Raw genomic sequence first — 72089 nt, 5'->3', positions numbered from 1 at the left:
CTTATGGAATTGCACACTTCTCCCTTAGGAGGGCACTCAGGATTTTTAAAAACTTACCACAGGGTTAAGAAGGAATTTTTTTGGGATGGCCTTAAATCAGATATTCAAAAGTTTGTGGCGAAATGTTTGGTTTGCCAACAAAATAAAGTTGAAACAATTAAGACACCGGGTCTATTACAACCTTTATCCATTCCAAGCCAACGTTGGGAGGAGGTTTCAATGGATTTTATCACAGGTTTACCCAAGTCTGAGGGAAAGAGTGTCATCATGGTGGTAGTTGACAGACTTACCAAGTATGCACACTTTTGTGCATTATCACATCCATTTAAAGCCAGTACAGTTTCTACTGCATTTATGGAAACAATTCAAAAGCTACATGGAAACCCAAAGATTATTGTAAGTGACAGAGATCCCATTTTCACTGGAAATTTTTGGACAGAATTATTTTCTTGTCTTGGTACTCAGTTAGCTCATAGCTCATCTTATCATCCTCAATCTGATGGGCAAACTGAGATAGTAAACAAATGTTTGGAAGGATATCTTCGTTGCTTTGTATCTGATAAATAGACACAATGGGTCAAATGGTTGCCTCTGGCTGAATGGTGGTATAACACTTCCTTCCATACAGCAACAAAAATGACCCCATTTATGGCACTTTATGGGTACCAACCACCATCAATCACATCATATTTAAGAGAAAATTCTAAGGTTCAGGCAGTGGAACATCACATCGAACATCAACAACAAGTCCTCCAACTCTTAAAGGATAACGTCGTGTTGGCACAAAATAGAATGAAACAACAGGCAGATCAACATCGCAGTGAAAGAAGTTTTGATGTAGGTGATTGGGTATTCCTACGGCTACAACCATATAAGCAAATGTCCCTAAAGCAAGCTAAGAAGGATAATAAATTATCACCAAAGTATTATGGTCCGTACAAGGTGTTGGAAAAGATTGGTACTATGGCATACAAATTGGAGCTTCCTGCAGCTTCTCGATTGCACCCAGTTTTCCATGTTTCATGTTTAAAGAAGGTTATAGGCAACAAGCTCCCAGTTCAAACAATATTGCAAGAACTTGACAAGGAAGGAAAAATTATATTGGAACCGGAAGCAGTCACAGAAACAAGAACTTGACAGCTACGAAATCGATCAATTTCAGAATATCTTATCAAGTGGAAGAACTTATCCGCTGAAGATTCCACATGGGAGGATGAGAATTTTATGCAGAAGTATCCAGAACTGCTCAAGCGTTGAGGACAACACTTTTTTGAAGGAGAGGGGCATGTTGGGTCCCTATAATACTAGTGATTACCCCATTACTATTGTAGTTATACCCCTTATTTATATTGTTGTGCCCCTATTACCCCCATATTGTTATTTATGTGCCCCATAGAATCCCTCTATTGTTATTTTTGTGGCTTTATATTATTATTGTTAGGTCGGCTGGATTATATTGTGACTCCTTAGACTCCTATATATAGAAAGGAGGTTTTCTCATTTGTATCATCCAAGAATTGTTCATTTATGTAATGTAAAGGAGGTTTCCCCCTCGAAGAGGCTGAATTCTAAGGCGTTGATCTTTATTTTCTATCTTTTCTTGAGCTGGTTTCATAACATAGTTTCTCACCTTTTAGAATGCATAGCTTATACTAATCATTGGGTAATCCATCCTAGATATTGTATTCAGCTTTTTTGTCAACATCATGCACATCACAATGGCTCTGAAACTACTAAAGGAACTCCTTGAATTAATCATCAGCTGGATATGTGCCTTTGTATGCATGACGTGTGAATCATCTACATTTCCATCATAGTTCCCAAAGTTGTAATATTTGAAGTGGGTAACCATGAAAATTTTGAATTAAATTGTTTGTGCTACCCTTATTATACTTGGTCACTAACTAAAACTATAGTAAAAATCCCATCCACTTGTAATGTCTGTAAACTTTGTACCTTACTCTATGACTGCAGGTACTATAGTGGATGGTTTTATGTGTAGATTATTGTCTTCTTTCCCTTGAGGTAGTGTTTTCACTTCTCCGGAACTTTCACTAGGTGATATAGCTCCTTGTCATAGGTCTGATAGTTGAGAAACACTCAATTAAATACTTCAAAATGGTACCATAAAGTACTTCCTCCCTTTATTAAGACTACTCCATATCATACCCACTCACATCTATATCCACTTCAAAGGGCTATTGCAAGTGATATTTTTCTTAGACTCCTCAAAGGCCCTTTGTTGACCCTTTCCAGAACGGAAACTCTTCCCACTCGTTGTTATTGAATGGAGTGGTGCCACCACTACTGAAAATGAGACTATGAATTTCATTAAGTATTGTCCTAACCCAAGAAAATTCTTGACCTTATAAAGGTTTGTATGCACTAAATATGGCCTTCATATTGGCATGGTCTATTTTCTTCTCTCCTCCACCTATCATATATCCTAGATATACCAAAGAATGCTATGAAAAGTTACACTTCTTTAAAGTCTCTAGAACCTGCATCAAATGTAACATGTGCTCCTCTTAGGTAGCACCATATACCAATATGTCATCAAAATAGAGAATAACAAATTAATCTATAAAATGGTGCAAAATATCATTCAATGATCTCATAAAAATATATGGTGCATTGCATAGGCCAAAAAACATTACTAACAACTCATAAAAAACCTGCCATTTTTTGAAGGTAGTCTTCCAAGTACCTTCTTCTCTAACTCAAACATGTTAATCTCTAGATTTTAGGTCTACCTTGGTGAGATATATTTCTTGTTGCAACTAATCTGGCATATCATATATCCTGAGGAAGGGGTACCTATTCTTGAGCATGATTTTTTAAAATTTCAAGCTACCAATGCACATTTTCTAAGTCCCATCCTTCATTTGGACAATGATGATTCTTGAACCGCATTGAAAGGTACTTTTTTGAATGACATCTTGTTTTATTAGCTATTGCAACTGCTTTGTCAATTTGCATTCTTCTATAATAGACTATCTTTAAATCCAAATGTTTGGAAATGGGGAGTCTAGAAATATCTCGATCTTGTCCTCCGCATCTTCCTCGGGAGGTATCCCTTTAGGCTCCTTGAACACATTTTTCTATGACTATAGAAACTCTTCAATTTGTTGTTTGTGTCCCTTAGTATACCGGTCTAGGGATGAGTTTTCTCTCACTAACTCTTCTATAGATTAATTTCCGATTGAAAATAGTAAAAGATACTTCTTGCTAAAATTAATCAATTTCTCAGTTTCGTTGGCACCGACCAAGTAAATTTTTACTTCCCCTTATGCACGTTAATGGAAAATGATTTTGCATCCTTAATGAGGTAGTATTGGTTGGTTGTTTGTATGAATAGTGCATCCCACATTTACATATAGGGACTTCCAAACACCACTCCAAATACATCAAAGGGAATTATATCTAGTTTCATTTCATAAATAAAATCAAGGGTGATAGCAAATCTAACTTTGCACTATATAGTTACACTCTTTTTCCTTCTCTATTTATTTGTTCGAATGGATATGTACTTGTGTGATCAAAAAATTCCAATCGAGATTTGTGGACTAGCACTCCGCTGCAATGATATTTTCCAGTGAGCCTAAGTAGAACAAAGAACTAATATTTTTTTTCCACACCTATATCTCTATGTGGAAAAATTTAGTATTTTTGTACTCTTCAAGTTGTTGAAGTCTACATTGATTCACCTGCTTTTGTACCAATGTACAAATTATATTTCCATCCACCTATGAGCTACTTTAAACCTAGTTATTTGTGTCACTGGCCATGAGGTTTTTTTCCTCCACATATTACTTTTATTTGTTCAAGTTAAGCTCAATATATAGCTTCTAATACTTATCTCTTTTTATCAACCTCAATGTTATAGTGCCTACAATGTTTTTTGGGATCCTTGCACTAGTGTTTGTGGAAATCACAATTTCTTTTAGATTTTCTCCATTTCCACATCTTCTTCCCCTCCTTAGAAGTGTCCTGGTGGTCCTTCTTATTTGACCCACTTTATTTCTCTTCCTTTTTTCCTATGTTCTCTAGGTACCATTCTTGTACACAAGCCTTATCCATATATCTAGGTCCAAATAAAATCACTTTCCTTAACACATGGCTATATATACACCTCAAATACTTTAGGAGTACATATGGGTTCTTTGGGGAGATATCAGGCATTATAGCCATATTTTTAAATTTTGTGGTGTACTTGTGTACACTCTACCCCTGGTTCTACCTGAAGTAATACCATCAAATCCACTAGTCCTATACATACCCGATAGGGTAACATAATGAGTTTGTGATGGTTTTGAAATCCAACTTATTCAGTAGAGGATATCCCTCCATCCTTAGGGTCTCTATGTTGATTTCCCATGGGTGATTCACTCAATGAATATTTGACATAGCATGTGTATTTGTGGAATACTAAATAATAATCTTAATTTGACTACATAATGGAAAATATGTCTAAAAATGACTTTATTTAACTCCCTACCATTACAAACCCATCTTTTAGACAGAACATATAAAATCCCATTATCCCCAATTATATGATCAGTATATTATGTCATTTTCACCTTAATATATATCCCCCAATATGAACACATGTGGTATGGTATTTTTTCTGTAGTCAAGCCCTCATGGGCATTCCCACTAGGTCATCGCATGGCCTTGTAATTTCAACTGAGAAAACAAGATCATTTTTTCTTCCTCTGTATTATGAAGACTAAAACAAAATTTCATAATTGCAACCAATGATTTAATTTTAGAGAAATAATCTTATATTGATATAGCTTCATGTCAAGCTTCACTTCCATTATGAATAAGGGCTATGAATGGTTCATGGAAGTCTAACAGGGCTGATCATTTTCAACCTCTTTGTTCATCTCCTTTGTTTCTTCCTAATATATAAATCTTTCCTCTGATTAGATGTCTAAATTAAGACCCCCCGTCTTATTTGAATAACGAAATATTATTATTCCACGCCACCATGAGGAGGTTCATAATATGTTTTTTATATTCAACTTATATGTACATCTTCACAAACCTTTCTCATACTAGATTAAGAGGTTGTTATAGACATTTTTGTGCCTTACAGCTCTAAGCATGAAATGTCCATAATCCAAGGGATCCAAAGTCCCTAAAAGTGTTGTTCCTGCCAGCAAAGGAATCCCTTCCTCACCTCCAACAAAGCATAAATCACCCAATGTACTAATCTCAATCTCAAACCAACAACAATTCTCCGCAAAGTACAAAATTCCAGCCTCCGGATCTCTGGGATGAGGGATCCATATATAGATGTAAGCAGAGAGGATGATTCAACTTATGTTTTGACTTGTGGCTTATCTCTGTCAGTTCTTGCTTCCACTTGGAGACTGAGAGCCTCTTACTCATCACTGGTCGAATTCAATGAGGCAAGTGTCATTGGAGAAGATTTTGGAAGCTTCCATTGTCTCTCCACCTCGTTGAATGACTCTGCCACTTGTCATTTCCCGCTCAACGCACCTGGGTAGTGCATTCAAGTGCGTTGCAACGCACCTAGCCAGTGTATTTGGGTGCTTTGCAATGCAGGCAGCTAGTGGAGCACTTGAATTGATCCTGATTTGACTGTTTCTGAGTAGTTTTTGGTGGAGAACTTCTGGGAGAAGCTGTCATTGGTTGACCTTGTTCCTTTAGGGGCAGGAACAACACTTTTAGGGACTTTGGATCCCTTGGATTATGGACATTTCATGCTTAGAGCTGTAAGGCACAAAAATGTCTATAACAGAGGGGTACTAATATATTCATCTCCCATGATTGGGGTTTTGTGAATTTCGGATTAAATGATATGGATCTTGTACAAATCACGAAAAAACACAAACAAACCTACAATAAAACCAATATGATTTGTAAGCTTCCGTGGATATTCCATGGGATACTTGGTCACAACATATGTGATAAAATTATACTTAAAAATACAAATATCTATATTATGTGGATTATTTTTAATTCGAATTTTGGAATTAAGTTTGGATTTCATGAATGCAACATGAAAAATGAAAAAAAAATATAGAATAAAATAAAATATAATCACTCACAACCATAAGAACATACGATATACCTAGGAAGCCCTTTCAACTGAAAACACAACTAGAAGGTGGGATACTTTGTTCTCTTTCTCAGAACGGAAAATGAATGCGAGTACAAAATAAGAGGCTTGTGGCTTGTGGGCTCCTATATTACACACATTCTCTCTGTTTTCTCTCTCTCCCTATTGACTCTTAGCTACTATATTCATCCATGGAACAAAATGTAGTTGAATAGAATGGAACCCCTTTTCCTCCTACTGGCCCAGTTATAACATAGATTGATAGCCTGCTAGTGCTTAATTTTGACTTCAACTCTTAATTAGAGTTTCAATAAGGAATCTACTATCATCACCAAGATCATGTGCATAACCCCTTCTCCATGAATAACGTGGTTGATGTGGTTTCCTCTTGAATTACAATGGTTAAAGTAGGGAGGTCAATTTCCAAATGGCACAACTTTTTCATATAGACTCATACTGAGGTGATTCTTGCTCCACTAGAAGATCTCTTCATGTCGAATGGAAACAAAAGTGCATTATTAAGTGGAAATTTTATATGTTAGCAATTACTTAACTTCTTTCCTTATGTTTCGTGCATGTCATATGGAAAATGAAAAATATAGAGAGTAAACTAAAATAGATTACTCACACCCATAAGAACATAAGCTATATCCGCAAATCTCTTTCATGAGAAAACACAACTAGAAGGTAGGATACACTGTTCCCTTTGTATGAATGGAAAATCAATGCGACTACACAAAAATAGGCTCATGGGTTGTGGGATGTTATTGTACATACATTATCTCTATTTTATCTCTCTCCCTATTGACTCTCAGCTAGTGTATTCATCTATGAAACACAATGTATTTGAATAGAATTAAACCCTTTTTTCTCCTAGTGGCTCAGTTGTAACATAGACCAATATCTTACTAGTGCTTAATTTTGACTTCAACTCTTAATTATAGTTTCAATATGGAATCTATTGGGGTCATCCTGATCATGATCATGTGAATAAACCCTACTCCATGAATAATGTGGTTGATGTGGTGTCATTTTGAATTATGTCGGTTAAAGTAGGGAGGTCTACTTCCAAGTGGCATAAATTTTGCATATAGACTCATACTGAGGTGATTCTTGCACCGCTGGAAAGTTCTCTATATGTAGAATGGAAAAAAAGTGCATTCTTAAGTGTAAAATTTATATGTTACCATTCACATAACTTCTTTCCTTCCCTCCCACATATTTTTCTTAATGAAAGAATATTTTATAGGTATGATCATTTTATATAATATCAACCTTGATTGATGAGAAATACTAATTTCTTCTTGCTCTATTCCAGCATTACCATTCAATGATCTTGATAAGGACATGCAATTCATATTATATGAAAGACCTTTCAAGGCTAAATCATAGGAATTATAGACGGATATATATAGGAGTAGTATAAATTGGTGGAATATATAGGGCCATATCCGCTCAAACACCAAAAAAACAACATTTGATGCCTCAAACTTCTCCTAGAATGTTTTAGGCCCAAATTTGGTAAAATAGGTACCCCTAGTAGAAATGGTCCTGTGGGTTGATTCCTCAAAATTTTCCACTTTGAAAGAATTGAGATGGAAAAAGACAATATAATGATCTAATTATATGGATAAAAATCCAACCATTACCGCAAGGCATTGCATCTCATTTATATATACCACTAGAGGTAGTCATTACAATGGTGGGAACATTGAGCCACATGAAGGAGGTCAATTTTTTTCAAGATTGATCTTGATTGTAATCACATTTCTCACACAAGTGCCTCAAACAAACTTCAGTTCCTGATGGAGCTCAATTTTTTTCTTTAACACCTATCAGAACTTCTTAAGTGGTCCTAGGATTTTGGAAATACTTTTCCCTTGCATCTAGCCATCTGATCAACCATTAGTCTTTAATACCATGTTAGAATTAAAAAGAGAAATTAACTATGAGAAAAAATTACTAGCAACAAAAGAGAAGACATAAACACAATTATCTGCAAAAATCCAAATATTTGAAAAACTAATTAATAAAATATTCTACGTATCCCTTGGCCAAAACTAGCCAAGCTTGCCAAATGATCTTACACTATTCACATACCTACCCCCTAGCAGTGAAGTCCTCCCAAGCCTTTTAAAAACTTCATTACATGCAATCCATGCTCAAGTAGAATCGTTTGCCTGAAATCAACATTGTTTGAACGAGGACCTTTGACTCGTTCACTATGTTTACCTAACACATACAGCCTTGTCATAGCAACCCCCAATCCAAAAGGGAACTTTATCTCTTCTAACCTCTTGAAAAGTTTGTGTTAGTAATTACATTTATTTTTTTCTAAAGTTCATGAAATATCATAACAGATGGGATTTATTATTGCAATGCTCCTACTTAGTGATCTAAGAATAATAAAGTGGTCTATAGTCGTATCATTTCTATGAAACCCAACAAGGCTTTTAGCTCCTTTATTATGGCTTTATATACATGAGCTAGTTTTATTTTCCAAATTAATTCCATACATTTAGGACAAAGTGGGGCCAATCATAATGTCCTTATAATTAGAGGGAATGATTTTATCCCCACATTTAAGAATGTGTATGACTAGGATTTATGTCTAAGGTTTAGGAAAACCTTGCTTCACTACAAAATTTAAGAGCTTGTGTGTAAGGGATGACAATAGTGCTTGCAATTTTAAAATTTTGACGTTCACTACAAAATTTAAGAGCTTTTGTGTGTAAGCGATGGCGGTAGTTCCTGTACTCTTAAAATTTCATAGACTTCATTGTCCTTCATTTTCTTAGTGATATGTCACTTAACCCTAAAATATATGCCTCTTGAAGAAAATATTTCACCCTTTACAAGAACTTTTGAAATACATAGATGATATTAAGAACTTTTGAAATACATAGATGATATTAAGAGATTCATGGAAATTCTTAAGAAATAAATTCCACTCCACTAAAGAAAAATTATTTAATTTAATTTAACAAATTAAAATTTTCTTCATTTCACAATAGGGTATATCAAGTTACAACACTAAGACTTTATATATAATTACTATATTTAAAAAATAACATTTTATCAATGGAATCTCATAAATACATGATGTAAAGTATATAAGATTCACCATCATAGCAAATCCTAATGTTGACTTGTACACATTGAACTTATAAAAGTAAATTAAAAAACAAATTATATAATAATTATAATTTGTAATATTAAATTTATTATATTACCCTTCCTTAAAAATCAATATCACAACTTTAAAATAAATGGTTTTTAACCCATATTAAATATATATTTTAAATTTGTTTTAAAATTTACATTTTTTTTAAATAGAAAAATAAAAATTTTACCATCACATTACTTCCCCAAATAATGGTTTAGCAGCCCCTTCATACAAATTACGTTTACGCTAATCAAGTTAGTTAAATATTAACTATAAAAGCCCATTTATTCGCCTAGTCAAAAAGGGCAAAAATAACGTCTAGATTTATAACCGACCATTATAATGCTGCCCTAATTTTGTAGAAATGGGTTACCTTTGGAAGGAGATTTCAAATTTAAATAAGCATGGTTCGTTGAACAAATCAACGGTTACATGGTAACCATATAAATGAGCTGACTAGCTTTAAACGTATTTTATTGAATCACCCGTGGATTGGAGTCCAGAGAAATATTCTGTGATCGCGGGTGAGAAAGACTCATTGCAAAGGGGCGTCTGAAGACATCCGTAGTGTATCTCTAATTCTCTTTTCGGCAATTTACTAAATATGTCCGCCATGGATAGGTTTGAGAAACTCCAGAAGATTGGAGAGGGCACTTATGGGAAGGTGTACAAGGCAAGGGACAAGATCAGTGGTCAGCTGGTCGCAATCAAGAAGAGTCTAATTGAGAGGCCGGATGAAGGGATTCCTTCGACCTCGCTTCGAGAAATTTCCATCTTGCGATTGCTCTCCAAGAGTATTTATATTGTCAAGTTAGTTATTTTTCGTGCCTCTGAACCGGATTTCTTTCAGTCTATTGCCTATATTTAGCAACTGGTGATTAAATTATTTCAATTATGTTTTGCATGGCATTTGAATCCCAGGATTCTGAAAGTACCCCATGATCTGTTGCATGATCGGAAGGCTTTACTTATGCTATAATTATTGTATCTTTTTAGCCTATGAAATGATGAAAAGGACAGTAATTTTTTTGTGGTTTCAGTTCCAATAGTTGCTTTCAAATGGGTGTTTGCTTGTTCGGTCTTAATCGATATTTTATCTATTTTGAAATTCCACGGGGTTCATGTGTGCGCCTACTAACTGTGCGTTAAAGTAAAAATATTTTGTCTTTTTCCCTGCTGCATGTGGTGGTGCAAGCATCTGGCAGAACGAGGATATATATATCTCCGGGCTCCCAACTTTTCTCCCCTTACGATCATCTCCACATTTTCTGGTAGGCTCTTGAATTTCTGGTTCTGGTAGGCTCTTGAATTTCTACCCAGAAGACCTTCGCTAGTTATCTCTACCGTCGTCTTCAAAAGACAAAAGGAGTGTAGGTTGAGGTCGTCAAAAGTGTGGCGGAACTAATGGCCGAAAAGACACAGTTCTATGTGGTTTAGATGACAAAATTAAAGATTTTGAAACTACAGTATTAGCACAGCAACACACAGGAGAAGTTCGGGTTGTGGGCATAGTTGTCTTAGGCGGAGTCGGGAAGACGGCTTTGCCAAAAGAGATTTTGAATAGAAAGCATTCAGGGTACAGCAATTCCTACTTTTTATCATTACATGCCTTCTCTTCTTTACTTCTCTTTCATCGGTATCCCCAAACAGCTTCCTCTTCTTTCATTTTCGGGATGAGGCAACCCGTTAGATTCGTTTTGTTGGGTTTCAGGATGGTTTACTCCAGGAGAGAAAGTCACTTCTCTAACTGACTTTGGAGGAAGCAGGTCAAGTTCCTGCAAGATCACCCGTACGTCCTGCTATAATCTATCTGAAATCTTGGCGAACCACCACGCACAGAAGCTTGACGTTTTGTGTTTCGGAAGCCATTGTGTGTTCGGGAACAATCCAACCTATCCTTCTCAGCGGTCAGAGATCTCATGCTCATCGTAGTCGTTATTGTCATTGCGCGAGAAGGCGACCAGAGGGATGCCGTGCTCACTGGACAGTAGGTTGAAGTTTGAACCATAGTTACCAAATTCGAATTCACGGAAAAAATTCGATTACCTAAAATACAATACGGAAAAAATTCGAAAGAAAGTATAAATCTTCAAAAATAAAATTATTTTTAAATTAAAAATAAAAATCTATATTTACAATATATTTAAAAAGAAATCACATCTTCAAATTCTAAATTTTAATATAACCCTTAAAAATGAAAAATAACAACATTATTTATTAATAACTAAAACAACCCAAATCTACAAAAAAAAAATTCAAAAATATAGATCTTCAAAAATAAAATTATTTTTAAATTAAAAGTAAAAATCAATATTTACAATATATTTTTAAAAAATCACATCCTCAAATCCTAAATTTTAATATAACCCTTAAAAATGAAAAATAACAACATTATTTATTAGTAACTAAAACAACCTAAATCTCTCATTTTAGAATTAGCTTTTGAGTAAAGCACACTTTCAAACATTCTACAGAATTCAAAACAGATGGGAGGGGAGAAGCACACCCGAACATTAATTCATTGTTTAGATTTCGTTACTCGTGGGAAAGAGGAAAATTATGAAATTCAAATAGAAAAAAATGGAAATTATATATTTTATAAATAAGAATTTATTTTTCTTTATGATAAGAATTTATTATTTTTAACAAGTATAAACTTACTATTTTTTATTATATTTTAATACAAAATTTATTGTTTTTTACTATTATAATTTTTTTAATATGCAATTTATTATTTAATATACTTTTTTAATATAAAAATTTCTATTTTTATTTTTAAATATTAATTTTTTTATTAACAAAAATTCTTACTAAATTAGATCTTAATTCTAGTTTTTTTAATATAGAAATTTTTGTTTTTAATGTTTTAAATAATATAAAAATATCTATTTTTAAATATTAAATTTTATATTAATAATTTTTTTTAAATTCGATGATAATTATAATATTTTTAAATTATAACTTATGTTTTAATATAAACTAAAAATTATTTAACAAATTCCATCATAATTGTCATATTTTTAACTCACCATTTACGATCTATTATATAAAAAATTTAATATAAAAGAATTTTCGAATTCCAATATCCGAATTTGCAGCCGAACCGAATCGTACTGTCGAATTTTCGAATTTTTCTGGCCAGTACGGCCGAACTTGGTAGCTATGGTTTGAACTGCCCGGTCGTCCCCAGATCTTTGGCATTCACCAAGGCAGTCGAAACAAACAAACAAACAATTCAAAACGCATCACATGCAGTGTTTTCAAGGGATTAAAACTGAATGAGATAAACTAATAAAAGTTTCATATGCAACAGCTACCCTCGAAAGATAAACTAATAGAAGTTTCATATGCAACAGCTACCCTCAAAACCCAGACGTATGAACTGGTAATATTGAGCAATTATTTGGCTGGGCCCTGCAGGAGTAAGAGGTCGAGATTATAATTCAAGCATGCTTTCTCGAAGGAAAACCTCCATGTTCCCTCCATGTTCTCGAAGGAATCTGACGGACATGGGTCTTGTCAAATATTTGGTAATCAGCATTTGACAAAAGGATGACTGAAAATAAAATACAATGGTCATCCAGTAAGAAAGATCTAATTTAACCTTCGCAGAAGTTGCCGGTGAAGTGTAAGAAAGAGTTAATTAGATTTAATTTAACCTTTGCAGAAGTTGACGGTGAAGTGGGGCCGATGGGCGCCGAAAGAGTTGATTGTAAAAGTGAGCTCTTTGGGAAGGCCTTGATTTGCTCTCTAGATAACCCATCCCATAAAAGAAGTGTCCATGCTTCTGCCAGCTTACGTTTATGCTCTTCACCAATAGGAGCCGGAAATCCCGTCTCAATTGGATTTGTCCACGTGCTCTCAATTGGATTTCAGTCTATTCCCTGTACTTAGCGACTGGAGATTAAATTATTTCAATTATGCTTTGCATGGAATTTGACTCCCGGGACTCTGAAAGTACCCTCATCCCGATGATTTGTTGCATCACCCGAAGGCTTTACTTATGTTATTATTATTGTATCTTTTTTGCTTATGAAATGATGGAAAGGAGAGTAAATTTTTTTTATGTGGTTTCGATTCCAATGGTTGTTTGTTTGCTTGTTCGGTCATAATGGTTATAGTTTAATCCATATTTTAGTTGTTTTGTCTTTGTTTTGAAATGTGTATTTCTTTGGTTGGCTCTCATTTGTGTCTGAGAGACATTTCATCAGCAAGTAACCATTGATTAATTATCGTTTTGAAATGTTATTGATGGACTTGCAAACTGTTATTTTTCTGAGAAAGAAATTTTTTCTCGATTATAATTCTAAATTATTGGTTCACTGAGTTATATTGGGAATTTCAGGTTGCTTTGTGTGGATGATGTGATGGAGAATGGAAAATCATATCTTTATCTCGTTTTCGAGTACCTTGACACAGATCTCAAAAGATTATTGGACTACCATCATCCTCTCCCACCAAACGTTATTAAGGTATTTTTTTTGTGTTTTCATTCTCATTATTCCATTGTATTCACATTTTTGCAAAGACATGTTTCTAATTTCTATATATGCATGTTGATGTACAGAGCTTCATGTATCAACTATGCAAGGGGGTAGTTCATTGTCACTCCCATGGTGTGATGCACAGGTGACAAATTATGTGTTGTACATATTACAAATTTATTTTTAACTTATACATTCATTTATATTATGTTATGACATGACACAAATTAAGATTTCTTGAATTTAAACCTTTGGGGTTATGTGAGTTCAAATTACTTTGGAAGATTGTCACGAATCGCTTTTCTTCAGGGATCTAAAACCACAAAATCTTTTGGTTGAAAAGAGCAAAGGCCTCCTTAAGATTGCTGATCTAGGACTTGCGAGGTCATTTACTGTGCCTGTGAAGAGTTATAGCCATGAGGTTTGTCATGAAATTCTCTCCCATTCTATAAAGTGGGCCTCATCTGTTTTCTTGCTATTTAAGTTGTTTTTTATTAGTTAAACATTTTGTATAACATCCTATTTGTATATTTGCAGATTGTCACCCTATGGTATAGGGCCCCAGAGATATTGTTGGGATCCACCCACTATTCCACTCATGTGGATATTTGGTCTGTTGGATGCATTTTTGGTTAGTGAATAAATATTGAGAAGGGTGTTTTCTCTTTCAGTTTCTTTCCTAATCTAGTTGTCGTAATTATTCCAATTTTTCTTCCAAGAAATTGATTTGATATACAACTTGTTGTCTTCATATTTTTAGCTGAAATGGTGAGAGGACGACCTCTTTTCAATGGGGATTCAGAAATGGAACAACTACTTTGTATCTTCAGGTATGGTTGTGAAGTGGTTTGGATTTTTTCTTAACTCCCTTGAATCTCATTAAATCACATAGAAAACTTACTTCAATTACATTTCTGAGAGATAGGTTGTTTGGAACCCCAACTGAGCAAATATGGCCTCGAGTTAAAAGTCTCAAGGATTGGCATGAGTATCCTAAATGGAAACCTCTGAGCCTGGCTTCGAAAGTTCCAAATCTATCTTGTAGTGGTTTTGATCTTCTCAGTGTATGTTCTTGGTTATCTCTCAAACCCATGATGTTTGTCACATCTTTTCAAGTCTTATTGACATTGAACATATTAAGACACTCACAAATTTCATAATGTTTTGCAGAAAATGTTGCAGTGCAATCCCGCAAAGAGGATTTCAGCAAAGGCGGCCCTGAATCATCCTTATTTTGATGATCTAGACAAAACCCAATTCTAAGTTTTGATATATCAGTATTTGTGCTTGTTAATGAAGTCATCTTGAACTAGTCTTTTCAATGGGTAAAATTTATTTATCTAGACTGGATATGGATATTATATCTTGTGTTCGGAAAGGAAAACAAAAGTTAGGGTTGTAGTTGATGGTGCTCAATATTTCATTGATTTGTTCTTTTATGACATATCTTTCTCACTCATCACGATCTTATTTATTTTGACTTTTGTTTCCCAAATGTTGTGTGATATGTTAGTACTAGTATGTTTCCGTTAATTTTACATATCGATGGTTAAAAGATACGAGGTGAAAAATTGAATGGAAATTCTTTCTAATGAGGAAATATTTGAAAGTTATATGTGACATACATAATTATTTCCATTAAGTTTCGAGTATTTTTTATTACATGTATATAAATAAAAGGTAATTACTTTTTTTTCACTCTAGTTTTTCTCGTAAGACTGCATTTACTTGTTAATGATTCATAATTATAGGTATTTTTTATAATGACTCAATAGCTAAAATTCCATTTACTTGTAATGGTTGTAACCTATCTGTATTCTTTTATAATGGTTCAAAAATATAAAATTGCATTCGCTTGGTATTAGTTTATGACCTATATATTTTTTAGAATGGTTCAAGACTTATATTACATGTAGCATGGTAAATTATTTCATGTAACATGGTTATAAGTGATGAGTCAATAGTATTTGTGAATTTAGACATTATTCATATTATCTAAAATGGTTTTAGATGATGAATTAAATAGTGTTTGCAGAGTTAGATTTCATTTATAAAAGAGTCTCTTTAGGCTATCCATAATGAATTTATTGTGCTTTCTTAAAAATATTATTCTTAACCAATATTACAATGAAGCTCATAGATAGGTGTTAGCCATGGATTGGCTTGTTTTTGCACCTATCAGAGGGTGTTGAGTATTGGTTGATATGAAGAGAGGGTTCACAAGCCATCAAATTCCTTAAGACTCCAAATACAGGTCATCATAGAGAAAGATGCTTGCATTGACTCTAAATAAGCCTTATTAAATTTATTATGGAATTTGGAATTTTATGAGGGGGAGGATAGCTTTGTTAACGTTGTGTGATATGTTAGAACTTGTATGTTTTGAATGGATTCCCTTTCTGATGAGGCAATCTTTGAAAGTTATATACAACATACATAATTATTTCCATCAAGTTCCTAGTATTTTTTTATTACATGTATAAAAATAAAAGGTAATTACTTGGAATGGTTGTAACCTATCCGTATTTTACTTGGAATGGTTGTAACCTATCCGTATTTTTTTATAATGGTTCAGAAGCTAAAATTGCAGTCACTTGGTATTAGTTTATGACCTATATAATTTTTAGAATGATTCAAGACTTATATTTCATGTAGCATGGTAAATTATTGCATGTAACATGGTTTTAAGTGATGAGTCAATAGTATTTATGAAGTTAGACATTATTCATATTTTGTAACATGGTTTTAGATGATGAATTAAATAGTGTGTGTAGAGTTAGATGTCATTTATAAGAGAGGCTCTTTAGGTTATCCATAATGAATTTATTGTGCTTTCTTAAAAATATTATTCTTAACCAATATTACAATGAAGTCCCTTTTAATAAATCACAAAACAAATACAACTTCCGCAAAAGTACTACTATTTCTATGGGCAAAAGAGTTCAAAATATAGCATATAGAAGATTTTTTTCAATCTTTTGGAAAATCACGTGGTCTCTCCAAATGAGCGACTAAACACAATGAACTAGAAATTATGGAAGAAACCAAAAATCTAAAGAGTAGGAGGACATAAAATTTGGATATTTAAATTAGATGGATCAAGGCTGGTTTCATTCACGTACAATTACACAATTCTTTGAACATCTAATTATTTGATTATTGAGATGGTATAGACTCTTAGTTATTTAATTACTTTGTTAGTGGTTTAATTATTGTAATGCATAAATCAGTGCACATTGTAAATAATGTTTTTGTTCTTACGTTGAAATTCATGCATACTATTAATCTACATCATACATTTAGTTACATCAAATAAAAAATCAATGTTTTCACACTAAAATCAATGCATCTAGTGTCAATACTCAAATAAGATTAGAAATCAACATCTACATTAAAATCATTGCATCTAGTGCAAGAAATAAAATAAGATTAAAAATCTAGTGCAAGTAATCAAATAAGATTATATATCAATAACCACATTGATCACATTTCAATGAAAGGCCAAAATATTCCAGGATTTCTAAATCCTCTTTCGTCTCTCTTCCACCTCCATCTCTCCTCTTTCTCCCCCTCCAAATCCCCCCCATCTTTATCTCTCTCTCTCTCTCTCTCTCTCTCTCTCTCTCTCTCTCTCTTTGCCTCTCCCTTCCTTTCTCTCCCTCTCTCCATCCATAATTTATATCTATATATCCCTCCATCTATCCTTATTTGTCTCTCTATCTCACCCCTAAAAATGCACACACACATACGATCTCCCTCTATATATCTACCTCTCACTCTCTCCCGTTTACTCCATCTCTCTATCTCCCTCCATATCTTGTTATTTATCTCTATATATAATTCACCAAACATATATACTTTCTCTCCATATTTATCTATATCTCTCCTTATCTCTTCCTCTTACTCTCCCTCTCTCTCTCTTCCCTTCCACTGCTCTCTCCCTCAGTCTCTCTCCATCTCTTCCTCTATCCACGTTTCTCTCTCTGTATTTATTCTCCCCTCCCTCTCTCTTTTCTCTCTTCCAACTTCCTCTCTCTCTCTCTCTATTTCTCTTCCATATCCCCTTTTCTCTCCACTCCATCACATACACATACACTTTCTCTCTATCTCTTTGATCTCTCTAGTATCTCCCTCCCTCTCCCCTTCTATTTCTACAATTCTCTCCACACTTTATCTATGTGTCTCCTCTTTCTCTGCCCTCCTCTCCTCTCTCCATCACCATCTCCACCTCTCCGTTATCACTCCCTCTGTCTCTCCAACTCCGTCTTTGTTCTTCATTCCCTCTCTCACCCTCCAACACTCTCTCACTACTCCCCCCCCCCCCCCCCCCATCTACCTCTTTCCCTCTCTTTGCCTCTCTTTTTCCTGTTTCACTCTCTCTTCCTTCCTTTCAAGTTTTATTGATTATTTTCAAACATATCCTATATGTGTGGCCTAAACTATAATTCGAGATAGTGTAAAATCCCATGGAATCTATGAAGGAGCAAAAAAAAAATATTTGTAGGTATTTAATATTAGAGCTATTGGAAAGAATGGAGTTTCAACCTTCCACAATTCTCATCCCATATAACAATCTTGAATGGAATTGAAACATTATACAACTACAAAGTATAAGCCTGTATTGGATAGTTCACTCACATGAAGCATGCCAAGATTAAATACAATATTTGTAAAGTAAATTCACAAAAGGAATAAACTTAAGGAGGGGTTGAAGCATAAGAATTTAGTATATAAATTGAGACACTTTGTTTTTGGATACTTACAGGTTAGTGGGTGGGACACTATGTTCTCTTGACTTTGGTTTGATTGTGTGGAGACTCTATGAATTTGAATACATGCAAGGGTCTGTAGGTGGAAGTAGTGTGCACTATAGATCGCTACATGAGTAAGTGGAGACATGGGGGCTATGGTTCTCTATAGAAATTAGTATATGGAGACACTACGGGGACACTATGAACTCTACATTATTGTGTGATTAGAATTATTGGCATTGGTGTGAATTCCCTTGTGCAATTTAGTTCTAAAACATTGAATCTAACTCACAGGTGGTCAAAAACAAGCAATATTGTAACATATTTGGCCTATGATTGGGTGTAGGGTTGAAGCCCCCGTTAGTTTCCATTCATCCAAGAGAAACATGTTAGTGTATTTACTTATATTTTCATATTGCACTATGAATGGTGAAGGATGTTATTATGGGTTATGATAATGCATATATCATCATTATTCATGGAGAAATTTTTTGTTCATATTCGTTGTTAATAAGATGTATGTTTGATTATTTTCATGGTTTTTACGGGCTTGTAGATCCCAATGATTGTCGATACGTTCTTGAGTTATAGATCCCTTAGAAAATTGTTTATTATGTTAAAATAGAACACAAAATATTGTGGAAACACAATCACAGAAAACACAACAAACAATAGAGGCATAGATATACGTTGTTCACCCAATTTCTCCTATGTCCATGGACAAACAACAAATCCTTCCTTTATATTATCAAGTAAAATGAAGAGATAAAACCTACAACAAATCTATTATAATTTCATCTTCTCTCTCTCACAATATCCTCTCTCCTTCTCACTTGAAATGATGATACACAACAGTTTTACATCTACTTTTAGCTTCAGGGGAATTACCCCTGAACACACATGTGGAGGGCTCTATAGTATTGCTAGGTTATACATCCAGTTGAAACAAATACCTTTAAATCAAGAATATAATCAAGCTCCACACACAACAATATATAATTACATGGTCTTGTAAGAATATTTAATGTGCACAAGTTAAGTTCTTATTGTGTATGATTTACATTGTTTGGCATGATATAAATTTCATGGGCCCTTGACTATTTGAGGCTACGAATATTGTTTCCTATTAAAGGAATACTAATATTTCCATGAATATTTCATTAATAGATATGATGATATTGTTTGGGACCTATGATGTTTTTTAATATGATGATATTACATCTAAGTTCATAGAGAGGTGTTAGCCATGGATTGGCTTGCTTTTATACCTATCAACAAGTATGATGATGGATTGATCTATCAGATCATGGTTATCATAATGTATAGAATGATGATGTTAGAGTGTAGGTTCCATTCCTATCATGGCTAGGGTGTTGAGAATTGGTAGATACTAAGAGAGGGTTCACAAGCCATCAAATTCCTTAAGACTTCAAATACAAGTCATCATAGAGTAAGATGCTTGCATTGACTCTAAATAAGCCTCGTTAAATTTATTAAGGAATCTGGAATTTTATGATGGGGAGGATAGCTTTATTAACCTATGATATTTACCACTAATCACTTGCTTAATAAACCACTTAATGTCCTTGCAGTGTTAATTATCACCGTGTGGGACATCCCAAGTATTATGTGTTAGTTTCATTTGGATGTACATCAAGAATGGGAGGTGAAAAGTGCAATGTAAAGTGTTTCTTATTACCAAGTGATAACTTACATGTGAACTAAGGATTGAAGCCCTTAACAATTGGTCCTTTTGAACATGTGACATGGATGATACACTGATGTGCCATTGTCAAGGAAGTGAAACATGGCAACTAGTATCGACATGTGCGAAGGTTGAATTAACTGAATCTACATAGCATGTGGTAGTGGATTATGGTGCCACATGGATTGGGAATTCCATCTTGGGCCAATGTGAATTCTACGTGGCTATGACCATGTCACCATGGAGCTCGACTTCTAGGTGATGTTTTAAAGCGTTATTTATAAACATGACTCATGTTGACAGGAGTTGTGGTAGATGGAAGCCACAAATGGGAAAATTTCGATTACCTAATGCAATTTTTATTTCCCAGGAAAAAATTATAGAGTTTTACATACTGGGTGATGGGAAAATGTACATCCTAGATGATGGAGAAATGTATTTTTCAGGAAATGGAGATTCATTTGTCTTGTTTGATTGAAATTTGTATGTCTGAGGGGATGGAAATATGGAGCATTAAATAACATCAAAACATTCATTTGCATGAAGCACCAAAACCCATGTGATGCCTAAATTAGGCTGGGTCGAAAACACCACGTACTAGTAAAGCTACATGCCTTCCATGTGGAATTTTTGGATGACTTGAAAAGGTTGTTGGTGTGGCATGCTAATAGTGTGCGTAGTAGGAAAACCAACATCTCTTAGGTATCCAAACAGAAATATTTTGGATGACAAGTTTCACCATGAGGGGATGCAACATCGGAGGGTGACATCACCCTAATCTTATCATGATGTGAACTAGACACAAAGGAGACATGTGACATGGAGTTGGTCGGCATGATTTCTAGGTGGTGGCATGGGTCATGCCTAATATTCTTGGAACTGTGCCTATGAAAGGGATCTTGAGTTTGATCTCCACCTACTGCGATGGCTAACTCACCCTCATTAGATTCTCAGAAGGAAGGGAGATGCCTATTAATATTAGTTGTTAATGTAAAGATATGGCCACATGGACAAGTTGTTACTCTAGTTGAAACAATATGGAATTGAAAAATTTATGAAAGAGACAATTAATTATTGTCATATTGTCAAAAATGGGTCCTCAATACGGTATAGTTGTCTCTAGTTTCCACATGGCCATGTTTGTAACTGGAGAAACTTAAAGGATTCCCACACTTGATTCTTTTATTAAGTGTCCAACACATGAGAAAGGTAAGGTAATAAATATTGAAAAAATTAAAAAGTTCCAAATCCGATGCACTCATTGTGTATGAAAGGGACATTGTCTTTGAGTGTGGGCATGCGGTTGATGAAATTTACAGGTTCATTGACGACAAAATGCAAGGCAATAAATTAGGATTTTAGATAAGTTTCAAAGGTTGATCTTGATGGAGAGCCGTAGAGGAGGGAACCCCACTCCCTCCTACAAAGAGGCAGTAGCAAGCAGAGGCAAGAAACCTCTTGAGAATTCCAGAGGTACTACTGTGGAAGGGAAAAAGAATGTGGAAGAAGAGACAGTAGGAACCAAAAATAAGGAAAATATCAGCACTAAAGACAAGGAGGAAGAAGACAAAAAGTAGGGATCTCATGATAAAAAATAAAAGGGACCCTGTAAACCCAAAGCTGAGTTCACACAGAGTAGTCTTAAATGATCTAGCTCTGCAGGCACACAAAGATCACATGCAAACTTATGCTATCATCTGTAAGTTCATGGGAGTATGGCCCATTGAAAAAGCTTTATAGACATGGATTAAATATCCCTGGAAACCTAAAGGGAGCATAGACCTACATCACAGGTCAAAGAGTTTCCTCATGGTGGTGTTTACAAATATTGAAGACAAAGATAGAGTGTTTGAAGGAGGGCCCTACTTTTATGTAGCAGCAAGCCTCTATATGCAGCCTTCGATGTTGAATTTTTCCCAAGAACAAGAGACTTTTACTTCAGTACCAGTATGGCTAAGGCTCTACTCTCTACCTCTTGATTATTGGCAAACTGAATCGCTAGCTGCCATAGCCAATAAATTAGGGAATTCTTTCAAAGCTTTTGAAGCTACTAGAAGGGGAAAATATACGTCCTTTTCTAGGATTTGTGTGGAAATGGAACTATCAGGAGCTCTTCTGGATGAGGTGATCCTAGAAGTTTTTGATGAAGAATGGATACAAACAATAAACCATGAGCATATTCCATTCAGATGCCACAAATGTCATGAACATGGGCATATAATCAGAGACTGCCCTCTTAGTAAAGTAGTAAACAAAAGCAAATCTTGCACAATGAAAGATACAGACAGCTTTCACAAAGTGATTAATAGAGGAAAAAGCAGCAAGAGAGGGACAGAGTTACATCAAAATGAAGGGCAATAGGTCAGTCAGAAAAAATTTCACGTTCTGGAAGAAGAAGAAGAGACCACAAAAGAAGATCAAGTAATGGCAGGAAGTCATGAGGAAAAGGAGGTAGAAGAAAAGGGTGAACAAATGAAGGATATTGATTTTCAGAAGGTGACCATGATTAGTGATACAGGACCGGAGATGGATCAGGAAATGACCCAGAGTGAAATGGAGTAGGAGGATCATGAACTTTAGGAGATTCTGGATAAATAACATCTAGATCTAGAATGGTTCTATATTCAAGGAACCACGAGAGGGGTAGACTCGTTGCCTCAAGAAGAGCTCAACAAAATACAACAACTATTCTTATGGAAAACTCAGGCCAAAGGTTCTGAGAAGGGAAAAAACATTTACAAGCAGGAAAAAAGAGGTGTGAAAATGATGAAAACGAATCTTGGTTTAGCTACTAGAAACCCAAGAAAGAAAAGAGGTAAAAAAAGCAGAATGAACTCTTGATGGAGTGTGGAAAGCTAATGATAGACTCAGGTAAGATGAAAGACCTAACTAGCTATTCCTTTACAAATATTTAATTATGAAGTTCATATCTTGGAATATTAGGGGTCTAGGGAGTAAAATAAAGCAAAGACTGCTTAGCAATAGAATGAAACAAGAAATGCCAAATATTATCCTCATCCAAGAAACGAAGTGTTCCATTCAGAAATTAAGACAAATTCATAGCAAATGGCTTAGCAGATTTGAGATTTTTGAAGTCAAAGCTGAGCACACAACGGGGGGAGTTCTCACCCTTTGGAATCCCCTGAAAATTGACATAGTAGATGTGGAGGCATCAAGGAATTATTTATTAGTAGTTATTGAACCTGTAGGAGAGATGAATACCTATCTAGTCATGAATGTGTATGGCCCTCAAAGAATGGATAATAAATTCAGGTTCCTATATTCTCTTCTGGACCACAGGGAGAGACACATAGGAATTCTCGGGATCATGGGAGGGGACTTCAACATGATCAAGTCCCTTTCGGAGAAAAAAATGGGAACCAGAACTCTTAGCAAAGACTCTTTAGAGTTTCAAACTTTTATAGACAATATCAAACTAGTAGATACAGATATGAATAAGGGCCTCATTACCTAGAACAACAAAAGAGGAGGAGAAGACCATGTAGCATCCAAGTTAGGCAGATTATTATCTTACAGGATATTATGCTAATAGATCAAGAAGTTATAGCGATATTTCTTCCATTTGGAGGCTCGGATCACTAGCCAGTTCAATTGGAGATCAAGGGCATTGGTATTCCCAGGAACAAACCTTTCAGATTTGAAAACATCTGGCTGACCCACCTAGATTTCGTAAACAATATTGAAAAATGGTGGTCATAAGATTTGCAGATCCAGGGGACAAGCATGTTCCTACTTCAAAAAAGACTTAAGCACATCAAGCTCTGGCATAAAAGGTGGAACAAGAAGGATTTTGGTAATATTTTTGAGGAAAATAATCTGTTGAAAACAAAATGTAGGTTTAAGTATGGGGGATTTACGCAGTGCATTATATTAGATATCATTTTTTGGGATTCAACTGCGTTAAGTAAGTCATTCAAACGTATGACCATTTCCATGAGAGGTAGTCGTAACTGACTAATTTCTCATGATTTTTTGAATAGTTCACTTAGCACTCATTGCATCAGGTGATGCTCACAGGGGAGAAGAAGTTGGATTGAAACTAGTGAAATGTGGAGAACGAATCACATAGCATCAATCATCACTTCCAGGGCTTGCACCCGGTAACCAGGACTTCCCAGGAGGTCACCCATCCCAGAACTCCTCTGGCTCAAGCGCGCTTAACTGTGGAGTTTTTCCCACAATCAAGCCCACTTAGCTTGCTACCCCATTTGCAAAACCTTAGCAAGTATTGTGCCTCATGAACCATTCAAGTAGAGATCCCTTGACTCTTTTTGAATTTAAGTATGGGGGATTTACGCAGTGCATTATATTAGATATCATTTTTTGGGATTCAACTGCGTTAAGTAAGTCATTCAAACGTATGACCATTTCCATGAGAGGTAGTCGTAACTGACTAATTTCTCATGATTTTTTGAATAGTTCACTTAGCACTCATTGCATCGGGTGATGCTCACAGGGGTGAAGAAGTGGGATTGAAACTAGTGAAATGTGGAGAACGAATCACATAGCATCAATCATCACTTCCGGGGCTTGCACCCGGTAACCAGGACTTCGCAGGAGGTCACCCATCCCAGAACTCCTCTGGCTCAAGCGCGCTTAACTGTGGAGTTTTTCCCACAATCAAGCCCACTTAGCTTGCTACCCCATTTGCAAAACCTTAGCAAGTATTGTGCCTCATGAACCATTCAAGTAGAGATCCCTTGACTCTTTTTGAATTTAAGTATGGGGGATTTACGCAGTGCATTATATTAGATATCATTTTTTGGGATTCAACTGCGTTAAGTAAGTCATTCAAACGTATGACCATTTCCATGAGAGGTAGTCGTAACTGACTAATTTCTCATGATTTTTTGAATAGTTCACTTAGCACTCATTGCATCGGGTGATGCTCACAGGGGTGAAGAAGTGGGATTGAAACTAGTGAAATGTGGAGAACGAATCACATAGCATCAATCATCACTTCTGGGGCTTGCACCCGGTAACCAGGACTTCCCAGGAGGTCACCCATCCCAGAACTCCTCTGGCTCAAGCGCGCTTAACTGTGGAGTTTTTCCCACAATCAAGCCCACTTAGCTTGCTACCCCATTTGCAAAACCTTAGCAAGTATTGTGCCTCATGAACCATTCAAGTAGAGATCCCTTGACTCTTTTTGAATTTAAGTATGGGGGATTTACGCAGTGCATTATATTAGATATCATTTTTTGGGATTCAACTGCGTTAAGTAAGTCATTCAAACGTATGACCATTTCCATGAGAGGTAGTCGTAACTGACTAATTTCTCATGATTTTTTGAATAGTTCACTTAGCACTCATTGCATCGGGTGATGCTCACGGGGGTGAAGAAGTGGGATTGAAACTAGTGAAATGTGGAGAACGAATCACATAGCATCAATCATCACTTCCGGGGCTTGCACCCGGTAACCAGGACTTCCCAGGAGGTCACCCATCCCAGAACTTCTCAACCAAGCTCTAATCATGGAAGGCTTTGATAAAGTCAAAAGTGAGCAAGTTGATAAGCATCATCAAGATGGGGAAAATCTATGTAAACAAGAGGAAATTTTTTGGAGACAAAAGTCTAGAGTTCAATGGCTAAAAGAAGGAGAATGTAATACAAATCATTTTCACAAATCTACCATTGCCAATAAAGCTTACAACAGAATCTCTTCAGAAATTCCATGAGGCCATAGAAGCGGTGTTAGTCCAACACTTCTAAGGTGTAACTCAAGAGAACAGTTCAAACAAAGAGCATTTCATCACGGAGGTAACCTGTCATATACCGAAGCTGGCATCCAGAGAGGATAATTTCAACCTTAACAAGCGAGTAACAGAAGAGGAGACCAGTGAAGTCCCCAAAGATATGGTGAATGGCAAGCCACCAGGCCCATATGGTTTCAATGTGGATTTTTTTAAAGCTTGCTAGAATATAGTTAAACAAGATATTTTGCAGGTTGTGGAGGATTCCAGGGTAAATAGAACCATCCTGAGAGCACTTAATACCTCTTCCATTTCCCTGATACCTAAACAGGATAACGCTCAAACACTAGAGAAGTATAGACCCATAGCTTTATGTAATGTGGTTTACAAGGTAATATCAAAGGTAGTGTCCAACGGACTCAAACCTCTACTCCCTGTTCTGGTTTCAGGGGAACAATCCGGTTATGTGGAAGGTAGACAAATTCTTGACAACATCATTCAAGCTAAAGAGGTGGTTCACTCTTTATCAAGCAAGAAGCAGGCGGGCATGATTATGAAATTGGATATAGCCAAAGCTTATGATAAAGTGAACTGGCTCTATATCAAAAGAATGCTTATTGATTTTGGATTTGATCATCATAGGGTCAGATGGGTAATTGCTCTGGTGACTTCTCCCAGCTTTTCAATTTTAGTAAATGGCTCTCCCTCTAAGATTTTTAATCCTTCAAGAGGACTTAGACAGGGAGACCCACTCTCTCCCTTTCTCTTCATCCTCATGATGGAAGGACTAGGACGGTCTATCAAGCATGCTAAAGTTACAGGAAATATCAAGGGCCTGCAACTAACTGATAATGGTCACGCCCACACTCACCAACAACTTGCAGATGACACCATGTTACAGGGAATTCCTACAGTCAAGGAAGCTTCAGCCTACAAAAAAATCATGAATATCTTTGCCTTGGCTTCAGGTATGGATGTTTATCTCTCCAAATCAAAATCTTGTTCTTCAATACCCATATTGCTATTCAAATTAATATCTCCAGAATTCTAGGTTTTCAAAGGGATTTTCTGCGATCTAAATATTTGGGGATCCCTCCCACTACTAAACCAATGCTCAAGAGCATTTGGGAACCATTGATCAATAAGTTGTAGGATAAGGTCAGTAAATGGACCAGTAGATCTTTAAATCTTGCTTGCAGGTTGGTGGTTACAAAATCAGTTCTACAAGTAATCCCTATATTTATGCCATCAGCCCTCCCAGCTCCAAAAGGATTCTTACAGCAATTCATAAATATTCAAAGAAACTTTCTTGGGGAAAGGAGGAGAATAGGAAAAAATGTGCCTTAGTGTCTTGGGATAAAATTTGTAAACACAAAAACCATGGAGGGCTAGGCTTCCATGATCAGGAAATTCTTAGCAACATTTTAGGATCCAAACTTTGGTGGCAATGGGTTCAGAATCCAAAGGCCCAATGGGAAAATATATGGAAAAAAAAATAGCTAGCTCCTGGAAAAATGGTGATCTCATAAGAATGTCAGGAATCATAAAGGGCTCACACATCTGGAACAAAGCTTGGGAGAATAGAAGTCTAGTTCAAGAAAATAGTTTTTGGGAAATCAGAGAAGGAGATCTTGCTCTTTTTTGGGGAGATAAGTGGCAATAAGAACCAATTCTATTAAAAGAGGGCTTCCTTGACCTTAGGCAGGCGACAGATACCCAAGAATTAATTAAGGTAAAGGACTACTCAGATCATACTCATCATACATAAAAATGGAGAATCTGGAGACACTTTGATTGCAAAAATAACAATCCCCTTAAAGCAAAAGCAGAGGAACTCATGAAAATGGTGGAACAAAGAAATATCTTAGTATCAGGGGGAAAGACTAGATAAGATGGGGCAATAATAAAGAGGGAACCTTCAATCTTAAGGAAGCTAAAGGTATTCTCCAAACAAGGGATCCCCTGGTTCAAGACAAAAAATGGTAGAATCCATGGAGGCACCAAGGGTGGATGAAAATCAAATTCTTCATGTGGTTGGTGCATCACAAGAAAATCTTAACTTGGGATAATATCTAGAAAAGGGGGATTCTTGGGCCTTCAAGATGCCAGCTTTGTGAAGCTCAAGAGGAAACAATTAAGCATATACTCAATACTACATGTTTACCTCCTGGTTATGGAACATATTTGACACTATCTTTCAACAAACTGATAGGGACAGAGGGAGTATCAGTAACACCGTCAATAATTGGAGAAGAAATTTTTCGAATCATGATTTTGTAAAATCAACTTGGGCCCTAACACCAAGATTCATCATATGGAATGTTTGGAAATAGAGGAACAAAAGGATTTATAAGGATGAAAAGAATCCTCCACAACAACTGTTGGAGCTGATCCTGAAATAGCTTAAGGAGACAGTGAGTTCCTCTATTCGCAACTACCCTAAAAATCCTCCCTCAGATATAGATATCAAAATTCTTAGGCAGTTGGGTATGCAAGGAATCACTCTTCAAGGGTTAGACAAAAAAGGTTATCTCAAAGGACACGGAGAAAGATTTTTGGTAGCCTCCCCCGGAAGGATATCTGAAATACAACATTGATGGGGCTTCAAAAGGAAACCTGGGAACTACTGGGTATGGAGGAGTCTTAAGGGATAAAGAGGGAAGTATCATCTGCATCTTCCACAGTCACTTAGGTACAGCCTCCAATAATATGGCTGAGCTAATGGATTTGGAGCATTGCTTAGAATTGCTGAGTCAAAAAAACTGTTGAAATGTAATAATAGAACCAGACTCTAAATTTACCATCAACTCGGTGAAAATAATTAGTAGTGGAACAGCTCTGGAGAAAGTCTCCAAAAATTGGAAACTCATCTGAGTTTTCCAAAGAATTTAGGGTCATTTCCAAGGTCTTCACATTATCAGTTTCTACCATGTTCGAAGACAGGCCAATAAGCAGGTGGATCTTCTTGCCAACCAAGGTGTCAGCTGCATTCAAGAAAGGGTTTCGATGGAGTGGTAGGAGCTGAGATGGAGCAGATTGAGAGAACTTTCTTTCAAGCAAGCAAAAGAAGACAAGGTTGTGTTTAAAAATAAAGCCATGGAGGTGAGCTCGAAGCGTTTATCCTCTGTATGCATCTAATGTTTCAGCCAATCTATTTTTAGGTGGGGGAAAAACCACTACTGGTCGCAGAAAATCCAGGGATTAGAGGAACGAACATCATTGGGTATCAGATGGTCAATTAGGGGGGGTTCTAGGTTTAGGTGAAGGAAAAATAAATGTGGAACATGACTCCAAATTTTCTCACAACAGGCTTACACAGAATTTTGGGTTTCGGGAAATAAAACTGCTTCTTGGGTGGTTTTTCACTGATCGCACCGCCCTCAAACGAAAATTGGTTTTTGCGATTTTGGACCGATCCCATACAATGTTCAACACGTGGCAAGGAGGTGGTTTCATATAGCACCCTCCATCGCACACTATCATTCGGTCATCTTCATCGATGCGATATCAATATCATCAATTGGATCTCGAAGCGGGAATCAACAGTCATGATTGCTCATGCTGTTTTATGGGGTGGGAAAGTTATACACCAGTCAACTTTGCTGAAAAATCTACTTTTTTGTCATCGAAGTGGGTACGGAGTTGGAAAACTCAGATTCTTAGGGCTTTTTGTGGGGTCGGGGTGCAAAAGATTCCCAGGGTTTTCTTTTCCCTCCAAACTCAGGATACAAAGGGGTTCGTTGTCCTCGAGTTATGAGGTTTTCCTTATAAGGCTAGATATTTAACCTTAGGGAGCTAGATTTTTTAATTTTTTTCCTGTTTCGTCGGCGTCAAACGGACGTGTGTAATTATTGAAAACTAATTTTGGCTTAATGAAATAGAAGGACCAACACTTGCTTAAGAAAAAAAAAAGGGGGACATTGTCTTCTTAAAATCTAATGAAAAATGAGATCTAGGAGAGGGAAGCAATGATAAAATACCAAATGTATCTCCTAAGTTCAAGGAAAAGAAGGTGAAGAAGTGGAATGTTAAGACTAGAATACCAGAAATACGAAACAATATGGTCTCCCAACACAGAAATATCACATGAAATGAGACAATCTACAAAGATATTTTTTCTTTAGAACATACAATGTTCAATTTCCTATTTGAGAGGGAAACCTCTAATATGAAAGTGAACATTACAATTGATAACTCAAAATTTGTATCGGTAGACTACTATTGTATTTGTGTGTGCCTCTCAGGTTGACCACTGGGCAGGGTGACCTACCCAAACCCCGAGATTACATGGTCATTCTCATGCTTGTAGGTGAACTTTGTTCAAACCTTCACCCTGGTCTTCTCACGGGACAGTAACCATGCTCTCCAACTGGGATCAAAATTTTTTTGGCACACCAGTATGTATGGTAAAGGGGTCTAGTGCATCTCACTAAATGAATCTGGGAAACTGATGCTCTTTGGAGCCAATCTTAATGAGACTGTATGGAAAATCTTGAATTTCCAACTGAACCTAGATGGGTTCTCAGCTTGTGACAAAGTAGCACATGTTTCTTATTTCTTGAGCTCGTTCTCACCTCTAGGGGTGTTTGTTTGGATGGAATATGCATTGTTAGGATTCATCTGTGTAGTTGGACATACTTTTTTTCATTGTGATTAGTCTATATCATGGTTAAGGGCATTATAATGTCAAGTGTCCCTTAGAAAAAACCCTTCTTTAGTGTTCTTAGAGATGGAGACCCACAACAACATGTTGAGAGGATAGTAGTCACACTAATTTCTGTGATAATTTCTTTGTCATATTATTACATTGTGAAAGAGGTATTCTATATAAATGATCAATTATTGTAGGCTCTATGCATCCCATCCAATGGCTAAGTATGGAAAATCATTTTTCATTATTTTACATTTTCATTTACGCATTTTCAACAATTTTCACTTATTTGACATATTGAAAGGAATTTTACTGATGTGAGAAATTAAATTCAAAACATAGTCACAAGGAATCCACTTTTCTAATTTTATTAAAATCATTAAACTTGAAGTGATTGATTTAGTTTAGGATTGGAATGTTTTATTATTTAAGTTTATAATTATTTTAATTTGGAAGTATTTTGATAATAAATTTAATATTATGAGAAGTTTAAATAGTAAGGAAATTATAAAATACATTTATTAAATAGTAAGGGGATAGTTATAATTAGATACATTTCTTTATTTTTATTAATTATTGGAAAATAAGAGAAATGACTAACATGTAACTAACAAAAAACATTTAATTGTCATTTGTGAAATTCACTGAAACACTATATCAAATAACTTGTCAGGAATATTTTTTTATGATCTTTACCATATTGTTATTTATGTCTTATAATATGTATTTCCTTTTAATTAAATGTGTGTTACCATATTCGTTTTGAGGAGTTACCTCCAAACCTGACATGGTATCAGAGCATAGGTCACAACCCACATTTTTTGCTTCCTTCCTGCCCTTGTAACTCCTTCCTTCCTGTTGCTATTCAAACTGCTAAAAGGTTGATTTGTTGCACTGAGGCATTACATTACCTCTTGTGATGAATACAGTGCGTTTTTGCATTGAATAATTTGTTTCCCAAAGTTGTTGTGGTAGGTGCATTGAAGCTAGAGGAGAAATAGCATGCGAGTAGTGAGCATAGTGGCGTGATTGTGGGAAGAGTGTTTGAATGTGGTTTCCAGTGACTGTGTTCAACTTTGTTGCCTTATGGGTCTCAGTCTTGGTGCCTCTGCATAGTTATCAGTGTTTTTTTATGACGTCGTGGTGATACCACCATACCACTGCTCCTCTACCATATGACATCGTTGGTGAAATCCATACAATCGTTCACCCATCGTGGCTCTGTTATGAAACCAGCTCAAGAAAAGATACAAAAGATAGATCAACGCCTTAGAATTCAGCCTCTTCAAGGGGGCAACCTCCTTTACATTACATAAATGAACAATTCTTAGCTGATACAAATGAAAAAACCTCCTTTCTATATATAGGAGTCTAAGGAGTCACAATATGATCCATCCGACCTAACAATAATAATATAAAGCCACAAAAATAAGGGCACTACATCTCATTTATATATACCACTAGAGGTAGTCATTACAATGGTGGGAACATTGAGCCACATGAAGGAGGTCAATTTTTTTCAAGATTGATCTTGATTGTAATCACATTTCTCACACAAATGCCTCAAACAAACTTCAGTTCCTCATGGAGCTCAATTTTTTTCTTTAACACCTATCTGAACTTCTTAAGTGGTCCTAGGATTTTGGAAATACTTTTCCCTTGCGCCTAGCCATCTGATCAACCATTAGTCTTTAATACCATTTTAGAATTAAAAAGAGAAATTAACTATGAGAAAAAATTACTAGCAACAAAAGAGAAGACATAAACACAATTATCTGCAAAAACCCAAATATTTGAAAAACTAATTAATAAAATATTCTACGTATCCCTTGGCAAAAACTAGCCAAGCTTGCCAAATGAGCTTACACTATTCACATCCCTACCCCCTAGCAGTGAAGTCCTCCCAAGCCTTTTAAAAACTTCATTACATGCAATCCATGCTCAAGTAGAATCGTTTGCCTGAAATCAACATTGTTTGAACGAGGAACTTTGACTCTTTCACTAAGTTTACCTAACACATACAACCTTGTCATAACAACTCCCAATCCAAAAGGGAACTTTATCTCTTCTAACCTCTTGAAAAGTTTGTGTAGTAATGACATTTATTTTTTTTCTAAAGTTCATGAAATATCATAACAGATGAGATTTATTATTGCAATTCTCTTACTTAGTGATCTAAGAATAATAAAGTGGTCTATAGTTGTATCGTTTCTATGAAACCCAACAAGGCTTTTAGCTCCTTTATTATGGCTTTATATACATGAGCTAGTTTTATTTTCCAAATTAATTCCATACATTTAGGACAAAGTGGGGCCAATCATAATGTCCTTATAATTAGAGGGAATGATTTTATCCCCACATTTAAGAATGTGTATGACTAGGATTTATGTCTAAGGTTTAGGAAAACCTTGCTTCACTACAAAATTTAAGAGCTTGTGTGTAAGGGATGACAATAGTGCTTGTAATTTTAAAATTTTGACGTTCACTACAAAATTTAAGAGCTTTTGGGTGTAAGCGATGGAGGTAGTTCCTGTACTCTTAAAATTTCATAGACCTCATTGTCCTTCATTTTCTTAGTGATATGTCACTTAACCCTAAAATCTATGCCTCTTGAAGAAAATATTTCACCCCTTACAAGAACTTTTGAAATACATAAATGATATTAAGAGATTCATGGAAATTCTTAAGAAATGAATTCCACTCCATTAAAGAAAAATTATTTAATTTAATTTAACAAATTAGAATTTTCTTCCAAAATATTTCACAATAGGGTATATCAATTTACAACACTTACTCAGAAATTATTATTACACTTTTTTTTTTAATAGAAGACTTTATATATATTTAAAAAATAACACTTTATCAATGTAATCTTATAAATACATGATGTAAAGTATACAAGATTCACCATCAAAGCAAATCCTCATTGGCAACTTATAATGTTGACTTGTACACATTGAACTTATAAATGTAAATTACAAAAACAAATTGTATAATAATTATAATTTGTAATATTAAATTTATTAAATTACCCTTCCTTAAAAATCAATATCACAAAATTTAAAATAAATGTTTTTTAACCCATATTAAATATATATTTTAAATTTGTTTTCAAATTTACATTTTTTTAAATAGAAAAATAAAAATTTTACCATCACATTACTTCCCCAAATAATGGTTTAGCAGCCCCTTCATACAAATTACGTTTACGCTAATCAAGTTAGTTAAATATTAACTATAAAAGCACATTTATTCGCCTAGTCAAAAAGGGCAAAAATAACGTCTAGATTTATAACCGACCATTATAATGCTGCCCTAATTTTGTAGAAATTGGTTACCGTTGGAGGGAGATTTCAAATTTAAATAAACATCGTTCGTTGAACAAGTCAACGGTTACATGGTAACCATATAAATGAGCTGACTAGCTTTAAACGTATTTTATTGAATCACCCGTGGATTGGGGCAGCGCATAACCAGCCATATATTGCCTATTCAATGCACCCGGAGATGCACTGAACATAGTTCGTTAACACGTAAATTGTTTTTTCTTATTTACTAACGAGTTTTCAAATTCGTGTGTTAACGGATTATCTCGCGTGCATCTCCGGGTGTATTGAATACGCGATGTATGGTTGATTAGGCGCTGCCGTGGATTGGAGTCCAGAGAGAAATATTCTGTGATCGCGGGTGAGAAAGACTCATTGCAAAGGGGCGTCTGAAGACATCGGTAGTGTATCTCTAATTCTCTTTTCCGCAATTTACTAAATATGTCCTCCATGGATAGGTTTGAAACTCCAGAAGATTGGAGAGGGCACTTATGGGAAGGTGTACAAGGCAAGGGACAAGATCAGTGGTCAGCTTGTCGCAATCAAGAAGAGTATCATTGAGAGGCCGGATGACGGGATTCCTTCGACCTCGCTTCTAGAAATTTCCATCCTGCGATTGCTCTCCAAGAGTATTTATATTGTCAAGTTAGTTATTTTTCGTGCCTCTGAACCGGATTTCTTTTCAGCCTATTGCCTATATTTAGCAACTACTGATTAAATTATTTCAATTATGTTTTGCATGGCATTTGAATCCAGGAATTCTGAAAGTAGCCCCATGATCTGTTGCATGATGCAAGGCTTTACATATGCTATTATTATTCTATCTTTTTAGCCTATGAAATGATGAAAAGGACAGTAATTTTTTTGTGGTTTCAGTTCCAATAGTTGCTTTCAAATGGGTGTTTGCTTGTTCGATATTTTATCTATTTTGAAATTCCACGCGGTTCATGTGTGCGCCTACTAACTGCGCGTTAAAGTACAGCAACACACAGGAGAAAATTAAAGATTTTGAAACTACAGTATTAGCACAGCAACACACAGGAGAAGTTCGGGTTGTGGGCATAGTTGTCTTAGGTGGAGTCGGGAAGACGGCTTTGCCAAAAGAGATTTTGAATAGAAAGCATTCAGGGTACAGAAATTCCTACTTTTTATCAGTTGTTAATGCAAGAATCTCATTACATGCCTTCTCTTCTTTACTTCTCTTTCATCGGTATCCCCAAACAGCTTCCTCTTCTTTCATTTTCGGGATGAGGCAACCCGTTGGATTCGTTTTGTTGGGTTTCAGGATGGTTTACTCCAGGAGAGAAAGTCACTTCTCTAACTGACTTTGGAGGAAGCAGGTCAAGTTCCTGCAAGATCACCCGTATGTCCTGCTATAATCTATCTGAAATCTTGGCGAACCACCACGCACAGAAACTTGACGTTTTGTGTTTCGGAAGTCATGGCGTGTTCGGGAACAATCCAACCTATCCTTCTCAGCGGTCAGAGATCTCATGCTCATCGTAGTCGTTATTGTCATTGCGCGAGAAGGCGACCAGAGGGATGCCGTGCTCACTGGACAGTATGTTGAAGTTTGAACTGCCCGGTCGTCCCCAGATCTTTGGCAAGAGCCTTGGCATTCACCAAGGCAGTCGAAACAAACAAACAAACAATTCAAAACGCATCACATGCAGTGTTTTCAAGGGATTAAAACTGAATGAGATAAACTAATAAAAGCTTCATATGCAACAGCTACCCTCGAAAGATAAACTAATAGAAGTTTCATATGCAACAGCTACCCTCAAAACCCAGACGTATGAACTGGTAATATTGAGCAATTATTTGGCTGGGCCCTGCAGGAGTAGGAGGTCGAGATTATAATTCAAGCATGCTTTCTCGAAGGAAAACCTCCATGTTCCCTGCATCGACTCTCTGACTTTATTTCGGTTGCTGATTATTAGGAATCTGACGGACATGGGTATTTCAAATATTTGGTAATCAGCATTTGACATAAGGATGACCGCATTGACTCAATAAACTGAAAAAAAATACAATGGTCATCCAGTAAGAAAGATCTAATTTAACCTTCGCAGAAGTTGCCGGTGAAGTCGTAAGAAAGATTTAATTAGATTTAATATAACCTTTGCAGAAGTTGTTGACGGTGAAGTGGGGCCCGATGGGCGCCGAAAGAGTTGATTGTAAAAGTGAGCTCTTTGGGAAGGCCTTGATTTGCTCTCTAGATAACCCATCCGATAAAAGACGAGTCCATGCTTCTGCCAGCTTACGTTTATGCTCTGCACCAATGGGAGCCGGAAATCCCGTCTCAATTGGATTTGTCCACGTGCTCTCAATTGGATTTCAGTCTATTCCCTGTACTTAGCGACTGGATATTAAATTGTTTCAATTATGCTTTGCATGGAATTTGAATCCCGGGACTCTGAAAGTACCCTCACCCCGATGATTTGTTGCATCACCCGAACGCTTTACTTATGTTATTATTATTGTATCTTTTTTGCTTATGAAATGATGGAAAGGAGAGTAAATATTTTTATGTGGTTTCGATTCCAATGGTTGGTTGTTTGCTTGTTCGGTCATAATGGTTATAGTTTAATCCATATTTTAGTTGTTTTGTCTTTATTTTGAAATGTGTATTTCTTTGGTTGGTTTTCGTTTGTGTCTGAATTAGCAAGTAACCAATGATTAATTATCGTTTTGAAATGTTATTGATGGACCTGCAAACTGTTCTTTTTCTAAGAAAGAAATTTCTTCTCCATTTTATTTTTATTTAATCATTATCTTGGTTATAATGTGATTTTAGCTTTAGGCCTCAATATAATTCTAAATTATTGGTTCACTGAGTTATATTGGGAATTTCAGGTTGCTTTGTGTAGATGATGTGATGGAGAATGGAAAATCATATCTTTATCTTGTTTTCAAGTACCTTGACACAGATCTCAAAAGATTATTGGACTACCATCATCCTCTCCCACCAAACATTATTAAGGTAATTTTTTTTGTGTTTTCATTCTCATTATTCCATTGCATTGACATTTTTGCAAAGACATGTTTCTAATTTCTGTATATGCATGTTGATGTATAGAGCTTCATGTATCAACTATGCAAGGGGGTAGTTCATTGTCACTCCCATGGTGTGATGCAGAGGTGACAAATTATGTGTTGTACATATTACAAATCTATTTTTAACTTCTACATTCATTTATATTATGTTATGACATGATACAAATTAGGATTTTTTGAATTTAAACCTTTGGGGTTATGTGAGTTCAAATTACTTTGGAAGATTTTCACGAATCAATTTTTTTTAGGGATCTGAAACCACAAAATCTTTTGGTTGAAAAGAGTAAAGGCCTCCTTAAAATTGCTGATCTGGGACTTGCAAGGTCATTTAGTGTGCCTGTGAAGAGTTATACCCATGAGGTTTGTCATGAAATTCTCTCCCATTCTATAAAGTGGGTCTCATTTGTTTTCTTGCTATTTAAGTAGTTTTTTATTAGTTAAACATTTTGTATAACATCCTATTTGTATATTTGCAAATTGTCACCCTATGGTATAGGGCCCCAGAGATATTGTTGGGATCCACCCATTATTCCACTCATGTGGATATTTGGTCTGTTGGATGCATTTTCGGTTAGTGAATAAATATTGAGAAGGGTGTTTTCTCTTTCAGTTTCTTTCCTAATCTAGTTGTCGTAATTATTCCAATTTTTCTTCCAAGAAATTGATTTGATATACAACTTGTTGTCTTCATATTTTTAGCTGAAATGGTGAGAGGACGACCTCTTTTCAATGGGGATTCAGAAATGGAACAACTACTTTGTATCTTCAGGTATGGTTGTGAAGTGGTTTGGATTTTTTCTTAACTCCCTTGAATCTCATTAATTCACATAGAAAACTTACTTCAATTACATTTCTCAGAGATAGGTTGTTTGGAACCCCAACTGAGCAAATATGGTCTGGAGTTAAAAGTCTCAAGGATTGGCATGAGTATCCTAAATGGAAACCTCTGAGCTTGGCTTCGAAAGTTCCAAATCTATCTTGTAGTGGTCTTGATCTTCTCATTGTATGTTCTTGGTTATCTCTCAAACCCATCATATTTGTCACATCTTTTCAAGTCTTATTAACATTGAACATATTAAGACACTCAAAAATTTCATAATGTTTTGCAGAAAATGTTGCAGTGCAATCCCTCAAAGAGGATTTCAGCAAAAGCGACCCTGAATCATCCTTATTTTGATGATCTAGACAAAACCCAATTCTAAGTTTTGATATATCAGTATTTGTGCTTGTTAATGAAGTCATCTTGAACTAGTCTTTTCAATGGGTAAAATTTATTTATCTAGACTGGATATGGATATTATATCTTGTGTTCGGAAAGGAAAACAAAAGTTACGGTTGTAGTTGATGGTGCTCAATATTTCATTGATTTGTTCTTTTATAACATATATTTCTCACTCATCACGATCCGATTTATTTTGACTTTTGTTTCCCAAATTTTGCGCGATATGTTAGTACTAGTATGTTTCCGTTAATTTTACATATCGATGGTTAAAAGATACGAGGTGAAAAATTGAATGGAAAGTCTTTCTAATGAGGAAATATTTGAAAGTTATATGTGACATACATAATTTTTTATTACATGTATATAAATAAAAGGTAATTACTTTTTTTTCACTCTAGTTTTTCTGGTAAGACTGCATTTACTTGTTAATGATTCATAATTATAGGTATTTTTTATAATGACTCAATAGCTAAAATTCCATTTACTTGTAATGGTTGTAACCTATCCGTATTCTTTTTTAATGGTTCGTTAATGATTCATAATTATAGGTATTTTTTATAATGACTCAATAGCTAAAATTCCATTTACTTGTAATGGTTGTAACCTATCCATATTCTTTTTTAATGGTTCAAAAAGCTAAAATTTCATTCGCTTGGTATTAGTTTATGACCTATATTTTTTTTTAGAATGGTTCAAGACTTATATTACATGTAGCATGGTAAATTATTACATGTAACATGGTTTTAAGTGATGAGTCAATAGTATTTGTGAATTTAGACATTATTCATATTATCTAAAATGGTTTTAGATGATGAATTAAATAGTGTTTGCAGAGTTAGATGTCATTTATAAAAGAGTCTCTTTAGGCTATCCATAATGAATTTATTGTGCTTTCTTAAAAATATTATTCTTAACCAATATTACAATGAAGCTCATAGATAAGTGTTAGCCATGGATTGGCTTGTTTTTGCACCTATCAGAGGGTGTTGAGTATTGGTTGATATGAAGAGAGGGTTCACAAGCCATCAAATTCCTTAAGACTCCAAATACAGGTTATCATAGAGAAAGATGCTTGCATTGACTCTAAATAAGCCTTATTAAATTTATTAAGGAATTTGGAATTTTATGAGGGGGAGGATAGCTTTGTTATCGTTGTGTGATATGTTAGAACTTGTATGTTTCCATTACTTTTACATATCGGTGGTTATAAGATATGACGTGCAAAATTGAATGGATTCCCTTTCTGATGAGGCAATCTTTGAAAGTTATATACAACATACATAATTATTTCCATCAAGTTCCTAGTATTTTTTTATTACATGTATATAAATAAAAGGTAATTACTTTTTCTGGCTCTAGTTTATCATGTAAGATTGTATTTTCTTATTAATGATTCACAACTATAGGTATTTTTTATAATGACTCAATAGCTAAAATTCCATTTACTTGGAATGGTTGTAACCTATCCGTATTTTTTTATAATGGTTCAGAAGCTAAAATTACATTCACTTGGTATTAGTTTATGACCTATATATTTTTTAGAATGATTCAAGACTTATATTTCATGTAGCGTGGTAAATTATTGCATGTAACATGGTTTTAAGTGATGAGTCAATAGTATTTATGAAGTTAGACATTATTCATATTATGTAACATGGTTTTAGATGATGAATTAAATAGTGTTTGTAGAGTTAGATGTCATTTATAAGAGAGGCTCTTTAGGTTTTCCATAATGAATTTATTGTGCTTTCTTAAAAATATTATTCTCAACCAATATTACAATGAAGTCCCTTTTAATAAATCACAAAACAAATTCAGCTTCCGCAAAAGTACTACTATTTCTATGGGCAAAAGAGTTCAAAATATAGCATATAGAACATTTTTTTCAATCTTTTGGAAAATCACGTGGTCTCTCCAAATGAGCCACTAAACACAATGAACTAGAAATTATGGAAGAAACCAAAAATCTAAAGAGTAGGAAGACATAAAATTTGGATATTTAAATTAGATGGATCAAGGCTGGTTTCATTCACGTACAATTACACAATTTTTTGAACATCTAATTATTTGATTATTGAGATGGTATAGACTCTTAGTTATTTAATTACTTTGTTAGTGGTTTAATTATTGTAATGCATAAATCAGTGCACATTGTAAATAATGTTTTTGTTCTTACGTTGAAATTCATGCATACTATTAATCTACATCATACATTTAGTTACATCAAATAAAAAATCAATGTTTTCACACTAAAATCAATGCATCTAGTGTCAATACTCAAATAAGATTACAAATCAACATCTACATTAAAATCATTGCATCTAGTGCAAGAAATAAAATAAGATTAAAAATCTAGTGCAAGTAATCAAATAAGATTATATATCAATAACTACATTGATCACATTTCAATGAAAGGCCAAAATATTCCAGGATTTCTAAATCCTCTTTCGTCTCTCTTCCCCCTCCATCTCTCCTCTTTCTCCCCCTCCAAACCCCCCCCATCTTTGTCTCTCTCTCTCTCTCTCTTTGCCTCTCCCTTCCTTTCTCTCCCTCTCTCCATCCATAATTTATATCTACATATCCCTCCATCTATCCTTATTTGTCTCTCTAGCTCACCCCTAAAAATGCACACACACATACGATCTCCCTCTATATATCTATCTCTCACTCTCCCCTTTACTCCATCTCTCTATCTCCCTCCATATCTTGTTATTTATCTCTATATATAATTCACCAAACATATATACTTTCTCTCCATATTTATCTATATCTCTCCTTATCTCTTCCTCTTACTCTCCCTCTCTCTCTCTTCCCTTCCACTGCTCTCTCCCTCAGTCTCTCTCCATCTCTTCCTCTATCCACCTTTCTCTCTCTATGTATTTATTCTCCCCTCCCTCTCTCTTTTCTCTCTTCCAACTTCCTCTCTCTCTCTCTATTTCTCTTCCATATCCCCTTTTCTCTCCACTCCATCACATACACACACACTTTCTCTCTATCTCTTTGATCTCTCTAGTATCTCCCTCCCTCTCCCCTTCTATTTCTACAATTCTCTCCACACTTTATCTATGTGTCTCCTCTTTCTCTGCCCTCCTCTCCTCTCTCCATCACCATCTACACCTCTCCGTTATCACTCCCTCTGTCTCTCCAACTCCATCTCTCGTTGTCTTTGTTCTTCACTCCCTCTCTCACCCTCCAACACTCTCTCACTGCCCCCCCCCCCCCCCCCCCCCATCTACCTCTTTCCCTCTCTTTGCCTCTCTTTTTCCTGTTTCCCTCTCTCTTCCTTCCTTTCAAGTTTTATTTATTATTTTCAAACATATCCTATATGTGTGGCCTAAACTATAATTTGAGATAGTGTAAAATCCCATGGAATCTATGAAGGAGCAAAAAAAATATATTTGTAGGTATTTAATATTTGAGCTATTGGAAAGAATGGAGTTTCAACCTTCCACAATTCTCATCCCATATAACAATCTTGAATGGAATTGAAACATTATACAACTATGAAGTATAAGCCTGTATTGGATAGTTCACTCACATGAAGCATGCCAAGATTAAATACAATATTTGTAAAGTAAATTCCCAAAAGGAATAAACTTAAGGAGGGGTTGAAGCATAAGAATTTAGTATATAAATGGAGACACTTTGTTTTTGGATACTTACAGGATAGTGGGTGGGACACTATGTTCTCTTGACTTTGGTTTGATTGTGTGGAGACTCTATGAATTTGAATACATACAAGGGTCTATAGGTGGAAGTAGTGTGCACTATAGATCCCTACATGAGTAAGTGGAGACATGGGGGCTATGGTTCTCTATAGAAATTAGTATATGGAGACACTACGGGGACACTATGAACTCTACATTATTGTGTGATTAGAATTATTGGCATTGGTGTGAATTCCCTTGTGCAATTTAGTTATAAAACATTGAATCTAACTCACAGGTGGTCAAAAACAAGCAATTGTAACGTATTTGGCCTATGATTGGGTGTAGGGTTGAAGCCCCCGTTAGTTTCCATTCATCCAAGAGAAACATGTTAGTGTATTTACTTATATTTTCATATTGCACTATGAATGGTGAAGGATGTTATTATGGGTTATGATAATGAATATATCATCATTATTCATGGAGAAATTTTTTATTCATAGTCGTTGTTAATAAGATGTATGTTTGATTATTTTCATGGTTTTTACGGGCTTGTAGATCCCAATGATTGTCGATACGTTCTTGAGTTATATATCCCTTAGAAAATTGTTTATTATGTTAAAATAGAACACAAAATATTGTGGAAACACAATCACAGAAAACACAACAAACAATAGAGGCATAGATATACGTTGTTCACCCAATTTCTCCTATGTCCATGGACAAACAACCAATCCTTCCTTTATATTATCAAGTAAAATGAAGAGATAAAACCTACAACAAATCTATTATAATTTCATCTTCTCTCTCTCACAATCTCCTCTCTCCTTCTCACTTGAAATGATGATACACAACAGTTTTACATCTACTTTTAGCTTCAAGGGAACTACCCCTGAACACACACGTGGATGGTTGTATAATATTGCTAGGTTATACATCCAGTTGAAACAAATACCTTTAAATCAAGAATATAATCAAGCTCCACACACAACAATATATAATTACATGGTCTTGTAAGAATATTTAATGTGCACAAGTTAAGTTCTTATTTTGTATGATTTACATTGTTTGGCATGATATAAATTTCATGGGTCCTTGACTATTTGAGGCTACGAATATTGTTTCCTATTAAAGGAATACTAATATTTCCATGAATATTTCATTAATAGATATGATGATATTGTGTGGGACCTATGATGTTTTTTAATATGATGCTATTACATCTAAGTTCATAGAGAGGTGTTAGCCATGGATTGGCTTGCTTTTGAACCTATCAACAAGTATGATGATGGATTGATCTATTAGATAATGGTTATCATAATGTATAGAATGATGATGCTAGAGTGTAGGTTCCATTCATATCATGATTAGGGTGTCGAGCACTGGTAGATACTAAGAGAGGGTTCATAAGACATCAAATTCCTTAAGACTTCAAATACAAGTCATCATAGAGTAAGTTGCTTGCATTGACTCTAAATAAGCCTCGTTAAATTTATTAAGGAATCTGGAATTTTATGATGGGGAGGATAGATTTATTAACCTATGATATTTACCACTAATCACTTGCTTAATAAACCACTTAATGTCCTTGTAGTGTTAATTATCACCGTGTGGGACATGCCAAGTATTATGTGTTAGTTTCATTTGGATGTAGATCAAGAATGGGAGGTGCAAAGTGCAATGTAAAGTGTTTCTTATTACCAAGTGATAACTTACATGTGAACTAAGGATTGAAGCCCTTAACAATTGGTCCTTTTGAACATGTGACATGGATGATACACTGATGTGCCATTGTCAAGGAAGTGAAACATGGCAACTATTATCGACATGTGCGAAGGTTGAATTAACTGAATCTACATAGCATGTGGTAGTGGATTATGGTGCCACATGGATTGGGAATTCCATGTTGGGCCAATGTGAATTCTACATGGCTATGACCATGTCACCAAGTAGCTTGACTTCTAGGTGATGTTTTAAAGCGTTATTTATAAACATGACTCATGTTGATAGGAGTTGTGGTAGATGGAAGCCACATAATGGGAAAATTTCGATTACCTAATGCAATTTTTATTTCCCAGGAAAAAATTATAGAGTTTTCATACTAGGTGATGGGAAAATGTACATCCTAGATGATGGAGAAATGTATTTTTCAGGAAATGGAGATTCATTTGTCTTGTTTGATTGAAATTTGTATGTCTGAGGGGATGGAAAGATGGAGAATTAAATAGCATCAAAACATTGATTTGCATGAAGCACCAAAACCCATGTGATGCCTAAATTAGGCTGGGTGGAAAACACCATGTACTAGTAAAGCTACATGGCTTCCATGTGGAATTTTTGGATGACTTGAAAAGGTTGTTGGTGTGGCATGCTAATAGTGTGCGTAGTAGGCAAACCAACATCTCTTAGGTATCCAAAGGTAAATATTTTGGATGACAAGTTTCACCATGAGGGGATGCAACATTGGAGGGTGACATCACCCTAATCTTATCATGATGTGAACTAGACACAAAGGAGACATGTGACATGGAGTTGGTCGGCATGATTTCTAGGTGGTGGCATGGGTCATGCCTAATATTCTTGGAACTGTGCCTCTGAAAGGGATCTTGAGGTTGATCTCCACATACTGCGATGGCTAACTCACCCTCATTAGATTCTGAGAAGGAAGGGAGATGCCTATTAATATTAGTTGTTAATGTAAAGAGATGGCCACATGGACAAGTTGTTACTCTAGTTGAAACAATATGGAATTGAAAAATTCATGAAAGAGACAATTAATTATTGCCATATTGTCAAAAATGGGTCCTCAATATGGTATAGTTGTCTCTAGTTTCCACATGGTCATGTTTGTAACTGGAGAAACTTAAAGGATTCCCACACTTGATTCTTTTATTAAGTGTCCAATACATGAGAAAGGTAAGGTAATAAATATTGAAAAATTAAAAAGTTCAAAATCTGATGCACTCATTGTGTATGAAAGGGACATTGTCTTTGAGTGTGGACATGCGGTTGATGAAATTTACAGGTTCATTGACGACAAAATGCAAGGCAATAAATTAGGATTTTAGATAAGTTTCAGAGGTTGATCTTGATGGAGAGCCGTAGAGGAGGGAACCCCACTCCCTCCTACAAAGAGGCAGTAGCAAGCAGAGGCAAGAAACCTCTTGAGAATTCCAGAGGTACTACTGTGGAAGGGAAAAAGAAAGTGGAAGAAGAGACAGTAGGAACCAAAAATAAGGAAAATATCAGCACTAAAGACAAGGAGGAAGAAGACAAAAAACAGGGATCTCATGATAAAAAACAAAAGGGACCCTGTAAACCCAAAGCTGAGTTCACACAGAGTAGTCTTAAATGATCTAGCTCTGCAGGCACACAAAGATCACATGCGGACTTATGCTATCAACTGTAAGTTCATGGGAGTATGGCCCACTAAAAAAGCTTTATAGACATGGATTAAATATCCCTGGAAACCTAAAGGGAGCATAGACCTACATCTCAGGTCAAAGGGTTTCTTCATGGTGGTGTTTACAAATATTGAAGACAAAGATAGAGTGTTTGAAGGAGGGCCCTACTTTTATGTAGCAGCAAGCCTCTATATGCAGCCTCCGATGTTGAAATTTTCCCTAGAACAAGAGACTTTTACTTCGGTATCAGTATGGCTAAAGCTCTACTCTCTACCTCTTGATTATTGGCAAACTAAATCACTAGCTGCCATAGGCAATAAATTAGGGAATTTTTTCAAAGCTTTTGAAGCTACTAGAAGGGGAAAATATACGTCCTTTTCTAGGATTTGTGTGGAAATGGAACTATCAGGAGCTCTTCTGGATGAGGTGATCCTAGAAGTTTTTGATGAAGAATGGATACAAACAATACACCATGAGCATATTCCATTCAGATGCCACAAATGTCATGAACATGGGCATCTAATCAGAGACTGCCCTCTTAGTAAAGTAGTAAACAACAGCAAAGCTAGCACAATGAAAGAAACGGACAGCTTTCACAAAGTGATTAATAGAGGAAAAAGAAGCAAGAGAGGAACAAAGTTACATCAAAATGAAGGGCAATAGGTCAGTCAGAAAAAATTTCACGTTCTGGAAGAAGAAGAAGAGACCACAAAAGAAGATCAAGTAATGGGAGGAAGTCATGAGGAAAAGGAGGTAGAAGAAAAGGGTGAGCAAATGAAGGATATTGATTTTCAGAAGGTGACCATGATTAGTGATACAGGACTGGAGATGGATGAGGAAATGACCCAGAGTGAAATGGAGTAGGAGGATCATGAACTTTAGGAGATTCTGGATAAATAAAATCTAGATCTAGAAGGGTTCTTGATTCAAGGAACCACGGGAGGGGTAGACTCATTGCCTCAAGAAGAGCTCAACAGAATACAACAACTATTCTTATGGAAAACTCAGGCCAAAGGTTCTGAGAAGGGAAAAAACATTGACAAGAAGGACAAAAGAGGTGTGAAAATGATGAAAACATATCTTGGTTTAGCTACTAGAAACCCAAGAAAGAAAAGAGGTAAAAAAAGTAGAATGAACTCTTGATGGAGTGTGGAAAGCTAATGATAGACTCAAGTAAGATGAAAGACCTAACTAGCTATTCCTTTACAAATATTTAATTATGAAGTTCATATCTTGGAATATTAGGGGTCTAGGGAGTAAAAGAAAGCAAAGACTGCTTAGCAATAGAATGAAGCAAGAAATGCCAAATATTATCCTCATCCAAGAAACGAAGTGTTCCATTCAGAAATTAAGACAAATTCCTAGCAAATGGCTTAGTAGATTTGAGTTTTTTGAAGTCAAAGCTGAGCACACAACGGGGGGAGTTCTCATCTTTTGGAATCCCCTGAAAATTGACATAGTAGATGTGGAGGCATCAAGGAATTATTTATTAGTAGTTATTGAACCTGTAGGAGAGATGAATACCTATCTAGTCATGAATGTGTATGGCCCTCAAAGAATGGATAATAAATTCACGTTCCTATATTCTCTTCTGGACCTCAGGGAGAGACACATAGGAATTCTCGAGATCATGGGAGAGGACTCCAACATGATCAAGTCTCTTTCGGAGAAAAAAATGGGAACCAGAACTCTTAGCAAAGACTCTTTAGAGTGTCAAACTTTTATAGATAATATGAAACTAGTAGATACAGATATGAATAAGGGCCTCTTTACCTAGAACAACAAAAGAGGAGGAGAAGACCATGTAGCATCCAAGTTAGACAGATTATTATCTTAGAGGATCTTATGCTAATAGATCAAGAAGTTATAGCGATATTGCTTCCATTTGGAGGCTCGGATCACTAGCCAGTTCAATTGGAGATCAAGGGCATTGGTATTCCCAGGAACAAACCTTTTAGATTTGAAAACATCTGGCTGACCCACCTAGATTTCGTAAACAATATTGAAAAATGGTGGTCAGAAGATTTGCAGATCTAGGGGACAAGCATGTTCCTACTTCAAAAAAGACTTAAGCACATCAAGCTCTGGCATAAAAAGTGGAACAAGAAGGATTTTGGTAATATTTTTGAGGAAAAAAATCTGTTGAAAACAAAATGTAGGTTCTCAACCAAGCTCTAATCATGGAAGGCTTTGATAAAGTCAAAAGTGAGCAAGTTGATAAGCATCATCAAGATGGGGAAAATCTATGTAAACAAGAGGAAATTTTTTGGAGACAAAAGTCTAGAGTTCAATGGCTAAAAGAAGGAGAATGTAATACAAATATTTTTCAGAAATCTACCATTGCAAATAAAGCTTACAACAGAATCTCTTCGATAAAGAATGAGGAGGGGGATCTTCAGAAATCCCATTAGGCCATAGAAGCGGTGTTAGTCTAGCACTTCTAAGGTGTAACTCAAGAGAACAGTTCAAACAAAAAGCATTTCATCACGGAGGTAACCTGTCATATATCGAAGCTGGTATCCAGAGAGGATAATTTCAACCTTAACAAGCCAGTAACAGAAGAGGAGACCAGTGAAGTCCTTAAAGATATGGTGAATGGCAAGGCACCATGCCCATATGGTTTCAATGTGGATTTTTTTAAAGCTTGCTAGAATATAGTTAAACAAGATATTTTGCGGGTTGTGGAGGATTCCAGGGTAAACAGAACCATCCTGAGAGCACTTAATACCTCTTTCATTGCCCTGATACCTAAACAGGATAACGTTCAAACAATAGAGAAGTATAGACCCATAGCTTTATGTAATGTGGTTTACAAGATAATATCAAAGGTAGTGTCCAACGGACTCAAACCTCTACTCCCTATTCTGGTTTCAGGGGAACAATCCGGTTATGTGGAAGGTAGACAAATTCTTGACAACATCATTCAAGCTAAAGAGGTGGTTCACTCTTTATCAAGCCAGAAGCAGGCAGGCATGATTATGCAATTGGATATAGCCAAAGCTTATGATAAAGGGTACTGGCTCTATATCAAAAGAATTCTTATTGCTTTTGGATTTGATCATCATAGGGTCAGATGGGTAATGGCTCTGGTGACTTCTCCCAGCTTTTCAATTTTAGTAAATGGCTCTCCCTCTAAGATTTTTAATCCTTCAAGAGGACTTAGACAGGGAGACCCACTCTCTCCCTTTCTCTTCATTCTCATGATGGAAGGACTAGGACGGTCTATCAAGCATGTCAAAGTTACAGGAAAGATCAAGGGCCTGCAACTAACTGATAAGGGTTAGACCCACACTCACCAACAACTTGCAGATGACACCATGTTACAGGGAATTCCTACAGTCAAGGAAGCTTTAGCCTACAAAAAAATCATGAATCTCTTTGCCTTGGCTTCAGGTATGGAAGTTTATCTCTCCAAATCAAAATTTTGTTCTTCAATACCAATATTGCTATTCAGAAAAATATCTCCAGAATTCTAGGTTTTCAAAGGGATTTTCTGCGATCTAAATATTTGGGGGTCCCTCCCACTACTAAACCAATGCTCAAGAGCATTTGGGAACCATTGATCAATAAGTTGTAGGATAATGCCAGTAAATGGACCAGTAGATCTTTAAATATTTCTTGCAGGTTGGTGGTTACAAAATCAGTTCTACAAGTAATCCCTATATTTATGCCATCAGCCCTCCCAGCTCCAAAAGGATTCTTACAGCAATTCATAAATATTCAAAGAAACTTTCTTGGGGAAAGGAGGAGAATAGCAAAAAATGTGCCTTAATGTCTTGGGATAAAATTTGTAAACACAAAAACCATGGAGGGCTAGGCTTCCATGATCAGGAAATTCTTAGCAACGTTTTAGGAGCCAAACTTTGGTGGCATTGGGTTCAGAATCCAAAGGCCCAATGGGAAAATATATGGAAAAAAAAATATGCTAGCTCCTGGAAAAATGGTGATCTCATAAGAATGTCAGGAATCATAAAGGGCTCACACATCTGGAAAAAAGCTTGGGAGAATAGAAGTCTAGTTCAAGAAAATAGTTTTTGGGAAATCAGAGAAGGAGATCTTGCTCTTTTTTGGGAAGATGAGTGGCAACAAGAACCAATTCTATTAAAAGAGGGCTTCCTTGACCTTAGGCAGGCGACAGATACCCAAGAATTAATTAAGGTAAAGGACTACTCAGATCATACTCATCATACATAAAAATGGAGAATATGGAGACACTTTGATTGCAGAAATAACAATCCCCTTAAAGCAAAAGCAGAGGAACTCATGAATATGGTGGAACAAAGAAATATCTTAGTATCAGGGGGGCAAGACTAGCTAAGATGGGGCAATAATAAAGAGGGAACCTTCAATCTTAAGGAAGCTAAAGGTATTCTCTAAGCAAGGGATCCCCAGGTTCAGGACAAAAAATGGTAGAATCCATGGAGGCACCAAGGGTGGATGAAAATCAAATTCTTCATGTGGTTGGTGCATCACAAGAAAATCTTAACTTGGGATAATATCAAGAAAAGGGGGATTCTTGGGCCTTCAAGATGCCAGCTCTGTGAAGCTCAAGAGGAAACAATTAAGCATATACTCAATACTACATGTTTACCTCCTGGTTATGGAACATATTTGCCACTATCTTTCAACAAACTGATAGGGACAGAGGGAGTATCAGTAACACCCTCAATAATTGGAGAAGAAATTTTTCGAATCATGATTTTCTAAAATCAACTTGGGCCCTAACACCAAGCTTCATCATATGGAATGTTTGGAAATAGAGGAACAAAAGGATTTATAAGGATGAAAAGAATCCTCCACAACAACTGCTGGAGCTGATCCTGAAATAGCTGAAGGAGATAGTGAGTTCCTCTATTCGCAACTACCCTAAAAATCCTCCCTCAGATATAGATAAAAAAATTCTTAGGGAGTTGGGTATGCAAGGAATCACTCTTCAAGGGTTAGAAAAAAAAGGTTATCTCAAAGGACACGAAGAATGATTTTTGGTAGCCTCCCCCGGAAGGATATTTGAAATACAACATTGATGGGGCTTCAAAAGGAAACCTGGGAACTACTGGGTATGGAGGAGTCTTAAGGGATGAAGAGGGAAGTATCATCTGCATCTTCCAATGTCACTTAGGTACAACCACCAATAATATGGCTGAGCTAATGGCTTTGGAGCATTGCTTAGAATTCCTGAGTCAAAAAAACTGCTCGAATGTAATAATAGAACCAGACTCTAAATTTACCATCAACTCGGTGAAAAGAATTAGTAGTGGAACAGCTCTGGAGAAAGTCTCCAAAAACTGGAAACTCATCTGAGTTTTCCAAAGAATTTGGGGTCATGTCCAAGGTCTTCGCATTGTCAGTTTCTACCATGTTCGAAGATAGGCCAATAAGCTGGTGGATCTTCTTGCCAACCAAGGTGTCAGCTGCATTCAAGAAAGGGTTTCGATGGAGTGGTAGGAGCTGAGATGGAGCAGATTGAGAGAAATTTCTTTCGAGCAAGCAAAAGAAGACAAGGTTGTGTTTAAAAATAAAGCCATGGAGGTGAGCTCGAAGCGTTTATCCTCTGTATGCATCTAATGTTTCAGGAAATCTATTTTTAGGTGGGGGAAAAACCACTACTGGTTGCAGAAAATCCAGGGATTAGAGGAACGAACATCATTGGGTATCAGATGGTTATCATATGGTCAATTAGGGGGAGTTCTAGGTTTAGGTGAAGGAAAAATAAATGTGGAACATGACTCCAAATTTTCTCGCAGCAGGCTTACACAGAATTTTGGGTTTCGGGAAGTAAAACTGCTTCTTGGGTGGTTTTTCACTGATTGCACCGCCCTCAAACGAAAACTGGTTTTGCGATTTTGGACCGATCCCATACAATGTTCAACACGTGGCAAGGAGGTGGTTTCATATAGCACCCTCCATCGCACACTATCATTCGGTCATCTTCATCGATGCGATATCAATATCATCAATTGGATCTCGAAGCGGGAATCAACAGTCATGATTGCTCATGTTGTTTTATGGGGTGGGAAAGTTATACACCAGTCAATTTTGTTGAACAATCTACTTTTTGGTCATCGAAGTGGGTACGGAGTTGGAAAACTCAGATTCTTAGGGCTTTTTGTGGGGTCGGGGTGCAAAAGATTCCAAGAGTTTTCTTTTCCCTCCAAACTCAGGATACAAAGGGGTTCGTTGTCCTCGAGTTATGAGGTTTTCCTTATAAGGCCAGATATTTAACCTTAGGGAGCTAGCTTTTTAATTTTTTTCCTGTTTCATCGGCGTCAAACGGACGTGTGTAATTATTGCAAACTAATTTTGGCTTAATGAAATAGAAGGACCAACACTTGCTTAAGCAAAAAAAAAAAAAAAGGACATTGTCTTCATAAAATCTAATGAAAAATGAGATCTAGGAGAGGGAAGCAATGATAAAATACCAAATGTATCTCCTAAGTTCAAGGAAAAGAAGGTGAAGAAGTGGAATGTTAAAACTAGGATACCAGAAATACGAAACAATATGGTCTCCCAACACAGAAATATCACATGAAATGAGACAATCTACAAAGATATTTTTTCTTTAGAACATACAATGTTCAATTTCCTATTTGAGAGGGAAACCTCTAATATGCAAGTGAACATTACAATTGATAACTCAAAATTTGTATCGGTAGACTACTATTGTATTTGTGTGTGCCTCTCAGATCGACCACTGGGCAGGGTGACCTACCCAGACCCCGAGATTACATGGTCATTCTCATGCTTGTAGGTGAACTTTGTTCAAACCTTCACCCTGGTCTTCTCACGGGACAGTAACCATGCTCTCCAACTGGGATAAATTTTTTTTTGGCACACCAGTATGTCTAGTAAAGGGGTCTAGTCCATCTCACTAAATGAATCTGGGAAACTGATGCTCTTTGGAGCCAATCTTAATGAGACTGTATGGAAAGTCTTGAATTGCCAACTGAACCTAGATGGGTTCTCAGCTTGTGACAAAGTAGCACATGTTTCTTATTTCTTGAGCTCGTTCTCACCTCTAGGGGTGTTTGTTTTGATGGAATATGCATTGTTAGGATTCGTGTGTGTAGTTGGACATAGTTTTTTTCATTGTGGTTAGTCTATATCATGGTTAAGGGCATTATAATGTCAAGTGTCCCTTAGAAAAAAACCCTTCTTTAGTGTTCTTAGAGATGGAGACCCACAACAACATGTTGAGAGGATAGTAGTCACACTAATTTCTGTGATAATTTCTTTGTCATATTATTACATTGTGAAAGAGGTATTCTATATAAATGATCAATTATTGTAGGCTCTATGCATCCCATCCAATGGCTAAGTATGGAAAATCATTTTTCATTATTTTATATTTTCATTTATGCATTTTCAACAATTTTCACTTATTTGACATATTGAAAGGAATTTTACTGATGTGAGAAATTAAATTCAAAACATAGTCACAAGGAATCCACTTTTCTAATTTTATTAAAATCATTAAAGTTGAAGTGATTGATTTAGTTTAGGATTGGAATGTTTTATTATTTAAGTTTATAATTATTTTAATTTGGAAGTATTTTGATAATAAATTTAGTATTATGAGAAGTTTAAATAGTAAGGAAATTATAAAATATATTTATTAAATAGTAAAGGGATAGTTATAATTAGATACATTTCTTTATTTTTATTAATTATTGGAAAATAAGAGAAATGACTAACATGTAACTAACAAAAAACATTTAATTGTCATTTGTGCAATTCACTTAAACACTATATCAAATAACTTGTCAGGAATATTTTTTTATGATCTTTACCATATTGTTATATATGTCTTATAATATGTATTTCTTTTTAATCAAAATGTGTGTTACCATATTCGTTTTGAGGAGTTACCTCCAAACCTGACATGGTATCAGAGCATAGGTCACAACCCACATTTTTTGCTTCCTTCCTGCCCTTGTAACTCCTTCCTTCCTGTTGGTATTCAAACTGCTAAAAGGTTGATTTGTTGCACTGAGGCATTACATTACCTCTTGTGACAAATACAGTGCGTTTTTGCATTGAATAATTTGTTTCCCAAAGTTGTTGTGGTAGGTGCATTGAAGCTAGAGGAGAAATAGCATGCGAGTAGTGAGCATAGTGGTGTGATTGTGGGAAGAGTGTTTGAATGTGGTTTCCAGTGACTGTGTTCAACTTTGTTGCCTTGTGGGTCTCACACTTGGTGCCTCTGCATAGTTATCAGTGTTTTTTTATGACATCGTGGTGATACCACCATACCACTACTCCTCTACCATATGACATCGTTGGTGAAATCCATACCATCGTTCACCCATCGTGGCTCTGTTATGAAACCAGCTCAAGAAAAGATACAAAAGATAGATCAACACCTTAGAATTCAACCTCTTCAAGGGGGCAACCTCCTTTACATTACATAAATGAACAATTCTTAGCTGATACAAATGAAAAAACCTCCTTTCTATATATAGGAGTCTAAGGAGTCACAATATGATCCATCTGACCTAACAATAATAATATAAAGCCACAAAAATAAGGGCACTGCATCTCATTTATATATAACACTAGAGGTAGTCATTACAATGGTGGGAACATTGAGCCACATGAAGGAGGTCAATGTTTTTCAAGATTGATCTTGATTGTAATCACATTTCTCACACAAGTGCCTCAAACAAACTTCAGTTCCTGATGGAGCTCAATTTTTTTCTTTAACACCTATCAGAACTTCTTAAGTGGTCCTAGGATTTTGAAAATACTTTTCCCTTGCACCTAGCCATCTGATCAACCATTAGTCTTTAATACCATGTTAGAATTAAAAAGAGAAATTAACTATTAGAAAAAATTACTAGCAACAAAAGAGAAGACATAAACACAATTATCTGCAAAAACCCAAATATTTGAAAAACTAATTAATAAAATATTCTACGTATCCCTTGGCCAAAACTAGCCAAGCTTGCCAAATGAGCTTACACTATTCACATCCCTACCCCCTAGCAGTGAAGTCCTCCCAAGCCTTTTAAAAACTTCATTACATGCAATCCATGCTCAAGTAGAATCGTTTTTCCTGAAATCAACATTGTTTGAACGAGGAACTTTGACTCGTTCACTATGTTTACCTCACACATACAACCTTGTCATAGCAACCCCCAATCCAAAAGGGAACTTTATCTCTTCTAACCTCTTGAAAAGTTTGTGTTAGTAATGACATTTATTTTTTTTCTAAAGTTCATGAAATATCATAACTGATGAGATTTATTATTGCAATGCTCCTACTTAGTGATCTAAGAATAATAAAGTGGTCTATAGTTGTATCATTTATATGAAACCCAACAAGGCTTTTAGCTCCTTTATTATGGCTTTATATCCATGAGCTAGTTTTATTTTCCAAATTAATTCCATACATTTAGGACGAAGTGGGGCCAATCATAATGTCCTTATAATTAGAGGGAATGATTTTATCCCCACATTTAAGAATGTGTATGACTAGGATTTATGTCTAAGGTTTAGGAAAACCTTGCTTCACTACAAAATTTAAGAGCTTGTGTGTAAGGGATGACAATAGTGCTTGCAATTTTAAAATTTTGACGTTCACTACAAAATTTAAGAGCTTTTGTGTGTAAGCGATGGCGGTAGTTCCTGTACTCTTAAAATTTCATAGACTTCATTGTCCTTCATTTTCTTAGTGATATGTCACTTAACCCTAAAATCTATGCCTCTTGAAGAAAATATTTCACCCTTTACAAGAACTTTTGAAATACATAGATGCTATTAAGAGATTCATGGAAATTCTTAAGAAATGAATTCCACTCCATTAAAGAAAAATTATTTAATTTAATTTAACAAATTAGAATTTTCTTCCAAAATATTTCACAATAGGGTATATCAATTTACAACACTTACTCAGAAATTATTATCACACTTTTGTTTTTAATAGAAGACTTTAGAATGATAAACTTAATAAAAAGAATCAGGGAGATCGCTTTAATGGAGCGCATGCGTAAGGGATTAGGCTGAAGGGTACTTGGTGTCGACTGCAGAATCATAACGGCTAGGGTTTACCATTCTCGATCTGTCTTCACCGTCACGGTCACAGCTCTGGGTCTATACTGCTTCAGCATCTCCATTGGATTCTCCACCAGTCGTTTTCGATCGTCGTTCAAGAGAGAGTTATGGCTGACATGGAGCTAGAAGCGGTGGACTACACGACGGATCCTTCGCCGAACAAAGCTATTTTCGGGAACCCTAGCTTTGCAGCCCGCTCATAGTTTGCGCCTTCTACATCTTCGACAGCCCCGGACCTGCCGCAGCACCCGCCCTCCGTCTCGCTGACAGTTCATCACCCTCCTCCCACCTCTGCGGGATCATACCCTATCGAATCTCTGCCATTTGAGGTCCCCCCTCTCTCGCCGGGCTCTCTGCATTCCTTGGCTACTCATACGCCCCCTTCGCCCTCTTTTGATCCGCTGGCCCCTCCCCTCCTATCGGTACCCTCCCCCCCTCCGCCGGTGCCCCCTGCACCTTATCCCTCTTCTTCGGGAGTCCGTCCCTCCGGCTGTTTCGAAACCCCTGCAGTCAAAGTTAGGCCCGCAAAACCCCCATCTCTGGATGGTATTACCAATCCCCTGGTCGACCATCCGTCGGCGCCCCGCACCTGCAAGAAGAAGATCAAGTGCGTAAAGGCTACGGCCAAGGACATTTCCATCAAGTTCGACGAATCAAAGCCACTCGGAGACTACATGGACATAGCCAACACTGTGTTGGTAGGGCATGTTCGGGGAAGGACATACTCGGTGAAGCGACTCACTCAATGGGTCAAGGAGATCTGGGGTGGTGTTCTTTTCGACCTACCTGTGGTCCATGTCCTCCCCAGAGGATGGTTTTCCCTTCATTTCTCCAAGGAAAGTCAAACTAATCTGGTCTTGGGCAGATACTGGCATATTGAAATGGCCCCGGTCCTCCTTAAGAGATGGAGCCCCCTCTTCGACCCAGAACGTGAACAGATCGGAGCCGGACCAATTTGGGTACGCCTGCCAGGCCTACCACTGCCATTTTGGGCTGAAGAAGTATTCATTAGGATCGGAAATGCCCTGGGGACTTACCTGGATTACGATCGCACATATGTTGAATCTGGGAACCGAACCCTAGCGCGGATATTGGTCCATCTTGACACACGTGAAGGACTCGAGGAACAGATCACTCTACAATGGGGAAGGTGCATCAGAGTGCAGATATTGGACTATGAAGGAGTCCCCTTCCGTTGCAGGCGATGTCACAAAGTGGGACACCTCGCGAAGGACTACCCACTCAACAAGAAAGCAAAAGATACTCCGAGAGGCACCCCGGCTCCAACCAGGACAACATCTCCCATCACCTCTCGCCTTACCTCTTCGGGACCACCTCCACCATCAACCTCTCCTGTGGTTGATTCGGGACTTCGGCAACCCTCACCGCCAAGGACCAGGGCTCGCTCAGCAGCAGAAGCTGGTATGGTCTCGGGTACCTATATCCCTCCCCTGTTTTCTTCTATTGATGTTATAAATGAGTTTGGATCCTCCTCACAGACTTCCATGGTTCACTGTGAATTATCATCTCCCCCTCTTATCTGCACCACTGATCCCATCATTTCCACCTCCTCCCCCGTGGTTAGCCCCTTCCTGTCTCCCCCGGATCCCTCCCCACCCCATTCATATTTTCTCCGGTCCAAGACTCTAGCCAAAGAGCCTCCTATCAGCCATTCGGGTCTGGGCATTGCGGTACCTGAGGGGGGATCATTGAACACCAGAGGAAGAAAATCCCATCTCTCAAAGGCTATTAAACGAGTTGGGGCAGAGGTTGTATCAGGCCGGCAAGCGACTATTGACGGGGTCCTTAGAGCAGGACACACCCCGAGAGGTGTTCCCCCATGAAGTGCCTTTCCTTTAACTGCAGAGGTTTGGATAGTTCCTCCAAGAAACTAGCCATGAAGCGGCTCATTGAATCAGAACCTATCGATATCATCATGCTCCAAGAGACACTCTGTTCTGTTGATCAGATTACTCGAGCCATGCAAGCTTTGAACCCTGGCTGGATTTTCTCTGCCATTGATGTCGTAGGTCGATCTGGAGGCCTAGCCATTGGTATCAACCCTCGCTCCATTAAGGTGGACTCGACTTGGGGAGGATCGGGTTTTCTAGGGCTTGATATATACTCTGCTGAACTTGGTATGAACCTTCGAATTGTCAATGTTTATGCCCCCTGCACCCAGAGAGAATCTTTCTAGCAGCATCTTCTACATCTCACTATGATAAACGAAGACCGGGTCGTTATTGGAGGAGACCTTAATTTTTCTCTGGGATTCAGGGAGTCATGGGGCTCGGCAGCTCAATTTGACCCCATTACCGACTACATGACCAACCTGCTAGAGCAAACAAATTTTATGGATATACCCATGCAGAGAATTCTTCCCACATGGAGGAACAGGCGGGTAGGGGATGTTGCACTTGCCCGCAGACTTGACAGATTCCTTATGAAGGAAACACTCCTTCAGCGTTTGCAACACTACAAACAATGGGTTGGCTCGGGGGGTTTGTCGGATCACACTCCAATATACTTGGAGATTCAGGGTCCTTTCAAGAAACCCAAGGCACCTTTCAAATTTAATCATACCGAGCTAAAGGATCCAACATACGTCAAGATGATATCGGACTACTGGTCCTCTCACCCTATCAATGGCACAGAATCTCTTGCTAAAGGGTTCTGCAGGAATCTCACCGAGATTAAACATTTATCTATTGAATGGGCAAAGGAGAAGCAGGCCCAAGACACTGCATAGCTTACCCAAATTGAAGATGAATTAAGCTCTCTCACCGACGAAAGGGGGTTGGGGTTCATAACAGCAGCAGACAAATGCAGGCTGATTGAATTGGAGAATCAAAAAGCTAAGATCCTCAAAGAGAGAGAGGAATCCATTAGACTGAGAAGTAGGGCTTTATGGATTCAGGCTGGAGATGAAAACTCGAAGTTCTTTCATAGTTTTGCCAAGAGCAGGAAAGTATCAAGTACTATCTGGAAGATCCCTACCCCGGATGGTGATATCGCAGATACTTTCAACAAGCTCGCTCATCTGGGCACCACACACTTTAGGGAACTATACAAGTGTCCCCGTGAAGTAAATCTACCTGATATTATTAATGTGGCAAATCACTTCCCGAGATTTGTGGAGGAAGAAGATGTGGAGGCTCTAAATGATCCGGTCTCGGCAGAGGAGCTGGAGGGAGTGCTGAAATGGTTCAAAAAAGACAAGAGCCCTGACCTGGATGGATGGACCATCGAATTTTATTTAGCCTTCTATGAGGTCCTGGGACAGGACCTGCTGGGCGTGGTCGAGGAGAGCCGGACTACGGGATCCATCTATCATGCCATCAATTCTACTTTCATTGCTCTTATCCCTAAATCTGACTCCCCTGAATCTTTCGATGATTACAGGCCTATCTCCTTGTGCAATTGCCTCTATAAAATCATCTCAAAGACCATTGCAAATGGACTTAGACCTATCCTCTCTAGATCCATTGCCCCGCAACAATTCGCTTTCCTTGAATCTAGGCAGATTCATGAGGCCATAGGTCTAGCCTAAGAAGCTATTCACTCCATATGGTCCAGGCATCTTAAAGCCATCCTCCTCAAAATTGACCTCTCAAAAGCCTTCGACCGGGTCAGTTGGCTCTATATTAAAATGATCCTTATCCACCTGGGTTTTCCTCATGCCTACATCTCATGGATCATGGCATGTATATCCTCCCCCACCTTCAGCATCCTCATTAATGGCTCGGCCTCCCCCTTTTTCCATTCCGAAAGAGGACTGAGACAGGGTTTCCCCCTATCCCCCCTGCTCTTCCTTCTGGTAATGGAAGGACTTAGCCGCCTCATGAACTCTGCAAAGAGAGCTGGAGATGTTCGGGGCCTCCACATATCCGACCTATGCGCTCTCACTCATCTGCTCTTCGTGGACGATGTTCTCATCCTCCTTGATGGTAGTGTTCGAGACTCACGGACTTTCTCAAAGATCCTGCATCTTTTCTCTACTGCTACAGGTATGCTACCAAATCAGTTGAAATCAACCATCACTTGCACTCGCACTTCAGTACAGGAATCCAGGCTAGCCCAGCAGGTATTCCCCTACAATGTTCTCCATCTTGATAGAGGTCTCAAATATCTGGGATTCAAACTGAAGCCTTCTTGTCAAAGAATAGCTGATTGGGTCTGGTTGGTCGCCAAATTGGAAAAAAGACTCTCAGGTTGGAGCTTCATATTTCTCTCTAGGGCTGGCAGATTGGTGCTCATTAAATCTGTATTAGAGGCCACCCCGGTTTTCTGGATGGCACTTGCGTGGATACCAAGGAATATCCTTGGACGACTTCAGCAGCTGTGCAACCGATACCTCTGGAATGGGAATCAAGATAAAAGAATATTTTCTTGGATTAGCTGGAAGAAAATATCTTTGCCCAAAAAATGGGGTGGTTGGGGATTCAAAGACCTTCCTGACTTCACTATGGCTCTTGCTGCTAAGATGGGATGGACCCTATTAACCAGTCAAAACCTATGGGCACATGTATCCTATCACAAATACATCTGGCCCCAGAATATTATGGATTGGGCCAGATTACCATCTTGGTCATCAAAGGGATGCTCATCTATCTGGAAGGCCCTGATTCATTCTCTTCCCCTCATCCGAGATAATCTTGTATGGAGAATTAATGATGGTACGTCGGGCAGGATAGGCCTGGATCCGTGGATCAACAGTGGGGGCAGACACAGCCTCAATCGTGACCTCATTACTCACCTACATAATCGAGACATTCGGAATTTCGCCCATATCGCCGATCATCTGCGCACAGACATATTTTCCCAAGCTTGGAAATCGGCCCAGCAGCTCGATCTCCCCCCGCAATGGCACCAGGAATGGAGTGACTATATTATTGCATTATCTGAATCCCATATCCGCATCAAACAAGGACCCGATGAACTCATTTGGTGTAAGGCGGATCATGGTATATATGCTCCCAAGTTTGGATACAGAGCACTCATCGCTCACAGAATACCCGATACAATTCCTTCGTGGTGGCATGTCATTTGGAAGTTAAAGGCCCCACCTCGCTCTAGACTATTTTTCTGGTGTGCCCTCAAAGGCATCGTCCCCACAGGCGAACATCTTACTCGCAGATCCATCTATGGTCCCTCCTGGTGTTCATTTTGCAAGGCGGCCTCTGAGACCTCGGATCACATCTTTCTTCATTGCCCGGCTGTACACTCACTATGGAGCAACATTTGCACACAATTGGGCATAGCAGGGAATTGGAGGGGAGATGATCTCTCGGGTGCATGGACTGCATGGAAGCTCAGCCACCCGGGCTCCAAACTCTTAAGCCTTCCCCTCGTGGCAACATGGTATACTTGGCTAGCGCGGAATCATGTCATTTTCGAGGACCAAGCTGTATGTTGGCCCCGGACAGAAGCTACCATCATCGTCGTGTATCAAGAATTACCCGACCCTCCCCCCCCCCCGAACCAGGTCGATTCAGGCACTGCCCACTATTGACAAATCGACCCCGTGGGCCTTCTTCGATGGGGCAACAAATCAAACGGGTTGTGGAGGTGGATTCGTACTGCATATTAACGAACACCATAGATACCTCGTAAAAATTGGATTCGGCAGAGGATCTAATAATTTTGCTGAGCTCTCTACCATTCGAAATCTATTGCATTTTGCTTTATCTCATCAGCATACAAATCTTAACATATTTGGGGATTCAATGTTGGTTGTAAACTGGATCAATAATGTCTCTACATGTCATACACACACTCTCAGCGATATATTAAATGATGCTCTCACTCTCAAAGCAGCATTTAATCATTTCTCTTGTTTACACATTTACAGAGAACATAACAGCGAGGCTGAAAAACTATCCAAAGAGGCCTCGATACTACCCAGAGGCAAATGGCTAATTGTGGAGCAGAAAGGGACTGAAGAACACAGGTTTTATCATAGGCCATCCATAGACCAGAGAGAACAGCGGGACAACAGTCCCGATAACTGACAGTTAATGAAAGTATTTTTGTCATGATAGAAATTGTACATAACTATGGTTATATTTTGTATGCAAATGGATCCTATGCGATCCCGAACAGGAAAAAACAGCCTGACATATGCATGTAACTAGCTCCTTTTTTGTAATATGCTCTGATATAACACCCTGCGAGGTGAATTTTGTATGAACATCACAACAATGCCAAGGGCATCTACTATATGTAATTTTCTAAGCTTAATGAAAATTACTGATATTTCCAGTGGAAAAAAAAATAGAAGACTTTATATATAATTACTATATTTAAAAAATAACACTTTATCAATGTAATCTCATAAATAAATACATGATGTAAAGTATATAAAATTCACGGTCAGAGCAAATCCTCATTGGCAACTTATAATGTTGACTTGTACACATTGAACTTATAAATGTAAATTACAAAAACAAATTATATAATAATTGTAATTTGTAATATTAAATTTATTAAATTACCCTTCCTTAAAAATCAATATCACAACTTTAAAATAAATGTTTTTTAACTCATATTAAATATATATCTTAAATTTGTTTTAAAATTTATATTTTTTTAAATAGAAAAATAAAAATTTTACGATCACATTACTTCCCCAAATAATGGTTTAGCAGCCCCTTCATACAAATTACGTTTACGCTAATCAAGTTAGTTAAATGTTAACTATAAAAGCCCATTTATTCGCCTAGTCAAAAAGGGCAAAAATAACGTCTAGATTTATAACCGACCATTATAATGCTCCCCTAATTTTGTAAAAGTTGGTTACCGTTGGAGGGAGATTTCAAATTTAAATAAACATGGTTCGTTGAACAAATCAACGGTTACATGGTAACCATATAAATGAGCTGACTAGCTTTAAACGTATTTTATTGAATCACCCGTGGATTGGAGTCCAGAGAAATATTCTGTGATCGCGGGTGAGAAAGACTCATTGCAAAGGGGCGTCTGAAGACATCGGTAGTGTATCTCTAATTCTCTTTTCGGCAATTTGCTAAATATGTCCTCCATGGATAGGTTTGAGAAACTCCAGAAGATTGGAGAGGGCACTTATGGGAAGGTGTACAAGGCAAGGGACAAGATCAGTGGTCAGCTGGTCGCAATCAAGAAGAGTCTCATTGACAGGCCGGATGAAGGGATTCCTTCGACCTCGCTTCGAGAAATTTCCATCCTGCGATTGCTCGCCAAGAGTATTTATATTGTCAAGTTAGTTATTTTTCGTGCCTCTGAACCGGATTTCTTTCAGCCTATTGCCGATATTTAGCAACTACTGATTAAATTATTTCAATTATGTTTTGCATGGCATTTGAATCTTTACATTTGAGGCTTTACATATGCTATTATTATTCTATCTTTTTAGCCTATGAAATGATGAAAAGGACAGTAATTTTTTTGTGGTTTCAGTTCCAATAGTTGCTTTCAAATGGGTGTTTGCTTGTTCTGTCTTAATCGATATTTTATCTATTTTGAAATTCCACGCGGTTCATGTGTGCGCCTACTAACTGTGCGTTAAAGAAAAAATATTGTCTTTTTCCCTGGTGCATGTTGTGGTGGTGCAAGCATCTGGCAGAACGAAGATATATATATCTCCGGGCTCCCAACTTTTCTCCCCTTACGATCATCTCCACATTTTCTGGTAGGCTCTTGAATTTCTACCAAAAAGACCTTCGCTAGTTATCTCTACCATCATCTTCAGAAGACAAAAGGAGTGTATGTTGAGGTCGTCAAAAGTGTGGTGGAACTAATGGCCGAAAAGACACAATTAGCACAGTATTAGCACAGCAACACACAGGAGAAGTTCGGGTTGTGGGCATAGTTGTCTTAGTTCGGGTTGTGGGCATAGTTGTCTGAAATCTTGGCGAACCACCACGCACAGAAACTTGACGTTTTGTGTTTCGGAAGCCATGGTGTGTTCGGGAACAATCCAACCTATCCTTCTCAGCGGTCAGAGATCTCATGCTCATCGTAGTCGTTATTGTCATTGCGCGAGAAGGCGACCAGAGGGATGCCGTGCTCACTGTACAGTATGTTGAAGTTTGAACTGCCCGGTCGTCCCCAGATCTTTGGCAAGAGCCTTGGCATTCACCAAGGCAGTCGAAACAAACAAACAAACAATTCAAAACGCATCACGTGCAGTGTTTTCAAGGGATTAAAACTGAATGAGATAAACTAATAAAAGTTTCATATGCAACAGCTACCCTCGAAAGATAAACTAATAGAAGTTTCATATGCAACAGCTACCCTCGAAACCCAGACGTATGAACTGGTAATATTGAGCAATTATTTGGCTGGGCCCTGCAGGAGTAGGAGGTCGAGATTATAATTCAAGCATGCTTTGTCGAAGGAAAACCTCCATGTTCCCTGCATTGACTCTCTGAGTTTATTTTGATAGCTGATTATTAGGAATCTGACGGACATGGGTCTTGTCAAATATTTGGTAATCAGCATTTGACATAAGGATGACCGCATTGACTCAATAAACTGAAATAAAATACAATGGTCATCTAGTAAGAAAGATCTAATTTAACCTTCACAGAAGTTGCCGGTGAAGTTGTAAGATTGATATAATTAGATTTAATTTAACCTTTACAGAAGTTGACGGTGAAGTGGGGCCGATGGGCGCCGAAAGAGTTGATTGTAAAAGTGAGCTCTTTGGGAAGGCCTTGATTTGCTCTCTAGATAACCCATCCGATAAAAGACGAGTCCATGCTTCTGCCAGCTTACGTTTATGCTCTTCACCAATGGGAGCCGGAAATCCCGTCTCAATTGGATTTGTCCACGTGCTCTCAATTGGATTTCAGTCTATTCCCTGTACTTAGCGACTGGAGATTAAATTATTTCAATTATGCTTTGCATGGCATTTGAATCCCGGGACTCTGAAAGTACCCTCACCCCGATGATTTGTTGCATCACCCGAAGGCTTTACTTATGTTATTATTATTGTATCTTCTCGATTTTATTTTTATTTAATCATTATCTTAGTTATAATGCGATTTTAGCTTTAGGCCTGAATATAATTCTAAATTATTGGTTCACTAAGGAGTTATATTGGGAATTTCAGGTTGCTTTGTGTGGATAATGTGATGGAGAATGGAAAATCATATCTTTATCTCGTTTTCGAGTACCTTGACACAGATCTCAAAAGATTATTGGACTACCATCATCCTCTCTCACCAAACATTATTAAGGTAATTTTTTTGTGTTTTCATTCTCATTATTCCATTGCATTGACATTTTTGCAAAGATATATGCATGTTGATGTACAGAGCTTCATGTATCAACTATGCAAGGGGGTAGTTCATTGTCACTCCCATGGTGTGATGCACAGGTGACAAATTATGTGTTGTACATATTACAAATTTATTTTTAACTTCTACATTCATTTATATTATGTTATGACATGACACAAATTAAGATTTCTTGAATTTAAACCTTTGGGGTTATGTGAGTTCAAATTACTTTGGAAGATTGTCACGAATCGATTTTCTTCAGGGATCTAAAACCACAAAATCTTTTGGTTGAAAAGAGTAAAGGCCTCCTTAAAATTGCTGATCTAGGACTTGCGAGGTCATTTAGTGTGCCTGTGAAGAGTTATACCCATGAGGTTTGTCATGAAATTCTCTCCCATTCTATAAAGCGGGCCTCATGTGTTTTCTTGCTATTTAAGTTGTTTTTTATTAGTTAAACATTTTGTATAACATCCTATTTGTATATTTGCAGATTGTCACCCTATGGTATAGGGCCCCAGAGATATTGTTGGGATCCACCCATTATTCCACTCATGTGGATATTTGGTCTGTTGGATGCATTTTCGGTTAGTGAATAAATATTGAGAAGGGTGTTTTCTCTTTCAGTTTCTTTCCTAATCTAGTTGTCGTAATTATTCCAATTTTTCTTCCAAGAAATTGATTTGATATAGAACTTGTTGTCTTCATATTTTTAGCTGAAATGGTGAGAGGACGGCCTCTTTTCAATGGGGATTCAGAAATGGAACAACTACTTTGTATCTTCAGGTATGGTTGTGAAATGGTTTGGATTTTTTCTTAACTCCCTTGAATCTCATTAAATCACATAGAAAACTTACTTCAATTACATTTCTGAGAGATAGGTTGTTTGGAACCCCAACTGAGCAAATATGGCCTGGAGTTAAAAGTCTCAAGGATTGGCATGAGTATCCTAAATGGAAACCTCTGAGCCTGGCTTCGAAAGTTCCAAATCTATCTTGTAGTGGTCTTGATCTTCTCAATGTATGTTCTTGGATATCTCTCAAACCCATGATATTTGTCACATCTTTTGAAGTCTTATTGACATTGAACATATTAAGACACTCACAAATTTCATAGTGTTTTGCAGAAAATGTTGCAGTGCAATCCCGCAAAGAGGATTTCAGCAAAGGCGGCCCTGAATCATCCTTATTTTGATGATCTAGACAAAACCCAATTCTAAGTTTTGATATATCAGTATTTGTGCTTTTTAATGAAGTCATCTTGAACTAGTCTTTTCAATGGGTAAAATTTATTTATCTAGACTGGATATGGATATTATATCTTGTGTTCGGAAAGGAAAAAAAAAGTTATGGTTATAGTTGAGGGTACTCAATATTTCATTGATTTGCTCTTTTATGACATATATTTCTCACTCATCACGATCCGATTTATTTTGACTTTTGTTTCCCAAATGTTGTGTGATATGTTAGTACTAGTATGTTTCCGTTAATTTTACATATCGATGGTTAAAAGATACAAGGTGAAAAATTGAATGGAATCTCTTTCTAATGAGGAAATATTTGAAATTTATATGTGACATACATAATTATTTCCATCAAGTTCCGAGTATTTTTTATTACATGTATATAAATAAAAGGTAATTACTTTTTTTTCGCTCTAGTTTTTCTGGTAAGACTACATTTACTTGTTAATGATTCATAATTATAGGTATTTGTTATAATGACTCAATAGCTAAAATTCCATTTACTTGTAATGGTTGTAGCCTATCTGTATTCTTTTATCATGGTTCAAAAAGCTAAAATTGCATTCGCTTGGTATTAGTTTATGACCTATATATTTTTTAGAATGGTTCAAGACTTATATTACATGTAGCATGGTAAATTATTACATGTAACATGGTTTTAAGTGATGAGTCAATAGTATTTGTGAATTTAGACATTATTCATATTATCTAAAATGGTTTTAGATGATGAATTAAATAGTGTTTGCAGAGTTAGATGTCATTTATAAAAGAGACTCTTTAGGCTATCCATAATGAATTTATTGTGCTTTCTTAAAAATATTATTCTTAACCAATATTACAATGAAGTTCATAGATAGGTGTTAGCCATGGATTGGCTTGGTTTTGTACTTATCAGAGGGTGTTGAGTATTGGTTGATATGAAGAGAGGGTTCACAAGCCATCAAATTCCTTAAGACTCCAAATATAGGTCATCATAGAGAAAGATGCTTGCATTGACTCTAAATAAGCCTTATTATATTTATTAAGGAATTTGGAATTTTATGAGGGGGAGGATAGCTTTGTTAACGCTATGTGATATGTTAGAATTTGTATGTTTCCATTACTTTTACATATCGGTGGTTATAAGATATGAGGTGCAAAATTGAATGGATTCCCTTTCTAATGAGGCAATCTTTGAAAGTTATATAGAACATACATAATTATTTCCATCAAGTTCCTAGTATTTTTTATTACATGTATATAAATAAGAGGTAATTACTTTTTCTGGCTCTAGTTTATCTTGTAAGACTGCATTTTCTTGTTAATGATTCACAACTATAGGTATTTTTTATAATGACTCAATAGCTAAAAGTCCATTTACTTGGAATGGTTGTAACCTATCCGTATTTTTTTATAATGGTTCAGAAGCTAAAATTGCATTCACTTGGTATTAGTTTATGACCTATATATTTTTTAGAATGGTTCAAGACTTATATTTCATGTAGCATGGTAAATTATTGCATGTAACATGGTTTTAAGTGATGAGTCAATAGTATTTATGAAGTTAGACATTATTCATATTATGTAACATGGTTTTAGATGATGAATTAAATAGTGTTTGTAGAGTTAGATGTAATTTATAAGAGAGGCTCTTTAGGTTATCCATAATGAATTTATTGTGCTTTCTTAAAAATATTATTCTTAACCAATATTACAATGAAGTCCCTTTTAATAAATCACAAAACAAATTAAACTTCCGCAAAAGTACTACTATTTCAATGGGCAAAAGAGTTCAAAATATATCATATAGAACATTTTTTTCAATCTTTTGGAAAATCACGTCGTCTCCCCAAATGAGCCACTAAACACAATGAACTAGAAATTATGGAAGAAACCAAAAATCTAAAGAGTAGGAAGACATAAAATTTGGATATTTAAATTAGATGGATCAAGGCTGGTTTCATTCACGCACAATTACACAATTTTTTGAACATATAATTATTTGATTATTGAGATGGTATAGACTCTTAGTTATTTAATTACTTTGTTAATGGTTTAGTTATTGTAATGCATAAATCAGTGCACATTGTAAATAATGTTTTTGTTCTTACGTTGAAATTCATGCATACTGTTAATCTACATCATACATTTAGTTACATCAAATAAAAGATCAATGTTTTCGCACTAAAATCAATGCATCTAGTGTGAATACTCAAATAAGATTAGAAATCAACATCTACATTAAAATCATTGCATCTAGTGCAAGAAATAAAATAAGATTAAAAATCTAGTGCAAGTAATCAAATAAGATTATATATCAATAACTACATTGATCACATTTCAATGAAAGGCCAAAATATTCCAGGATTTCTAAATCCTCTTTCGTCTCTCTTCCCCCTCCATCTCTCCTCTTTCTCCCCCTCCAAATCCCCCCCATATTTATCTCTCTCTCTCTCTCTCTCTCTCTCTTTGCCTCTCCCTTCGTTTCTCTCCCTCTCTCCATCCATAATTTATATCTATATATCCCTCCATCTATCCTTATTTGTCTCTCTAGATCACCCCTAAAAATGCACACACACATACAATCTCCCTCTATATATCTATCTCTCACTTTCTCCCCTTTACTCCATCTCTCTATCTCCCTCCATATCTTGTTATTTATCTCTGTATATAATTCACCAAACATATATACTTTCTCTCCATATTTATCTATATCTCTCCTTATCTATTCCTCTTCCTCTCCCTCTCCCTCTCTCTCTCTCCCTTCCACTGCTCTCTCCCTCAGTCTCTCTCCATCTCTTCCTTTATCCACCTTTCTCTCTCTATGTATTTATTCTCCCCTCCCTCTCTCTTTTCTCTCTTCCAACTTCCTCTCTCTCTATTTCTCTTCCATATCCCCTTTTCTCTCCACTCCATCACATACACACACACTTTCTCTCTATCTCTTTGATCTCTCTAGTATCTCCCTCCCTCTCCCCTTCTATTTCTACCATTCTCTCCACACTTTATCTATGTGTCTCCTCTTCCTCTACCCTCCTCTCCTCTCTCCATCACCATCTCCACCTCTCCGTTATCACTCCCTTTGTCTCTCCAACTCCATCTCTAGTTGTCTTTGTTCTTCACTCCCTCTCTCACCCTCTAACACTCTCTCACTGCTCCCCTCCCCCGCCATCTACCTCTTTCCCTCTCTTTGCCTCTCTTTCTCCTGTTTCCCTCTCTCTTCCTTCCTTTCAAGTTTTATTGATTATTTTCAAACATATCCTATATGTGTGGCCTAAACTATAATTTGACATAGTGTTAAATCCCATGGGATCTATGAAGGAGCAAAAAAAATATATTTGTAGGTATTTAATATTGGATCTATTGGAAAGAATGGAGTTTCAACCTTCCACAATTCTCATCCCATATAACAATCTTGAATGGAATTGAAACATTATACAACTACGAAGTATAAGCCTATATTAGATAGTTCACTCACAAGAAGCATGCCAAGATTAAATACAATATTTGTAAAGTAAATTCACAAAAGGAGGAAACTTAAGGAGGGTTGAACCATAAGACTTTAGTATATAAATGGAGACACTTTGTCTTCAAATACTTACACGTTAGTGGGTGGCACACTATGTTCTCTTGACTTTGGTTTGATTGTGTGGAGACTCTACGAATTTGAATACATACAGGGGTTTGTAGGTCGAAGTAGTGTGCACTATAGATCCCTGCATGAGTAAGTGGAGACATGGGGGCTATGGTTCTCTATAGAAATTAGTATATGGAGACACTACGGGGACACTATGAACTCTAAATTATTGTGTGATTAGAATTATTGGCATTGGTGTGAATTCCCTTGTGCCATTTAGTTCTAAAACATTGAATCTAACTCACAGGTGGTCAACAAAAAGCAATATTGTAACGTATTTGGTCTATGATTGGGTGTAGGGTTGAAGCCCCCCTTAGTTTCCATTCATCCAAGAGAAACATGTTAGTGTATTTACTTATATTTTCATATTGCACTATGAATGGTGAAGGATGTTATTATGGGTTATGATAATGAATATATCATCATTATTCATGGAGAAATGTTTTATTCATAGTCGTTTTTAATAAGATGTATGTTTGATTATTTTCATGGTTTTTACGGGCTTTTATATCCCATTGATTGTGGATACGTTCTTGAGTTATAGATCCCTTAGAAAATTCTTTGTTATGGAAAAATAGAACACAAAATATTGTGGAAACACAATCACAGAAAACACAACAAACAATAGAGGCATAGATATACGTTGTTCACCCAATTTCCCCTATGTCCATGGACAAACAACCAATCCTTCCTTTATATTATCAAGTAAAATGAAGAGATAAAACCTACAACAAATCTATTATAATTTCATCTTCTCTCCCTCACAATCTCCTCTCTCCCTCTCACTTGAGATGATGATACACAACAATTTTACATCTACTTTTAGCTTCAAGGGAACTACCCCTGAACACACACATGGAGGGTTGTATAGTATTGCTAGGTTATACATCCAGTTGAAACAAATACCTTTAAATCAAGAATATAATCAAGCTCCACACACAAAAATATATAATTACATGGTCTTGTAAGAATATTTAATGTGCACAAGTTAATTTCTTATTGTGTATGATTTACATTGTTTGGCATGATATACATTTCATGGGTCCTTGACTATTTGAGGCTACGAATATTGTTTCCTAGTAAAGGAATACTAATATTTCCATGAATATTTCATTAATAGATATGATGATATTGTGTGGGATCTATGATGTTTTTTAATATGATGCTATTACATCTAAGTTCATAGAGAGGTGTTAGCCATGGATTGGCTTTCTTTTGTACCTATCAACAGGTATGATGATGGATTGATCTATTAGATCATGACTATCATAATGTATAGACTGATGATGGTTGGATTGTAACTGAGTAAAACATCCTAGAATTATATTTTGTAGGGTTTTACCTCATTAGATTTGCTTTTAGGTGAATTTCTCTTAGATTTGCATAGATCTTAAAATTGATTTTTGTTTTCATAGATCTTAGATTGATTTGATTCTCATAGATCTTAAGATTGATTTTTGTTAAGTAGTTTTACATGCTTTGTTAAATAGGAAAAAATACAAAATCTCTTTTGAGGAAAGTTTGTTTTAGTAGCATTTGAAGTCTTTGAAAAGAGAAAGGAAGTTTTCATGAAATAATTAGTGGTCATGTTCTGTGTGCTTTGGAAAAGATAAAAGAGATTGTTTCTTTGATTTTCATTGCCAAGAAAGTTGTCTTTATAAATTTTGCATTCTCCAACTCTCTTAGCTAGGGAATTCATTGAAAAGGAAAGATTGTTTTGTTTAATCCTAGGTGCATCTTTTTAGTGGATTTGAGTCGAGTCTACACCATCAGTTTCATCTCCACTAACTTTTGTCCTAAAGAAAAGCCATAAAAATTAACGCTTAAAGTAAAATCAACTTAGTAACTTTTTATTTACTAGGGCTCTGAAACACCAATATAGATCAGGCTAGTGTCTTGGAGTAGGAGAGTAATTAACTCTCCAAGACAGTAAAACCAAACAAGTAGCTTATCTTGTGGTAGGATAAAATCCAACTGTTTCATTTGTACTCTGGGAAAGCTCCTCTTAAAGGAGAAGCACGAGATTGTGTCCGAACCAGTGAGGGAATCAATCCTCCTTCATTGGGAACGACGCCAGATACGCACGTACTACAAACGGTAAACCTTAGATTAACCATTGTCGAGGAGCCTGGGGTCACTTGTCGGTAAACCTTGGATTATTTTCAAGGACCTGGTAGGGGGATTGAGCTTGTTACTCTGCCCTTGCGTGCTATCGGATCGTAGACTGTTCCCGCAGGTATATTTTTTGTTGTTGGTGACCTTAGTGACTATTATCTTTAGGATTCTTCCTAAGGTGACGGTGGAGGGAAGATCCCACTGTACCTGGAGCAGACGTCGACTAGACTCACTTGGACTTTTTGGGGGGTTCACTTCACTCGAGACGGTTTAAGTGGAGGAACTTGGTCCAGTCTATTCATTAAGCAGGTTGCCGGGGTAACCGTTCCACCCGCCACTTCTGTACTGAATTCGGCGATGTTGGATTTCATCACCAACTAGTGTTTTCGGTCCAGAAGGTTACTGTTTGTGTTTGGTTTGACGCCCTATATTCTTTAGGCGTGTGATTCGAATTTGTTTGGTTCTTTAGAGACTTTAGGCGGTTTGCTTTGAGATTTTACTTTGTTTGCGTATGCAGTAGTTAAAAGTTTTTAGCTATGGCTGAATTACCAAGACAGTCCCGTAGACTTCGGGGCCAGTCTCCTGAGGT

The 72089-nt window shown here is 36.7% G+C and overlaps 2 protein-coding genes and 1 pseudogene across 6 annotated transcripts; all 3 read left to right on the top strand.

Annotated features, from left to right (window-relative positions):
• Positions 1-7206: 7206 nt before the first annotated feature.
• Positions 7207-15004, top strand: LOC149224372 (cyclin-dependent kinase B1-1-like). Of its 3 annotated transcripts, XM_089383535.1 has the most exons (9): positions 7207-7222; positions 9869-10067; positions 13603-13729; positions 13825-13886; positions 14051-14162; positions 14279-14372; positions 14502-14571; positions 14667-14805; positions 14912-15004. In XM_089383535.1, the coding sequence occupies exons 2-9, from the start codon at positions 9871-9873 to the stop codon at positions 15002-15004; spliced, it is 894 nt and encodes a 297-aa protein (XP_089239661.1). In that variant the 5' UTR covers positions 7207-7222; positions 9869-9870. The 3 variants fall into 3 exon arrangements, with proteins under 3 accessions (XP_089239661.1, XP_089239660.1, XP_089239659.1); XM_089383534.1 differs by lacking the exon at positions 7207-7222 and having other exon boundaries at positions 9847-10067; XM_089383533.1 differs by lacking the exons at positions 7207-7222; positions 13603-13729 and having other exon boundaries at positions 9871-10062.
• Positions 15005-34315: 19311 nt separating this feature from the next.
• Positions 34316-38148, top strand: LOC149224371 (cyclin-dependent kinase B1-1-like; annotated as a pseudogene).
• Positions 38149-59110: 20962 nt separating this feature from the next.
• On the top strand, positions 59111-65745 carry LOC149224370 (cyclin-dependent kinase B1-1-like). Of its 3 annotated transcripts, none has more exons than XM_089383530.1 (9): positions 59111-59136; positions 62296-62505; positions 64361-64487; positions 64566-64627; positions 64792-64903; positions 65020-65113; positions 65243-65312; positions 65408-65546; positions 65653-65745. In XM_089383530.1, exons 1-9 carry the CDS (start codon positions 59111-59113, stop codon positions 65743-65745), a joined length of 933 nt encoding a protein of 310 aa, XP_089239656.1. The 3 variants fall into 3 exon arrangements, with proteins under 3 accessions (XP_089239656.1, XP_089239657.1, XP_089239658.1); XM_089383531.1 differs by lacking the exon at positions 59111-59136 and adding an exon at positions 63082-63117 and having other exon boundaries at positions 62309-62482; positions 64389-64487; XM_089383532.1 differs by lacking the exons at positions 59111-59136; positions 64361-64487 and having other exon boundaries at positions 62309-62500.
• Positions 65746-72089: the final 6344 nt, after the last annotated feature.

Source organism: Pinus tabuliformis, chromosome Q (genome assembly GCF_031772625.1).
Source record: "Pinus tabuliformis cultivar Carrire ecotype Pingquan chromosome Q, CPIR1, whole genome shotgun sequence".
Classification (NCBI taxonomy): domain Eukaryota; kingdom Viridiplantae; phylum Streptophyta; class Pinopsida; order Pinales; family Pinaceae; genus Pinus; species Pinus tabuliformis.
The sequence above is the reverse complement of the archived record's forward strand: the minus strand, read 5'-3'. Positions and strand labels throughout refer to the sequence as shown.

Coding starts and splice junctions, on each gene's coding strand:
- LOC149224372 (XM_089383534.1), top strand. CDS start 9,862: ATGTCCGCCATGGATAGGTTTGAGAAACTCCAGAAGATTGGAGAGGGC. Junction 13,887..14,050: donor TCCCATGGTGTGATGCACAG/GTGACAAATTAT, acceptor GCTTTTCTTCAG/GGATCTAAAACCACAAAATC. Junction 14,163..14,278: donor TGAAGAGTTATAGCCATGAG/GTTTGTCATGAA, acceptor GTATATTTGCAG/ATTGTCACCCTATGGTATAG.
- LOC149224370 (XM_089383530.1), top strand. CDS start 59,111: ATGAACTCTGCAAAGAGAGCTGGAGA. Junction 65,114..65,242: donor GTCTGTTGGATGCATTTTCG/GTTAGTGAATAA, acceptor TCATATTTTTAG/CTGAAATGGTGAGAGGACGG. Junction 65,313..65,407: donor CAACTACTTTGTATCTTCAG/GTATGGTTGTGA, acceptor TCTGAGAGATAG/GTTGTTTGGAACCCCAACTG.